The sequence below is a fragment of the Vicia villosa genome, unplaced genomic scaffold (genome assembly GCF_029867415.1).
Source record: "Vicia villosa cultivar HV-30 ecotype Madison, WI unplaced genomic scaffold, Vvil1.0 ctg.002023F_1_1, whole genome shotgun sequence".
Classification (NCBI taxonomy): domain Eukaryota; kingdom Viridiplantae; phylum Streptophyta; class Magnoliopsida; order Fabales; family Fabaceae; genus Vicia; species Vicia villosa.
In genome coordinates, this window is record NW_026705815.1 from 67,817 (window position 1) to 139,905 (window position 72,089).

The 72,089-nt window shown below is 34.0% G+C and overlaps 2 protein-coding genes and 1 long non-coding RNA gene across 8 annotated transcripts; 2 read left to right on the forward strand and 1 right to left on the reverse strand.

Annotated features, from left to right (window-relative positions):
- The first annotated feature begins 31,900 nt into the window (after positions 1–31,900).
- Positions 31,901–32,483, forward strand: LOC131637540 (uncharacterized). Of its 2 annotated transcripts, XR_009294357.1 has the most exons (4): positions 31,901–31,940; positions 32,064–32,173; positions 32,247–32,327; positions 32,442–32,483. It is a non-coding gene; the product is annotated as an uncharacterized LOC131637540 (long non-coding RNA). The 2 variants fall into 2 exon arrangements; XR_009294356.1 differs by lacking the exon at positions 31,901–31,940 and having other exon boundaries at positions 31,977–32,173.
- Positions 32,484–33,600: 1,117 nt separating this feature from the next.
- Positions 33,601–37,833, forward strand: LOC131637542 (B3 domain-containing transcription factor ABI3-like). 5 transcript variants are annotated; one of them, XM_058908137.1, is made up of 7 exons: positions 33,601–34,039; positions 34,254–36,165; positions 36,517–36,609; positions 36,712–36,812; positions 36,919–36,971; positions 37,057–37,133; positions 37,522–37,833. In XM_058908137.1, exons 2-7 carry the CDS (start codon positions 34,390–34,392, stop codon positions 37,681–37,683), a joined length of 2,262 nt encoding a protein of 753 aa, XP_058764120.1. In that variant the 5' UTR covers positions 33,601–34,039; positions 34,254–34,389; the 3' UTR covers positions 37,684–37,833. The 5 variants fall into 5 exon arrangements, with proteins under 5 accessions (XP_058764120.1, XP_058764122.1, XP_058764119.1 ...); XM_058908139.1 differs by lacking the exon at positions 33,601–34,039 and having other exon boundaries at positions 34,050–34,546; positions 34,625–36,165; XM_058908140.1 differs by lacking the exon at positions 33,601–34,039 and having other exon boundaries at positions 34,052–34,546; positions 34,625–36,165; positions 36,925–36,971.
- Positions 37,834–47,260: 9,427 nt separating this feature from the next.
- On the reverse strand, positions 47,261–51,143 carry LOC131637537 (LRR receptor-like serine/threonine-protein kinase RGI2). Its single transcript, XM_058908132.1, has 2 exons — positions 48,160–51,143; positions 47,261–47,993 (listed from the first exon to the last, which is right to left on the reverse strand). The coding sequence occupies exons 1-2, from the start codon at positions 51,053–51,055 to the stop codon at positions 47,530–47,532; spliced, it is 3,360 nt and encodes a 1,119-aa protein (XP_058764115.1). The 5' UTR covers positions 51,056–51,143; the 3' UTR covers positions 47,261–47,529.
- Between the last annotated feature and the right edge of the window lie 20,946 nt (positions 51,144–72,089).

Here is a 72,089-nt window from a genome sequence, read left to right on the forward strand (position 1 = left end):
CGAGGCGAATATGCCCTGTTTTGCAAAAATTGTAATGTTCACATCTTTCAAACCGTAAGTCCGTTTTAGTCGCCGTTTAGAACGTTGGAAAGGTAATTGAGTGTTCTATATAATGAATTGGGTTAATGACCAGTGGCTCAATTTTTTTTTATTTTTTTAATCTCGATTTAATTGTTATGGTGTGTTCGTACATTGTGTGCATATTTTGATAAATTTGACAATGTGGTGATATTGTAATAACATAATTGTGATGTTGATGTTATAATCGGTGTGAATATGTATGGTTTTATTTTTTAATGGTGTTGAACATGAACATACTGAATTCTGTGTTGCTATCGGTGAGTTGTATTGAGATGATTTTGCTCGTCGTAATCGGTGTTGATGGTGAGTATGTTCTATGGTTTGCATGCATTCATAATCATTTTTTGGTGGCTGAATCCCAATGATGTTTGTATCGGTGGAGACATAAATCCCATTGTGTGAAATTAGTGCTGGAAGGGCCGTATTCCGGTGATGGTTGGATCGGTTAGATGGGTTAATCCTATGATGATTGGTACCGCATGTACAGTGTCAGTGCATTTGCATATGTGTTGTTATAACATGATTAAAAGATTTCAAGTGTTATTTCGTGGTGATGTTTTTTATTGTATTTTCGTAACTGGTTGTGAATAATCTGAAAATCTAAGTATGTTGCAGTTAGGTGAATAATATGCTTATGATGTTTTATCGTTATGAACTTATAATAATGCGATTTTGTTCCTCTAAAAGGCATGATAATCGATTTGATATTTTAATTCTTTTGAAGTTGTGACATCTTTGTACATGTTTACTCTGAATTTAAGTTATAATCCGGGGGAGTTTAAAAGGTTGTTACATCCTCCATACATAGGTGCTATTTATACCGAACTTGGTTACCAATACCTAGCGTTATTTATTACTTTAACATTTAATATGTATTACTATTCATATATGTATTAAATCAGATTTAATTCGTTGGATCAATTATTTCAACCTCGTGTCTAACATGTGTTTTTCGAAAAAACATAATTTCAAAAAAAATTGAAATTTTTTATTTTCATCATTGTGTAAATAGTATTTTTTAACATGTCTACTTTAGTCTGTTCCACCGTATTTTTGTTTAAAAAAAATTATATAAATTTTTTTAAACGTTGTTTTTGATTTTTTTATTATAATTTTTAACATTAAATTCTTAAAAAATCACTTTCTTTTCTTCATCTCCTCTTTCTGATACTTCACCCAAAACCTAACCTCTCTCGTATTTTTCTTATTTTTCTTCTTATATTATTATAATTCCACTTAATAATATTATTTCTTTTACTGGACCTACTATTTTACACCTCCACTAATACTAACACCATCACGTAAATTGAGCCCATGTAATTTCTCTTATAACTCAAATATTATTTCTAATAATATTTTATAACTCAAATCAACTCATTAATTAAATAATACCAATGTAGTAATTATATCAATAATTTCCAACGTCAACAGATAAATTCAGAACTAATTTAATTAAATAATTAATTAAAATCAGGGCGTTACTTCACACACCCCTATCACCCAAATTAATTTAATTATCACCACATAACAATTAAATAAAATACATAAAAATTATGACTAAATCGAAATAAATTAAATAAAATACTTTACTAAAATTGAGGTGTTACAAGAGAGGTTTTCATATTTAAGGGAGACCTAAATAAAAAGGCACTAAGATTAGGAAAAGGCATTGAACATCATGAGGTTGTTGTTCATAGAAGACTATAATTGGATTGATGAAACACAACCGAGTAGAACAGAATGGAACATAACGGAACGAAATGGAATGGAGCGGAATGAAATATAAATCCTACTCCATTGTTTGGTTATTTTATTTAAAATATTTTATTCCATCCCATACACCCCAAATTGGATGAAACAAAAAATGGGGAATTGGATGGAATAGGATGGAATGCAAATGCATTCCATCATGTTCCACTCCATTCCATTCTCTTTTTACCAATCCAAACAATGGAACATAATGTTATTCCATTCTATTCCGCTCCGCTCCGTCGTGTTCCATCAATCCAAACATAGCCTAAGCGTGCTAATTCGAAGTAATGAATTTTCTTTCTTGGAAAGAGTGTCCTCCAGACATAGGTGCTATTTATAGGGGTGTAAGCGGATCAAAAAAATCCAATTAAACCGACAATCCAAACCAAACCAATGGAAATAATGACGCTCTAAATATTTTATCCTACATATCATTAAACTCAAATTTTTTATCGGTCTAACCATTATCCACCTTTGTTTACGCTTCCTTCCTTTAAGAAAAACATGTATATAGAACCAAACTCTAAAGCATGTGTCATACCCCAAAATTTGCCCATCACATTTTTATACTCAAGCTCATCCAAGTATCAACAACTCAAGATCTAAGTGGATGCACACTCTCCTAAACAAACAGCCCACAACTAGGGTTTTTGCTTCTCTTCAAGAAAAATCAAATTCTGACAATTCAAGTGGACCTCATAACCTCTCATATTCCTCAAAGGATCCTCATGCCAATTTTCAAGCTCTGATTCAAAAGATTGCTCGCCTAATGGCCCAAACGATCAATAATCGACTGGTTGACCTAAAAGTTAAACCATGATCAAACCACAGTCAAAACTTCTGATTTTTGGTCAACATCCTCATTATGAAGTATCATTCATCATTTGATCAAAGATTGATCATGATGCATCAAGGAAAGCTCCAAAACCAACAAATTCAAAAAGTTTCCAAACTAGGGTTTTTGACCTAAAGTCAATTGAACTTTGACCAGCCATAACTTCCACGTGGAATATCAGAAATTTCCCATCCAAATCTCATTTTGAAGGAAATTGCATTCTCTACAACTTTGCCTCTCACATGCCAAGTCTAAAAATGCTTCATTTAAGAGTTATGGTCCAAAATATTATAGGTCCTCCAAAAAGTCAACAAAAAACACCTTTTGGATGAAAGCTCATAATTTGCAAATGGAAAACTCAATTGAGATGAAACCCAAAGTGTCATTTAAAGGACACCCTAAGCTTTCTAAAATGATTGATAACACCTTCATAGGGTTAAAATTGAGAGAGATACGCATTGCGCAAGTTGGCAAAAATTGGTGAAAATGCACAAAACTTTAATTCGCCAAAGGAGTGTTTTTAAGTAATGGGCTTGCCAAATCATATTTCCCACGTGTTCCTAAGTCTAATCGAGGCCCAAGAGCTAACTAAGATCTATTTTTATGATAATACCCTATTTTATTTGACTTTTTATTTATTTAAAAATCAAATAATGTGAATAAAATTATGAAAATAAGATATATTGGAAAGGCAATCCCCACCATCAATTCCATAACTCCAAATTCAATCTAATGGCAAAGAATAAATGGAAAAGAGCATGAAATATCATAGAGCTCAAAATAGAAAGATTTAATTCTTGAATCAAAATTATATTTTTTTAAAAAAATCAATGACTTGATTCTTTCCCAAGATTCTAACCCTAATTCCATCCTTATATATTCTGAACAAAGTCACAAGCCAAGGGACGAAAAAGAGGAGAGAAAAATTAGGATTCCTAACGTGCTAAAATATCAAAAAAAGATGAAACTGTCGTACTCTTTATTCAAGGAATTTCAGGGTCTTTGAAGCTTCCAACCTCATCCTCGAGGTGATATAGAACATGTTTGCTCCATTACTCAACAACCATGATGCTCATAACGTGTATGTTAACGTATCCATGTTCTTGGTTTTTTTTTAGTTATCGTATTCTATGCTCCGATTAATATAGATGAAATTTAATAGCATATATGTGCCCATATTTTGAAGGTCTTATCGAGCTTTAAAATGGTCTTTCCTCTTTTGCCTATCATTTAGTAAAGTAAATATGACATTATCGCACACATTTTTCTCAATATGCATTGGATCAATATTATGGCGCAGAAGATTATCTTTCCAGTACGGAAGTTCAAAAAATATGCTTTTCTTTTTCCATTGTTGAAAATGACCTTTTTTAGGATCACACTGTGTACCATCACCTTCTATAGGTTGTCCCTCATGTCCCTCACGTGTTCTTTTTACCGATTTTTCTTTTACTGGCTTTTTGCCAAAGATGACTTCAACATCTTTAACCTGTTCAAAAATTTGATGTCCAGATAATGTTCTCGGTGGACTCCGTATTTCTTGTTCACCATTAAAGCGGATCTTATTCAACCTAAACCTGTGTCTCTGATCAAGGAAACGACGATGACCCATAAAACACCACTTACGGCTATATTTAAGACGGAGAGATGTAGTTTGAAAGTTACATGATGGGCAAGCAAGTCCTGTGTATGTGTTCCACCCGGAAAGGGAACCCAAACCTGGAAAGTCACTAATCGTCCACATCAAATTTGCATGCAACTTGAACGTCTCTTTCTTGAAATGTATCCACACCATTTGTCCATAACTCCTTCAACTCTTTGACTAAGGGTTGTAAGTAGACATCAATATTATTTCCTGGTGCTTCTTTACCGGGAATTATCATTGACATTATAAATGATGTCTACTTCATGCAAACCCATGGAGGAGTGTTATATGGAATGAGAACAACTGGCCAAATACTATTGTTTGCACTCATCACACCAAAAGGATTAAAACCATCACTAGCTAATGCAAGACGCACATTTCGCGAATCTGATGAAAACCAAGTATGTGTCGGGTCAAATTTCTTCCAAGCTTCTGAATCTCTAGGATGCCTCAACATTCCATCATTGTTAGTATCTGTTGCATGCCATATCATATCCTCTGCTGTCTTTGACGATAAAAATAATCTCTGTAATCAAGGTTTTAATGGAAAATAACGAAGAACCTTGGCAGGAATTTTCTTCTTTTTCTTGTTAACAGAGACCTCTTCATTTGTTTTCCATTTTGAAGTGTTACAATTTTTGCAAGTCTCCCTATCTTCATCTTCTCCCCAACAAAGCATACAACTGTTTGGACATACGGGTATCTTTACATAATTCAAACCAAGTTTTGTGATTGATTTCTTGGCTTCATAGAACGAACTTGGAATGTTTACATATTCAAATGAATCTTTTATTAACTCTAAAATCATTGTCATTGCCTTCTCACTCAATCCACATAAACATTTTATATGGTGCAACTTAACCAAAAAAGATAGTCTGGAATATTTTCTACACCCTTCATATAAAGGTTGTTCTCCTTCTCTAGCCAATTCATAGTACTCCTTGGCCTCGTTTATTTTCTGAGTTTCACTTGGCATCACATAATCTTCTTGGCCAATCTCCAAATTTGATGTTCATGGTATTTCATTAGCATGATTCCTGTCAACTCCAAAAGCATCGTTGATCATGTTTTGAATAGTATCTTCGACACTGATAGTATCTTCAACCATATTTGGAGTAATACTAGGGGAGATAGTATCAGGTACTACAAAGGACTCTCCATGATAAATCCACGTGGTGTATGCCTTTGGAAAGGATGACCAACTTAAGTGGTCGAACATGACACTCTTACTCACCGATTTTCTGAAACCACAACGTTTATAAGGGCATATTACTACGTCGTTTTCTTTTGCACCTTTAAATGTAAAATTAATAAATTCTTGTATACCCTGTTGATACGCAATCGATGATTGTGACTTCGTAATCCATGACTTATCCATTTCTTCAAAAGAAAAAAAAATAGATATTATATATATTCAAGAGCTCTAGTACTATTTAATAAAAAATAAATTACTACATATTTAAATAACATAGCTCATTATGCACACACTAAGTTAAAGCATATGCATGCAAGAAAATTATAAGTATCCAAAATTCATAAACATTATATGGTATCATCAAAAAGAATAACTATGTCTTGTCTCTCACAATAAGTGATTATCTATCTTGAAACAAATCATAGTCCTTTAGAATTTATTTCAAACAAGATAATTAAAATCGGTCCAGAGATTAAACCGGTGTAAGCATAGGTTTAAGGTTTAAGGTTCGACCGGTTTTACTTAAATATAGCTTTTATGATTTATAAATAATATATAAAGTTCTAGTAAAAAATAAATAATATAAAATAATATATAAGCGTAAAAAAATATAATTTTATTTTAGATTAAAAAAAACCCTTAATATTTTTTTAGGTTAGTTTTTAGGCTTTAAATAATACTTTATACTGTATAATTGGTTTTTATGTTTTATATATTACTATATATTCTATAATAAGAATAACCAGGAACCATTAATCAAACCCAATATTATATTTTAGAACCAAAACTATACTACTATATACTGTATAATAATAATGAGAATAATCGGAAACCATTTATCAAGACTAAATTTGAGACCATATTATATTTAGAACCATATTATATTTTAGAACCAAAACTATACTACTATACTACTATATACTGGTTTTTAAGTATCCAAACCGGGTAACAGTAGATATGAAGTCATGTGGATACAAAGCATATGAAGTCACAAATACATTAACCATGCTGTAAATAATTGAAGTTGTCAAATTACTTTTATAGAAGACTACTGAAGCAAAACTATAAACACCTAAATTCAATGCTTCCTCACTAAAACAGAACCGTAAACAAATTTAAACCGAACCGTGAAATCACTCTGTATGAGTATCAAACAAATTAAAACAAAATTGTAAACAATTATGTGAATGATTTTTTCATAGATAATATTATGCGGGATGAGTTTGGATATTATAACATTTAAAGTTGCATGGCTGTGTTGTCTAGCTTAGTACCTAAAAATGATAGAAGAATAGTGGGAGAAAACCTCCTCTCAAGAACAGAAACTTAACTAAATGAGTTTGTCTTTTAAAGTCTTTAGAAGTCAGTGGAAGATTTATCTACCTGTGAAATGTTTCCGTTATATATACTAGAGGAGATAGAAATCACAAAAGGATGTATAATTCCATTTATGATCATTGTCACAGCACTTGGAGTCTTGTAACAGAATGTCTAATTGAACAAACAAAGCTGGATGACTCATCTCATGGTAATGAAAATTTCCAATCACATTGAAATTGGCTTTTTATGGCAGCAAATTTGAACTCAAACCTGATGACAGTATTTCATCATCTGGATCATCCATTTACCTAGGTTCTAACCTAGTGTCTTGGTGTTTTAAAAAAACAAACAATCGGGTTTAGTACTAAATAAAGATACAAGAGTCTTGCCAGCACAACATTTGAAGTCATGGGGATACAAAGCATGTTAAAACAAAACTGTAAACAGCCAAATTCAAGGCTTCCTCGCTAAACCAGAACCGTAAACAAATTCAAACAGAACTGTGAAATCACTCTATTTGAATATCAAACAAATTAAAATAGAATCGTAAACAACCAAATTCAATGCTTCCTCGCTAAACCACTATTGCATCAAAACCCTGCCAGCTTTGATAATTCAATTCAGATTCAAAAATAATGGTTTCCAATTAAGCATCGGTATCGGCGCTTTGTCTGCTAACCTAATCAACTATGGAACAGAGAAGACTTATAAAGGCTGTTATGGTTGGCGCGTATCTCTAGCCACGACAGCAATTCTAACCTTAATTTCAAGAAAATAGTTCAAGGACACGCTTAGATTATTTATCGGATATTTAATTATGGTATATGATCAAGGACCGAAGATAAATTTATCAGATATTCAATTATGTGTCATATACATGGGTGTGAATGAAAACTTCAAACCTTAATAAAATGGAGGCTGGCTGTTTTCTGGGAATCGTTACTGGTTCCTGATTGAAGTGAGAAAGAAGATTCAACCCTGATTGATTCTCCACCTGCCAAGTGGCATAATTAGTTGAGCCAATGGATACCAATTATACCATTAATTAAGCGGTGCTAAATATATAACATTCTAGGCATTAAATAGAGAAACTACAGACCAAAGAGAAGCTAAAACAAAAATGTGGTTTAGCAAAATATAAAGAGCAATATAATAAATTGCGGAAATTAAAGTCAATTGTTAGATGTTAAAGATAACCATCTTGAAACTTGTCAAGTATGTTATCAAAGTTAGTAAGAAAGATCGATGGTGAGTGAAGGATGTTCTCGGATTTAAATTCAATGGAACTTTATCAGAAGCTTGATAAAATCATAGCGACTACACGATAAATTTCCCTAAGTCTTAAATCAACCGCATACAATTCTTTTCCATATTTGATCTTTTTTATTCGGGACACGAAATATTGCGCTATGTTAAGCAGATCGCCAAGTTATTTATGTAGAAATCACCCTACAACGAGGCCGGTCAAAACTTTATGTGCTAATGCATGCGAGAGAATCGATATATAGATCACTCTCTGAAAGCAATACCGCACGAAAAGAAAAATGGTGAGTGATCTAGTCTTTACCAAGAATCCATAAGAATTCTCAAGGTATTAAGACTTTCATCGATCAAAATAAAGAGGAACAAAAGATGGAACCACATTAAAAGCTCCTTTCATCCATAATTTCAATCACTTAATTTTGCGGATTTGAATTCTCATCCTATTGACGCCCAAAGTCCATTGAAATTAGAGAGAAATTAGGCCTCTAACTTGTGATTCAAAGAAAATATCAAAAGAAAGGAGTAGAAGAAGAGTTAGAACCAAAAACAAGTCAAAAATAGCAAAAACAAGCATTCTGCCTCACTGGAAATCGGTTCCCTCTGTAGGAAATCGATTTCCTGCCTGCAGATTTCAGATCTGGCGCAAAAAAACAGAGTGGAAATCGATTTCCCTCTGTAGGAAATCGATTTCCTGCGCACAGTTTTCAAAAAACTAGCATTATGAACTTTGAAACTTGATTTAGGCAAACATACAAACACCTTATGATCACATATCCATTGGAGCATGAATTTTCCACCAAATCACCATCAAATGGGACCAATATAGCATCAAAGATGCATTGAACACAAGCAACAAAGATCTACATCTTAGAATTTAGGAATTTACCAATTCTTGAAACAAATTGTTGAAGTAGCTTCAAGAACAAGCACAAAGTGTGTAGATCTTTCACAATTGGAGATGAACAACCAAAGAAAAGAGAGAAATGTAGGAGGTTTAGTTCAAAATTAGCAAGATTCAATGTGAATCTCACTAATTCTATGAAAATGAACCTTGGGTGAGGGTTTTGGAAAGGGTGAGAAATGAATTTGCAAGCAATTTTTTGGCTCTCCAAGCTTGAGAAATGAGAGAGTAGAGACCTCTATTTATAGGATGAGAGCAAGAGTAGTGGCAATTTGGTCATTTGCTCTTGGTTAATTAACTTGTGTTTAATTGGTACTTAAAATGGCATTTAAATGGTAAAAATGGTAAAATGAGGTTTAAGTGGGTTTAATGAAGGGATTAATTTTGGTGAGGTGGAAAATTGGTAAAATGATCAAATAAAATAGGTGCCAAAATGATGTCAAGCTTCCTTCCTTATATTTTTTTGAATTTTGCCCACAGGAAATCGATTTCCCATAGGGGTAAATTGACTTCCACCTTCAATTTTCCAAAAAAAAGTTTTCTTGCACTGTTTTGATTTTTGCCCAATCTTTCACCTGTAAAATATAAACAAAAGAGACAAAACACATATTTTTTGGATTTTGGTTAGTATTAAACAAATAAAAATCTAAAAGTGCTTGATGATTCCCCTCAGAGACAATCACAGTATCAAAGACAGAGCCTCACAATGGTGCTCTTGATTAATGATTAATATGCAATTGATGTATGCTTTTAGGGTCAAAAATTGAGGTATGACAGCTGCAGGTTTTAGATGGCACGCATGGAAAGGAAGAACTTGCGTAAAAATCCGCAGGTAATTTTGAAGCAATTTTTGCAGCTATTCCCATAGGTACTGGGGAAGAAGGTGAATAGTGGAGGAGACCTTTTGACTCCACGCGTGGCGTTCTGATTTGCCAGTCAACCACTCATGAATATCTCTCCATCTGTGATTGGTTCGTTCAAGGCGCTTGGGTCCCACGCGTTTGACTTTTGAAAATTGCCAGTTAATAATTGTTTAATATTTATTCATTAATCGTTATATCATTAACAGTTCAAAAGTGCAGCAGGAATGGTGGAAAGGAAGTATCAATGACCATACACACCTGGGTTCGATCCCAGGCTTTGTACAATTTTTATTTTAGTTTCTTATTTCACAGATCTGGTGTTCGCGTTCTACGGACGATCATGGTGGACCCTCTCCTCTCCATCACAGGATCTCCAACGGCTTCAAATTTGAAGGACAAAAAAAGCAATTCCACCATGGTCCATCAAGAACGTACTGCAGAGGAACGCCACCAGGTTTCTTTTTATATTTTCTTATTTATTTATTTTCTCTCTTTTTTCATTTCGTTTCTTAAATTATTTATTTTATTTTACTTTTTTAATTTTCCTTTTAAGCTAATTTAGTAAATTTTCATTCAAAACTTTGTTTTTTTATAAAATTTTAAATTTTTCTTTATTTCATAAAATCATAAAAAATGTTTTTTAACTAATTAGTAAATGTTAATTTAGTAATTAGTTATTAGTAATTAGGATTTAGATTTTTCCTAGGCATAATTTTGGTATAATTTTAAACCTTAATAAAAGATTAATTTAATTTTAGGTTTATTAACTTTTAACCTCGTTTTAATTTTTAGGTTATAATTTGTTTCGCCTTAAACTAATTTTAGGCTAACCTTCAAGATTTAGGATTTATCACCATGAACACCTCGTTTGCCTTCAAACATTGAATTTCTTCATAACCGCGAACTTCTCTTCTCATCCCATACTCTGTGATTGTCGAATGCCTTCTTTATAAATTTTGCCTTTTTAATCGTGCATTTTTATTTCTGCCTTTTATTTAATTATCTCCCTTATTTCAATTATTTAATTTCCTGCCATTTAAATTCTAGAAAATGTGTATAGGTCGTGTCGCACGCTCGCGAAATGATGAACAGAGTCGCCACCAATATATTTATCCCATCGAGGGAAAGGAATATCAGAAAACCTGGAATGAATAAGAACGAGGTCTTTCGATCAGAGATAGGGTACGGGAGTCGGTTACGCGAGGGGAAGGTACTAGCACCCCTCACGCCCATCGTACTCGATGGTATCCACCTATGTTTGTTGCTATCTAAAGGGTGTGTACTATAAATCTAGAGCTTAACACTAAGGGAATGCATGCAAATGAAAGAAGAAGAAACACGGGGAAAATAAGGTTTATAAATAGTTGTGCTCGCTTAGGCCCCGCGACCTAATGCCTACGTATCCTTTTCAGGAATCAGAGCGTCGTAGTTCGGCTCTTTAGTTTTTGTTTGTTTGTGTTTTTTAGAGGACGAAGTTACATTCACAATATAGCATTGGGATAGCAGCTCGTTGAGTGGAATCTTATGCGTTACCTGTCTGCGATCGAAAGGAAGCAACGTATCCGATTAAGGGAAAGAATGCCTCGGAGGCGAGATAGAGAAGAGAGAGATTTGTCGAGCGTCTCAAGTATCTCCCTTAAACAAGTGAGGTTTGATCTACTCTTGTTGGTGTTTTTTATGATTGAGAACTTCCACTCAAGTGATCCCCTTAAACAAGAGGGACGAGAGTTTCCACTCCCTCAACTAACCTTTATTAAGCATTTTTTAAGATGTTTTCTTTGTATCTTTTAAGGGAAATTAAGTCAAGTATTTGTTAAGTGTTTTAAAGTTGAAAAGGAAAAGAAAAGGGAAACTAGCCTAATATGAATTAACTAGCCTAATGTTAAAATGGGAATTTCTATATCCTAATGTTATCATGGTTTCTACCTAAAGTGTTAGGATTAAAGGAAACATGAAATTAAAGTCACAATTAGAAACAAAAATGAAGAATGATACAATGGTACAAAATTACACACAAGCATGAAGTAACAAGTTAAAATATAGTACAAAAAAGGAATTGAAAATACTACTATTTTTATTGATTTTTATGAAAGAGAGAAGAATTTTAAATCAAGAAAAAAGACTAAAACAATTAGCCTAAAACTAATAGTTTTTATGATCATTTTTTATGTCAAAAATCTTAAATTCTAAGAAGAAAAATAACAATCAGGGAGGTGAAAACTGGAAATTAGGTGTGAACTAGCAAAGGGGCGCAGGACCCAGTCTGAGCAGGCCCAACAGCATAGCTTTTGTGGTATTTGCTCACACACCAAAGGAAAATGGGCCCTGAGGGGGTGTAATCAGTGATTCAGGCCCAAGCTAGTGTTTTTGTTCAGATTTGCTTAGCTCAAAAAAATGTTGTGCTGGGCCCTAGGGGGTGTGAAGAGCAACTCATGAAGGCCCAACGGATTTGTTGTTGTGATCCAGATTAATAAGACTGATTCAGATTAATTATTCAATTATTCACAAGTAAAATAAAACAATTAAATAAAAATGAAAAATAAATGAAAAAAAGGGTGAATTAGGGTTAAATGTGTGACGTATCAACTTCAAGACTCAAGACTCAGCCCCTTTCTCGTTTCATCTCTTCCCTCTCTCAAAACACACGGTGGCCGGAAATCACCCTATGGCGGCGACTGCGACGACCGAAGGTCAAAACCTCCAACTGAAACCACTAACCCAGTCGTTACGTTGCCCTGACTACGACAATCTCCTTTGTTTTCCTTGATTCTCTGTCAAATTCCCGTAATCAAACCCAAGGTGAAACCCTAGATCTAGCTAAATGTTCAATTAATCAGCGATAGTGACGAATCAAGGAACAAGATCATGGGGGAAGTACTCAGGAAACTTAATACAACACCATAGCATCAAGAAACAGCAAGAGATGAAGATGAAGGAGTCAATTCGAAGACTTACCTGGATGACGCAGATGACGATTGAAGAAAACCCGAGGAGGCCCCAATCAATTGGCGAAATAAACGCTCTCGAATGCAATAGAAATCTCAGGTGAATTCTTTGACTCTTCACTCAATCTTTTCTTCTTCTTCTTCTTTCCGCCTTGTGTGTGATTCTTCTGTTATTATCGTTGCGTTCTTCGTGAGTATGAGGTAAATGTTGTAGAAAGCTGAGGTATAGCTCTACCTCAATGAATCTTCGATGTGAAGATTCAAAGGGGTTGTCAAGAGAGCTTTTTGTGAGGGCTAGTGAATTGAAAGGGAAGAACTTGCAGTGAATCGTGATAGAGCGGTGAAGATGAATCTGTGAAGTGTTGAATGAGAGAGGTGGAGACGAAAATGGTGGAGAGTGAAGTGAAAGGTGTGATGAAAAAAGGGGGTGGAAAGAATGGTGGAGAGTGAGAAGTTAAGAAGTGAAGGTGAAAAATGGTGCGTGAAGGAAGTGGTGAACCCTGAATGAAGGTGATGAGGTTTGAATATATAGAGATTGAGAGGGAGAAAGAGTTAGTTAGAGAGGATTTTGAGATTCTGAGCCATTGGATTAGAGGGTGGAGATTGGACAGTTGTGGAAGTTAGAATCAGTTGGGAAATTCTGTTATAGGTTGGTAGTTTGTTACAAATCTGTTAGAACAATTACAGTTAGTTGGTTAGTTACTAACTGTTAGAGGTTTGTTAAATGGTAGTTAGAGGTTAAACTCAGTTTGAAGAAAGAAAGGGGTTTGAACTGGTTGTTGTTTTGCTGAATGTACAGGGCTGTTACGGTTTGGCTTTTATTTTGAATGAATAGGGTTTGTGAATGAATGTATGGGACTATTATGGACAAATAAGATAGGATCTGTTATTGACATGGGCTAAATTTGCATTTATCTGAACTGGTTTTTGAATGCGATTTCTCTTTGGATAGGCTGCAGCTCTTTCTATGATGTGGATTTGTTGTGTAGGTTGCTTGCATTGTGTATGGATGCTGGATTGTTGTTGAATCTGTTTTGGTGTGGTTTATGGACTGTGCCTTAATTGATGTGAATATATGTAGAATGACTTTGCTTATTGAATGTGGCTTATGGTTTGAATTTGAAAGGATGCTGAGTTGATTTTTTCTGTATTGTGCAGGATATAACTTATCTTGAATATGGGCTCAAGTTTACAAGTTGAGGATGCAAGATGGCTTGAAGTGATGGAGAGGAATGGGAGGCTGAAATATGAGCAGAAGAATCGGAACAGGGAACAAGCCTTCAAGATTCCTTATTTGTAATTCCTTTAGGCTATGTTTGGGAGTTTGGAGGGGAAGGGAGGGGAAGGCTTTAGAAAATAGAAGGAATTGAGTGAAAATGATAAAAAGATTTTGGGTAGGAGGGTTTTTGAGGGTTTGAATTTATTCATAACACCAAAAACCCCATAAAATGAGGGAACTCAAAAATTGTATTAAAGGAGGGTTTTGAAGGGCTTACATAAATTTTCCAAATATCTTTTAGGTTGTTATACTATTTTGAAAATTAAAAATTTAGTAATGATAATAACTCTTTTATCATTCTAAACAAATTCATTTTTTCAAAAAATGTCAAATATTTTCCTATATTTTTTTAAAATTGTGTTTTTGGAGGCCTTCCCCTCCCTTCCCCTCCCCTCCAAACTCCCAAACACAGCCTTAGTGAATTTTTCCTTTTGACTCAACTTGTAATGCACCACTTGGATTAGATTGAATATTAAAATGTAACTTGCAACTTGTTTTTCGGGTAATTACGTGCTTTGAATACTTTGGATTCACAGTACCATGTAATCATTAATAAATCTCTATCTTCAGTTAATTGAAATCGGTCTTCTATTCTCAAACCTTAAGTGACATGTGCTTTACGCAATCAAACTCTTTTTGAAAGGACAATGATGCCTTAATTATAATGAATCCTCAAGTTCTATACCATGTCTCCGACAAGCATTTCTCAATAAACGACAATTATCACCATCATAATGTCTTAAGAACTCCTTTGGTGATGATAAGGCTCTAATCTCAAGATCTTTAAAATGATAAATGTTACAAGCTCAAGACATAAATCCTAATCCACTTTATTGAGATGTGTCATGAAGATAGGAAACTCTTGAAATGATAAAAACAAGAAATAGCCTTTGTATTTTGATGAAGAAAGAGATCCATGATGCCTAATGATGCAAACCCCAATTCCATAAATCATGATTGATGAAGAGACCCGTTAACTAAACTTTTGAATAAATGTGAGAGCCTTAAAACCATAGGGAACGATAATTACCAATATCCTTGATCCCAATAATAGTTATTGATTAAATGAATGCATGAGTTTGTTTATGACCTAAGATGTAAATGTAGATAAAAATGAGAAACATAAGCCAGTTAGAATTGAAATTAGATGGGCAAATTTTGGGGTGCAACAGGCCGCAATAAGTTTTCTTGTAATAGTTGTAGGTTTTATTTCCTGCCTTTAAATTTCCGCCTTTATTTTCCTACCCACAGGTGTTTATTGTAATAGCATAGGAACTTTTAATTTCTGCCTTTAATTCTGTATAATGTTAATTGATGTGGTTAGTAATCTTAGGGAGTGCAAGCCTAATGAACTTAGCTCACTAAAAAGATAAATTATTTTTTAATACAATTCACGTGATTGGTGCTCACACACACCTTTAGGGTAACCCCTCTCGTTGCCTTATTACTGTTGCCTTACTGTTGCCTTGTCGCCTCTAATTATACTAAAATAGTCAAGTCCCTCGATTCCGAGGATACCTAAAGCAAGTGCTGCCTTAACTCATTGAAATCATCATCAATTTTGTCCCTCGATGCTGCCTCGGAAATACGATGATTGTCCCATTGCTAAGGTATCCTCGCATGATGCCTAAAAATATTAAATGACTATTATATCCTTCCCTTAGACTACTTGCCCTCTTTATGGCAAGGGCAGTCTTATGGCGAACGATAACTTCGATGACCCTTCAACATCCAATTGAAAGACTTCATGCCTTCTCATGGTATGGGTAGACCCTTTCGCCCGAAAGACTAAAAGAACGACTTTTCTAACTTAGGGTAGGTAACTTTTAATTGCTTGCTCAATTCAAATTCAAACTTAAATTCAAATTCAAATCTCTTTTTCCATTCATTTTCAAATACTTTCAAAAAAGGCTACGCTTATTTACAAGCTAAAGTCTTTAACAAAGTTTTACTATTCGCACACTGCTTTTCAAACATTTCAAACAAAAGTGAGCTAAAGCAATTAAGAGCCCATGGATAACCATGGATGCAAAGGGTGCCTTACACCTTTCCTTTGTATAACCTATCCCCCGAACTCAAAATCTTTCAAAGGTTTTTCCAGTTCTTTTAGCCTTTCCAAACTGGATAAAATAAAAGTCGGTGGCGACTCTTGCTATCCGCAACATTTTGATAAAGTCAGTTCACCGTATTATAGCATAGAAAGTAGAAACCATAAGTCACAAAAAATGCTTTAACATAACTATTGCTCTTGCTGCCCACAACTATTGTTTATTTCACTACCGTCATTCTGATATGTTATGGTCGTCTTCTTCGTGTTCAAGTTCTCTTTGTTAGTTTTCATATATTTTTGTACCTTTTTTCTTCTTCTTTTTCTTCATCAAAAATTCATTCAGGTCTTGTTACAAAATAATTTTGATGCGTGTTTGAGGTGTGAAACATGTTAATGAATGTGCGTTTTGTTATATTCTATATGTTAAGCTTTGAAATCCCTTTCCAACTTTCTGATGCTAAGTGTTAACTTTTATATTTGATAGTGAACTTATTTCATGATGCAATGGAAATCATGTCACTATTTCGTATGGAATAAGAACAACTTGTAATTTGTTTATAATAGTATAAAATACATCAAAAACACGATAATGGAATATAATGTTTTAAAAAATAATAGTATAAAATACACCAAAAAATACAATAATGGAGAATATACGGATGAATATAATGTTTAAAAAAACATTGTAAACCGATCAACCAAACCAAACCAAACCGAACCAAACCGGTTAGTTGGGTTTGGTTCCATTTTTGAAAAATGTTGAAACCCGAACCAAACCAAACCGATTGAAATATCATTGGTTCGGACCTTTTTTTAACCCAAAACTGGTCCAAACCGATCCGATTACACCCCTAGCTATTTATACCGAACTTGGTTACCAATACCTAGCGTTATTTATTACTTTAACATTTAATATGTATTACTATTCATATATATATATATATATATATATATATATATATATATATATATATATATATATATATATATATATATATATATATATATATATATATATATATATATATATATATATATATATATATATATATATATATGTGTGTGTGTGTGTGTGTGTGTGTGTGTGAGAAATCAGATTTAATTTGTTGGATCACTTATTTCAACCTTGTGTGTCTAACATGTGTTTTCGAAAAAACATAATTTAAAAAAAATTGGAATTTTTTTATCTTCATTATTGTATAAATAGTATTTTTTGACATGTCTACTTTAGTCTGTTGTACCGTATTTTTGTTTAAAAAAAATTTATGTAAATTTTCTTGAACGTTATTTAGATTTTTTTTATTATAATTTTTAACGTTAAATTTTTAAAACATCACGTAAAACTAGTTTAAATAATTTTTTATAATAATATTTTTTAAAGTATATCATTTTGAAAAAACTGTGATTTTAAGTAAGTTTTAATTTTTTTAAAAGAATTTAAAGATAATACACTGTCAGTGTAAAACAGTGTTACACATACGACCAATTAATTTGTCATGTAATTTCAGTTTTTTAAAATTAAAAATGAGAAATATTCTGATGCATATCTCTCATTGGTTGACAGTGTAAAAATATTTTACACAGTCAGTGCATTTTCTTTTTTTCCTTTTTTAAAATTATTTTATAAAATATTTTCAAAATAAAAAATATTTTTTAAAGATAAAACAAATGGGTCGTCATCGATCTCTTTTGTTTGTTGATGCTTTTTATCAATGGCTACTGGTACCCAATTGAGATGGACGAATTAGAAATGGCCATTTGTCTTCTTCAATTGATATTTTATTTAATGAGTTTTTTTAAAAAAATAAATAAAAAATTTATATAATTGCAGAGATAACCTTGGCCACATCACCCAATATTAAAGTTTACTCTATTCTGATTTCCATCAAATCAATTTTTGCAGAAAATCAAATAGAGATAACCTAAACACCCATCATCGGACTGCTTCCAGCCACCAGCCAGCGTTCCCGACCGGGAGTCTGTGACCTCCATCCATTCCGACGAAGCATTCGACGGTGCTCCGACTCCATTATGCAGCCACCGCAATCACTTCCGATTCCGACGCAGGCAGCCTCAAACGCGGCCATGAGATTCTTCATAACATGTTTCTGTTGGACAAGTCGCAGCGGCTATGAGATTCTTCATAATCTCTTTATGTTTCAGCACCGAATTGGAAGCGCATTTGAGAAGCAGTTTTGGTGATGACCCTGACGTTAAACAAGGCAAACCATCACCGGATTTGTTTCTTGTTGCGGCGAAGAGATTTGAGGTAAACCAATTAATGAATTCTGTAAACAAGATAACAAATTTGTCTATAAGAGTCGTTTTTTTTATAAGCGAATCAGATATAATTAATCCACACAAACATTGTCTCACCATCCTGGAACTTGTCAGGCCATTTTTCAACTTCAAACATCATCAAAAATAAGTTTCAAATTCAGTGGTAGGAGTTTTTTTAGTTTTAGAAAATGGAGAACTGTATTTTTGTATTTAGAAACAGGGGACTAATATTGTGAATCAACAAAAATAAAGGAGCCAAAATAATATTTAATCTTATTATTAATGATTGTATTTCCAACTTTTTGTTTGTAATCATACATGCAATGCTTTTCCGTTAACTATACATTGATGATCAATAGGGTGGACCAGTAGATCCAAGTAACATACTTGTTTTTGAAGATGCACCCTCTGGAGTTCTTGCAGCTAAGAATGCTGGGATGTATGTGACTTGAAGCAGCTTGTTTTATTTTTTACATGTTCACTAGGCTCTATTTGTTCTCTTTCCCTCTCGCGTATAATAATATCTGTACCTACAGTATGAGACATAAAGATTTCTGAAATATGAATATTAGAACATTTTTCTGCTTCTTTTAGAACAATTGTTTTATGGTTGTGGAGCTAAGGGATGCACAAAAGCTTTTTCATGCTGCTGAATTTGTGTACAAACATCTGAAGCTGAAACACCCATCGCTTGCTGTTGAACAAACTTCAAAATTGCGCAACGATCTCTATACTCAAAATTACATGAAGTAAGTAATAACTAAAACATCCTATGCTTTGTGATCAATATTGCAAGTATTTGTGAAAATATCACTTATAGTGGCCTTACTACTGTTGTATTGATCCATATGCTTCTGGTGGAAAGCCTGTTATGCTGCAATCTCAAGTGAACTACTATACCCATTGCTTGCCGTAAGTATGAGAATAATTTGTTGTTAGAAACTCACCCATCTCATATGATAGAGATTAGAGTCGATGTTGGCCAGGGATAACATGAACTAACCAATGTTTACATTTCAGATGCAATTTTGTATTACATTTATCAAACATATGATTTGCAGGATGTGGTAGATGTTATATAAAATATATCCAAGGAAAATCATCGTAAAACGATTAGCATACTTTTTATGTTCGGTTCTGTATCAAACATTGTTGATCTTACTCCGAACAGTCCCAAACACTGCAAGGTTAAATTTTGCATGTTAATATTTCTGTCATATCTTTTAATTTCATTGTGTGTGTACATGCATGTGCGTTATGTTTATTCCAACTTCTTATATACGTGTAGGGCAAATTTGGGATGCATTTTATGTCTATAAAATGTCTCTCTGATGATGATGGTCGTCAATGTCGTGAAAAGGCAACGTGTATCATTACATGCATAGATGAAAAGGAAATTCTATTAGCAAATACTTCTGTCAATTCTGTCATAGTGGTCGGCTATGTTAAAGTAAGCAGATCATAAATTCTTATGTTTTATATGTTAGAACATACATAATTTTAATCAAAATGGCTACACTAATTTGTTCTATTTAACTGAGTAACTTTGAATTAACAATCTTTATCTTTTGGTTAATTAGATTAACTGCAACATTATTCAACACAGACACCAATATAAAAACAGGTGCAAGAATTTCAGCATTTGCTGCTGTTGCGACTCGAAGTGATGATAAAAGTCCCCTAGAAGCCATCCTTCTTAAAGTAAGCAAATCATATTTCTTCTATTATTTTCTTTACTATTGACAGAAATTCACGTGAGACTTATATTCAAAATGGTATAGAATCTCCATAACTTTGAATTAACAATCTTTATCTTTTGGTTCATTAGATGATTAAGGCCAATTTTTATCCAACTGAGAATACTCTACAAAAGGTTATCAAAGAAGAACAAACATTTACATCTGGTTTTTTGCAACAGCTTAATCAGTGGGAGATGGGAACATAATAAAATCCCACATCAGCAACAAGTCTGTAGTTGACAATTGTTTGGACATGAAGTCTCCTTCTGCTGGGGACATTTGAAATTAAGTTTCTAATCTTCTATAAAACTGAAAAGTTCTTGTTTAATTCTGGTATAGAGATTGTGTGTAGACTCGAGAAATGATATTCCATAAACCATTATTGTTTCCTCTTCTTTTCAATTGAGTTTTTTAAGAATGGATGATTAGAAATTTAATTGTCATGCCATGATACTCTTTCCTGTCATTTGTAGATAAATTTATTGTCTTAAAAATCTTTCTCCATCTCCGTTTTTGTACCATTGAAATGTAATTATAAGCATTTTAAGTTATAATGTTTTGCATCTATGGCTTTAAATAGACCAAATAAATAATACAATAACAAAAATAACCCCACTCTTCCATTTTTTTAATGATTTAATTAATTAAACAGTTCTTGCACATATAATTAATTAAATAAAAATATTAAAATCTATAAATTAACAATTAATTAATTAAGAGTTTAAAGATAGTGCAGTGATAGTGTAAACAAACTTTACACATACATCCAATCAAAATCCTTACACTTGCCATGTCATATTAATTTTTTTAAATTAAAATTGTGTTTTAATTGGATGTATGGTTGTGATTGGTTGACAGTGTAAAAATATTTTACACTGTCAGTGCATATCCCTTTTTCTCATTAATTAATTAATCAAATAAAAAATAATAACATAAATTTGATAACTTTCACGATGACATTAAAATTTCTTTTAACCCCGCTAAACTCATTTCTAATTAATTAAGTAAATACTAATTACAATTAAAATTAAAGAAATTCTAATTAAAATTAAAATTAAAATAATTTTAAAAAAGTTTAAACTTCCCATAACCCCACTAAACTTACAAATTTGATAACTCCCAAAGTAATATTAAAATTTCTTTTAACCCCACTAAACACATTTTTAATTAATAAAGTAAATCGTAATTAAAATTACAATTAAAATAATTTTAAAAAGTTAAAACTTCCAATAACCCCACTAAGCCCTAAGCTATACTAATATAATTTGACAATCATATCTATATCCACAAATCACATATAAACAATTACGCCACAATTTTTCATTTGTTATATTTTACTTAGCTCTCAATGATGTTACAAATTGAACTAAAAAGGCTAAAGTTCCAACACTCATAGCAACATCTCTTTTAAAAGTATAAAAATTGTCATTGATTTTTAAATGGAACATATCCTTGCATAGTATAGTTGTAAATTTATTTTTTAAATTATAATAATAATTATTATTTAAATAAAACAAATGAATGTATGTCTACTTTTCACAACTTTTTAATTATAATAATATCATTAATATTTAAATAGAACATATTCGTGCATCACACGAGTGTACGTCTGGTCTTTTATATATATATATATATATATATATATATATATATATATATATATATATATATATATATATATATATATATATAAACAAAAGTTGTTATGAATTGAGCCAAAATTTTAATAGTTTCGTCACATTTTAAATTATTTTGCAAATTTTTTTCATCTTTATTTATTTATTATTTTTTAATTATCATTTAAAAAACTAATGTTTCTTCCACAAACTATAAAAAAATTTAACTTTTTTTTTAAACAAAAAGAAAAGATATCATTAATAAAAAGAGATGTCAAAATATATTGGGGGACCAAACCAAGACCCCTTAATTACAAAGTCTAATCCTAGGGGTACCCTTCTTGTCTAATAAGTAACCTCTATTGATATCTCTATGAACATAGTTGTAGGTAGTTGTAGTTTTGGAAATTAAACCGATGCCGCACAAAAATTGGCCTCTCTAAAGTTGTGAGATATCCTAAAATCAATGGTTAATGTGTAATCCCAGCAAGAGAGCCAACGAGACCGGAATTTCAAAGGCACCATAGCATGATTGTTGCAAGCTTGAACAACAAAACTACAATCCGATTCTATCCATAATTTATCAACAAAAAAAATTCTTTTGCCTGCTCTAAGGCCTGAATAACAGCAATAAGTTCAGCCGATTTCGGATTTCATCATGTAAAAAGGAGCTAAAACTCATAATATCATCTGCAAAAAGAGTATGTGATGGAACCAAACTATGCTTGTTAGCTTTTATAAGGTTCAGTTTATTAGTGTGCACAAGGTTATTGATTCCTCTGCTAAGAACATCTTCAACTATACAAAATAAGAGAGGAGACAAAGGATCTCCTTGCCTTACACCATTGGAGCAAGGAAAATATCCAATTTGATCGCCATTAAAGCTAATGGACATAGTTGCAGATTTGAGAATAGTTAGAATTCAATGGCAGAACTTATCATTAAAGCCAAAACATTTAAGAGTGTGAATAAGAAAATTCCAGCTAAGAGTGTCAAAAGCTTTGGCTATGTCTATTTTTAAGGCCACATTGCCACTGAAACATTTGTTATTCAGAATATTTATGGCTTCAGAAGTTAAACAAATCTCATCCTTAATGTTCATGCCAGAGGCAAAGCCCTTTTGCTTAGGAGAGAGCATATTGGGAAGGATTGTGGCAAGTCTATCAGCCAAGATTTTATAAATAATTTTAAATTTAAAGTTAGCCAAGGCTATAGGCCTGTATTGGCCAAGACAGTTAGCTTCCTTAACTTTAGGAATCAGGACAAGGGTATTAGCATTGAAGTTTGGCATTATCCAACCTTGGGTGAAAAATTGTAAAACAGCATTAGTTACATCAACTTTGATTATGTTCTAGTAATTGTGGTAAAATTCTTCTCCAAAGCCATTAGGTCCAGGGGCAAACTCAGCCTTAAGGTTTTTGACAGTATTTTGAATCTCATCATGGCTAGGTGTTTTAGTAAGCAGCTCATTAATTTGATCAGTGACTAAAGAGGGAATGACCTGACTAGGCAAGAGATTACTCTGCAAGACATCATTATTGAACAAATTTTTGTAATGATTCACAATATGGTTCTCAAGTCTATCTTGATTAGAAACAACCTCATTCTCAGCATTATCAACATTAAGTTTTACATTAAGTTTTTCAATAATTTAGTAATAAAAAATAGCTAAATTTAGCTAACCACATTCTCCATAATATTCTTTCACCCATTTCTTTATTATTTGTTTTACTTAGTTATTTAATAATTTTTTATTACAATTATTCATTAATATAATAAAAAACTACTCAACATTTTTTAGTTGTGTCTACGTGACAATTTAATCTTTTGTATTTAAACAAGTCTGGTAAAGCGAAACTATAACTAAATTTTTTACCATTGAGAGTTTGTTATGTTCTCTCCTCTGTCTTCTTCCATCTTCAATCTTGTGCACCAACAATTATTGATCTTATCACTGATGGTTGCGTTCCATTTGCAGCAGGTGCGACGAAGGAATAGAGAAACACGCAAATATATATGAGGAAGAAAAATCAGTAGGCGTTGTTCTACATCCATCAGTGTGTGAATGCGAATGTATTTGAGAAAATCTCAAATTCAACGACAGCGAAGGCTGTATGGGGCATACTGGCACGATGCTACAACAATAATGCAATTGATCATCCTAAAGATCTCAGGACCATGAGAATTAAAGAGCTGCAAAGTAGATTAGAGGTAAAAGCGTTGCATTTGACTGAGAGAACCACTGAAAGAGAGGTAGAACAATCTCTTAAGGTGTCTTCTGGTAAGAAGAGTCAGAAGAAGTCTTGGTCTGAAGCCAAGAAGAGACATGGTGGTGGTGTTCCGAAGTCAGAAGCCTCCAACTCTGATGAGAAGAAACATCAGAAGGGAAATGAGAAGCTTGACAAGAAAAAGGTTCAGTGTTACAACTAGAATAGGTTTGGTCAATTTGCTAAGGACGACTGGTAAAACAAAGAAAGGAAATTAGAAGAAGTAAACATAGCCAGAGAAGATTCTGATGTTGAACTTGTGCTAGTGATGACTTTTGAATCTGATGGTGAACCAAGCTTACTATTTCAGATCAATGAATATGTCATTGGTCGTTTGTCACCGGCGGTTGCCCGTGCAAGGTTGTTAGTCGCTAACCAACATTCATCTAATCCTTTTTAGAATTGTTCGATTAAACCTCTCAGTTAGACCATTTTGATGAGGAGTATCTACAGTAGTCTTGTGCATTGCAAAATCATACATAACACAATAATTATCGAAAACTTCATTGCAGAATTCAAGGCCATTGTTTTTAAGATCTAAGTAACATTTTTTCTGTCGGTAGTAAAGTAAAACTATTTCGCTTTTATTGAAATATTTGAATCATAAATAAAATTTATTAACTTTAGATTTTTTTTAATTGTTAATGAAATAATTATATTTATAAGCATTATTATATTTTTAAAATGGTTAGAATGCAATAATTATATTATATGTTTGGTTGATCTCGAGCAAAATTGATTATACTTTTTAGAATTGATTATACTTGAAGCTATAATTTGTAGCTTTTAATCAAACATGATTTTTACACTAGAATGTTCAACTCACTTTTGCAAAAATTTCTCCAAATAAAAATCACTTTATCTTTAACTAACTTATATCCAGAATCAATTTTACATAATTAATTCACTCAAAATTAATTTTTTTCACCATAGAACCAAACACGCGCTAAGTTTTGGAACTAAAATTTGGGGTGGCTTTGTCATTTTTTAAAATTATTTCGCAATTTTTTTCTATCTTTATTTATTATTTGTTTTATTTAATTTAATTATTTTATAATTTTCATTTCAATAATTCATGAAAATACAAAGTAATAGCTAAAATTAGCGAACCACGTTCCCCGTAGATGTTTTTCACCTATTTCTTTGTTATTTGTTTAATGGTCAATCTCATCTCTTCTTACACCAAACCCATGATATTCTACATATGTTTCATAAAACTCACAAGCTATTTTCTCTGATTTAAATTTCATATCTCTTATATCATCATCTGAGATTTCACCAATATTTTTATGACCATCCAAGTCTTCTTTTCCTTCTTTATTATCCACATAACTACCATTGTTCATCTCAACATCATTAGCATCTTCACCATTATCCATGCTTGCTACACAATTTATAATCTTTATGGATTGAATGTCTACTTTACCATCGTTACTCCTACCGCATTTATTGTCTGCACCAGATGAAAAAAGTAACAACCTTTAGTGTTGGTACTCCAAAGGAAATCACAAAACCAAAACAAATAAAAAGCAAAGCTCAAAGAACATAACAACTTCCTTAGTCTTGACTAGCACCATCAATCTAAAGAACTATAGTACAAACAAAACTTAATTATTTACCTTGGAAATTAGTGACCTCTAGTGCAACATACCCTCTGTTATACATTTGAATTTGAACTAATTTGTCAATAAAAACTATAGAATGCAAAACTAAGTACAAACAACATAATAAAAATTAATCCAATTATATGATAAAGAAATCAAATCTCAAACGATATTTTCTTAAACTGGGTCAAATTTTAAAATTCACTATTATACTTAAACTTAATCAAATTTCAGGAAAATGAAAAAAATCACAAACTGCATATGATTCCTCAATTTATCACCACGATTACTTTCTTAAGTTTAACCATGGAAGAATCTTTGAATTTTGTATGTAGTTAAATAAATGTCAAGCAGACTTACTAATTTCAAAGTTGATGTTAGAAAATTTTGAATTTATTTCTTTTCTAAAAAAATCATTGTTGAGTTAATAGAAAGAAAATAGAGAAAAAAATTCTACACACATAGTAGCAGGTGTGGAGAACAAAAATAAATGACTCCTTTATTTTTCAAGTTACTTGATAGTTCCTTGCATTCTTACTGTTTTTTAATGCAAGATCACGAAGGGAATGAATATAAACTAACACTAACAAACCTATTACCAAACCAACAACAAGGCAATACATATATGAAACACCATGAATATTTGTGATTTCATTTTTTAAGATTTGATTCAGTTTAAGATTTAATTCCTTTTAAGAAGATATGGTTTGAGATAGATCACATGACAATAATTAAGCATAATTTAGGACCATAAGATTAAAACAAAATCAATAGTTGTGAATTGGAGTAACACTTTTAATTTTTTTAATTTACTCTTGGAGTGTATATATATATATATATATATATATATATATATATATATATATATATATATATATATATATATATATATATATGATTGTGATTCACTAACGATCATTGGGTCGGCACTGTCAATGTAGGACCTATGGTGCTGTTGTAAAATTAGGTTCCTGGGAACCTAAGTTTATTAAAAATGAGGCATTCTAAGAGTGGACGTGGTTACTTTCGTATAATCCTTTGTCATTTAGTAAGACAGTGAGTGATATGACTAACCATATTCCATGAATTTGAATGACAATTGAATGGAAAAAATAGCAGCTAATAACCACTACAAGAAAAATGCCTTTTAGCATCAAATATTTAGCGTCGGCCCCGACTCCGACGCTATTGTGTCGATGTTATGTCAGCGCAAGCAGACACTAATTGGGAAATTTATCAAGTTTTTTCACTTTCACTTTAGTGTCGGCTTAAGCCGACACTAATACACAAAACAAAGAAGAATATATTTTGTTTATTTAATTTTTTAACCGTGAACAGTCATAGCGTCACATATAGCCGACGCTATAACACTCAAATTTCCAAATAGTATTAATTTTTTTTTTAATTAGTAAATAGTTTAGCGTCTGTTCTGGGCCGACGCTAGATTATTTGATAGAATTCATTTTGGAGCCCAAAAAATATTTCATTTCCCTCTTTTTTTTTATAAAAATTGTATCTCCCTCTTATTTTTTTGGTAAAAGGGTAGCGTCGGTTATGGCCGACGCTAAATTAGGTGCGAAAAATTTGGTAAATCCCTCCAATATTTCGTTTACCTCCTTTTTATTTTTTTTTTACTAAATTAATTTATAATTAAAAATACTTGTAATTACACTTCTCTAAATATTATCTTTACATATTTTATATTTTAAAATTTCCTCTATCTTCAACAATAATAAATTTTTAAAATAAAACAAAACCAATTTTTTTATTCAAACAAAAATTATAATTTATTAAAATAAAACTAAGTAAAACTAAAACTTTAAATTAAAAAAAATAAAATTAAATAAATTAAAACAAAAACTAAAATAAAAATACAATTATAAATAAGAAATAAAAAATTTAAAACCAAACTATAAATTAAAACAAAGACTAAATTAAAACTAAACTATTAATTAATAAATTGAAACTAAAATTAAATTATATAATCTAATAATACGAAATTTATAAACTAAAAATAAATAACATTAAAACGAAAAAATAAAATGAGAAAAGAACCCATTCAGTAGTCTGTTTCATCTCTTCAGCGTTCCTTTCTCACCTACTCATCTCTTCAGCAAAGAACCCTAGCTCATCGAAACACAGAAACCTAGCTTTCATTTCATCTCCATCTTCAGCGAAAAGAACCCTAGCATTGCCGGAAACATGTTTTCATCTCTTCAGCGCTCGTTTCATCTTCATCTTCAGCCAAAAGAACCCTAGTGTTGCCAGAAACAGGTTTTTCTTTCCGTTTATCATTATCTGTTGTTTCATTCTTTCCGTTCGTCTTCATCATCAGTTTTATTTCCACTTTCATTTAGATTGTCCGTTGCTATTTGATTCAGATTTCTTCTCACTCTCAACAGAATCGGATTTTTTTCACTCTCAACAAAATCGTACTTCTTCTCACTCTCATCAGAATCAGACTTCTTACTCTCAATATGTTTGTTATTACTCTCATCCGAATCACAAGCAAAATTATTTCTTAACAATTACCTGTTTTCAACTTTAAGTACTGAGTTGCATATTGAGTTTTCCTGCTTATTATCTTATTTTGCATAACAGTTTCCCTCGTATAAAGATTTCTCCCTCATAAATGTGACTCAAATGAGAAAATTTCTAAAATCAAGTCTTAGAAATAAATATAATATAGTTCTTGCTTAACCTTACTTAAACATATGAGAGCAATTGTGTAAAGTGATTTTGATGGAAGAGTTAGGTCTAGTGAACATACTTTGACACAACATACTTTGATGGAAGAGTTACTCAATTTCTAGCTGCAGTGTGCAGAACCTACAATTGATTGCTTCAACTTTGTTTGCTTTAATATTTTAGTGGATTTTTAAGGGAAAAATAGTGTTTTGCGAAGGCGGATCTATGAAATCTGCGTCGTCTATTTTCCTTCAAATTCATTGCTTGCTTGATATATTGGTAGCAACCCAGGAACTTTTGTTGATGGCAGAGGATATGCTCCCCCTCTCCAAATTTTTGGTAGTGAGTTTGTTAGTGGCCAGAAGTTGCCTAGTCAATATGTTGGCCAAAGTTGGCTCTGTGGTAGTGAGGTTAAAATCTTGGGAGCTCATTACTAGCAAGAACTAAGGCTTTGGATCGATACGTGACTGTAATTTTTATGCACCATTCTCTATTGACAAATGAAAATATTCCAGAATCTCTTCTTAATACTATAATCCTTAATATATTGGAGTACTTTGTTTTATAAGAAACTTGTTTGAGATTATTGTGCTATATGTTGAATTGATAATTACAAGTAAAAAGTCATGTAATTAGAAGCTAACACAGTTAAAGATGTATCTAAATTGTTGTCTTAAGTAAACACAACCTATCTAGTAGATTATTCACTTACCAACACTTGCCATTGAATTTTTCTACCTACAATAATCTGTGACATTAATTTTGTGTTTTACAGGAAAATTACTTGAGCAGTCTGACACAAGCCACGCAAACTGGTGAAGATGTGGATGGAGAAACAAGAATACAATTTTGGAAGGAAGCTGCTGGGGGTAAAACACGGGGGCGGTGTTATGGAACTGGACAATTGGCGCGTAACATAAGACATGGAGTGAGCTACTTAACACAGGTGTCAACTACAGATCACAATAGAGAAGCAGATAATCAAGCCATTGAGGATGCCAGAGTTGAAGCTGCTTCTGCACGTGAAGAGGCTGCACAAGCTAATGCGCGTGCAGCTGAGTTGGAAAAGAAATTTGAATTATTTCAAAAACAGGTGTTTGATATGTTACAGTCTCGTCAAGAGGGCCCTTCTAGTGCTCATTCCAATGATCATCCTGATTATAACCTTTCGGTACTTTACTACTCCTTTGACTTTTATTTAACAAAAACGCCACAACTGTCTCATAGATACATAGGCTCATAGCTCAGCAGCACCTTTGAGGGAGGGTAGATAGATAGTAGATCTGCTAAGAGGGAGAAAAATTAAGTAGTATTAGTATTATTTTTTTCATCATTGTTGAAACTTGAAACTGCAATGGCTATAAAGATTAAAGAGAGTGTGGCTTCCCTTGCTTGGGTCCACTAGTGTATTTTAGTTATAGAGGTTTTATAATAAAAGGTTGAAGTGTGTTTGGTACGTTGTTGTTGTTTCCTTTTCTTGTTGGACAAGAATTCAATGTTTCATCGTGCGAGTGAATTGAATATATAGATAATTTGAACCATGTATATCTGTGACACGTGGGAAGAATAGAGTGTGATGAAAATTGCGCGTGTGGGGTTTCTAGAATCGGTTCCATTTGGGCTAGGAGCATGGAATGTTTCTAAATCAAAGTCATGGTGGGGTGGGGTATATAATAATACTAACTTAGAAGGTGAAAAAAGCTCCCTGATTTTTTGTATTTTATTCAAAAGATATTAGATTAGTGGAAGCACGATAATATACATGATGATAGCTAGAGAGAAACACAAACAGTCTATAAATTAACATATTAATATATGAACAGTAGTACCTAGTGTTACAATATGAAATTTACTTATAGTGTACCAATATGAACTGCAATAAATAAAATCTGATTTACGTTCATTGTTAATTTAACGGTGGACAAATTAGATATGGGTCCCTTGCTTGGTTAGATTGGTTAGATTTATCTATGTTAAGATTTATGGTTGAAGTAAATTTTATCAAATTGGACAAGTTATGATAGCTTTTACATTGTTTTTTAAATGTTGCAGGAGGATGACGAATATGATCATATTGATGAGTAGAGTTGCTGTTGAACAAAATCAAAATCATGATGATGATCTTTTATCTCTGTTTTTGCTACAATAGTGTTGCAAGATTCTCACCAATGCACATCTTGAATTAAACAAGTTTAATTTTGTACTAATTTGTAATAGTACCAGTTTACTGCTGTACCAGTTTAAACATTAAACAATGCATATTTGATGAGTAGAGTTGGATTGAATGACATTAGTTTGAATGGTACCAGTTTGTAATAGTTTCATTTTGAATTATACCATTTTACTGTTGTACCTGTTTGGATTAAATATGCATTGTAGACATGTTTTGAATGGTTTATACTTGTTTGGATTATACCTATTTACTGATGTACCAGTTTGGATTAAATATGCATTGTAGACATGTTTTGAATGGTTTATACTTGTTTGGATTATACCACTTTCCTGCTGTACCAATTTATTATTTACATGTTTTTATACATAAAATTAGATTTTGGTACAAACATAAAAAAATAGTTTCCAGAATGACTAAAAGTCGGATTTAAAAAATTACAGCTTTTAGGTACGACCTACAAAAACGTTAGTGTCGGCCAAAGTCGACGCTAAAGTAAACCATATTTTGGAGATATTCAATCATAAGCAAGCACGTGGCATATGGTAGTGTCGTACTTAGCCGACGCTAAAGCAGACGTGGCAAATTATTTTGCTAAATGGCTGCCCAATTACACATAGACATGTGTTACACACTAGCGTCGGTCCTTTAGCCGACGCTAAGTTTTAAAAATAGCGTAGATCAAATATCAGAGGTTAGTGTCGCATTAGCGTTTCCCAGGAGCCGACGCTACAGTTAGTGTCGGTGCACGCTACAGTAACTTCCAGCCATAGAGAGTCGGTCCCGACACCGACATAAAGCCGACACTAAACTGCTGTAGCGAGGGCATTTTGTATGTTAGCGAGGGCTTTTGGCCGACACTAAAACGTTGTTTTCTTGTAGTGAACGTGGTTGGTCTGTTGGTTTGTTTTTTGAGGTCTGTCTTTTCGCATGTTACTTCACGCCTGGAAGAGCTATGTTAATTTATGTTGCATCAGGACAATTTCTACACAGGCAAGCTTCTTTATTTTTAGAATTTCAAATCGAGTCAATATCATATTTGAAATTTTACTCCTGTATGATGATTTCTTGTTCTGTTATTGCTAACTTATCTATTATATTGACAATCTTCTCGCTTAATTTCTGATTTGGCCCTGTCTTCAATGTCAAAATACAGTCACAGTATGTTCATGTGTTTTTTCTCTCTTCAGATTTTGATCAGTTTGCTCAGTTTCTCTCATCAAGATATATAATTGTTCATAATCAAATTTTCTTTTCTTTTGCAGGTCTATGAAAAGGTGTGATATTTCCTTCTTAAATTTTAATCTCTCTCCACGTCCATTAGTTTTCTTGGACATTTTGTTCTTATGATCCTATGCATCAGGGGGCTGAAGTTATTTCTATGCATCAGGGGGCTGAAGTTGTTCGAATGTACAAAACCTTATTGGGAAGTTAAGGGTTCCGAAAGGTAAGAATGCTTGTTTACCCATCCAATGCCTATGATAATATTCTTACTTGCAATGTCATGATTCTATGCTATCAATCTTGTACTTTATTTTAGAATTCAACTCACAGATTCTCTGTATTTCAGGGCATGTATCTATATTTTAAGAGACATGATGGGCAAGCTGTAACATGTGAAGATTTTTATGTTGCCATGCGGGATGCAAATGATGCAGATTTTGCCAATTTCTTATCGTGGTTTGTATTTTGGGTTTTCTTTTCCAGCATTATTATGCTAATTTCATACTCTGACTGATCGGCAAATGTACAGGTACTCTCAGGCTGGGACTCCTATTGTTAAAGTCAATACTTCTTATAATGCAGAAGGACATACATTTTCCTTGAAGATTAGGTATACAAACTTCAACTTTTCATTTTTTCTGATTGAGTTATCGGTAATTAAATTTTGATTTCTATTTTTGGTTATTTATCTCTGATAATATGTTTGATGGGGACACTTCTGCAGTCAAGAGATACCACCAACTCCAGAGCAGTCAGTTAAGGAACCCACATTTTCCCTAATTCAAAAATCTTAAGATACCCCGGCTCGCGAGAAATCGTACATTTGTGGTTGTTGTCCTCACTTTGGCCAGTTATTTTGATGTGGGACTTTCTTACAATGATACATTCATTTCTTACTAACTTATTAACATTAACCAGTGGCTTAGTTGAATTTGGGAGTATATTTAAATCGTACGAGAGAACTAACATATACTGGCTTACTATGCTACAACACTCGTTAGTATTATTACTGAGTCGACTCCTTGTTAACAAGAAATTTATATTGCTTGCAATTCTAGTTCACGTGTTCACACATAACAAAGTTCACACACATAAATCTTTTGCAGTTTTACACACAAAAACACAAACATATGGTATACATTATAAAGATGGTGCTAGAAGGAAAACCTTGGGAACAAGGTGAAAGCCAGTCGACAGTTGTGGAGAACAGAAGAAGAGTCTGCTTGAAAGTACAAATTAAGAAGAAGAAAAAAAAAATCGAAATTGTTTGGTTAATATTATAATTTCATAAATTTAAGAGTATAATATTTATTGATATAATAATTATTTATAATAAAAATAATATTAATAATATTAATTAGGTGTCCAATCAAAACAATACATGTCACATGGGTACGGGTACCCTCTAAAATGTGATGGGTACTGGAGTGTTCAATTTTTTTTTTTTTTGTTTTTTCTTATTTTTATACATCTCTATTTTGAATAATCTTATCAATACATAATTTAATTTAGTTAATAAAAAAATTAATTTCACAAAATATTAAACTATTATTAATCTCATGACAGTAATTCCCAACCCAATTATCATGACATTTTCATTATACAACTAAATAGTAATTGATATAAGATACAGTAGTAAGACATTTTATCTAACAAAACTAATTAAAAATGAAGTAGTAGTATAACTAGTAAGTAATGATAAATCCAAAGGTCACCTAAATAAAATTAAATTTCTCTTTGTGCAGCAGAAGACCTATTACTTTCTCATAAAGACTGTGTCACCGCTTAGTATCACCACTAAGATTTCAACGAATGTCTATAAAACACAGAATCCCAAGTACCTCATTTGACAAAACTAGCGGCACAAGAATCTTGTTTTATTCATTCCTTTCATTCAAAACCAAAACTACCTTTTCTCTCTAAAACCACCAAACCACTTTGAACTTATCTAAGAAAGAGAAAATAAAATTATTATTTTTTTAAAGTGAAGAAAAAAAATAATGTAACTTCCTAGAACAAACCAGCATATACACACATGGGTGGTTTGTTTTTGGTTTCTAGGTTTTATCTGGGTTTGTGAAGAAACAATCATTGCATCCTTGTTCACTCTCTTTGTTTCTGTCTAAAGTTTTGATTTTTTTTTGGGTTTGATAATAGCCAGAGAAATCAAGTTTAGTCCTTTCAATTATCTTCATCCATGTTCTTTCAAAAATCCTATGATGTTTTGTTTTTGTTATTGTTGTTGTATAGGATTGTTTGTTGAGTAAAAAAATCAATTAAAAAAAAGCACTTTTGGAATAGTGAAAGTCGCTTTCATTGAAGGTAAGAGAGGTTTTCATTATTAATAATTTAATATATTGTATGCAATGATAAATCCAACTTGGTTTGTGTTTTTTTTTTTGTTGAGAGGAGTATCAGATGTTTTCTGTTGCATAATCCATTTGTAGGATTTTAAAGAATCTTATCTTGTTTTGATTCCTTAATTAGACACAACAACTTCACAATGGTTCAGATCTTTTCCTTTTGTACTTGATAGGTACATAAAAAAAATTATCCATTTTTATCTACTTTCTCTCTCCTCAAATTGCACCATATTTCATACACTATCTTGGGAAAAAATTGCACCAGAAGAATAATTCAACAAAAGGGTGTCTTAAAGATTGAAACTTGTTATGGAGAGTGGCTTAGATCTGCATGCAAAGATGGTGAATGAGAAAGAAGAAGACGGTTTTGGAGGTTTAGGAGAAGATGAAAAATTAGTAGCGGTTTCTGAGAGAGAGATTTGGCTTGATGATACTACAAATCATCAAGATGGTGATGATCTTTTAGGTATGAATATGAATGATGATGCATCTGTGTTCTATGCTGATTTTCCTTCTTTACCTGATTTTCCATGCATGTCATCAGCATCATGTTCATCATCATCATCATCTTCATGTTCAACACCATTGAAAACCATTGCATGTACTACTACTTCAACTACTACTACAACTGCAACATCTTCTTCCTCTTCTGCTTCTTCTTCCTCTGCAGCTTCTTGGGCTGTTTTGAAATCAGAAGTTGAAGAAGATCATCATGGTGAGAAAATGAAGAGTTGTGATGATAATAATGATAATAATCAAGGTTTTTTGAACATGCATGATCCATTAGATCATCATGGTCAACATGCAATAACTTTGGCATCAACTCCATCTATAGAGATTCCTCAACAACAGCAAGAAGAACAAGATCTTGGTGTTGGTGGTGAATGCATGGAGGATGTTATGATGGATACTTTTGGCTACATGGAGCTTTTAGAAACCAATGAATTTTTCGACCCGGCTTCGATTTTTCAGACCGATGAAGAAAACCCTTTAGTTGACGATTTCACACAAGAACAAGTTCTAGTGCAACAACAACATCATCCACAAGTTCCAATAGTGGTGCATGATGATGGCGAAACAAAACCAGACCTTAATTTTGATGGTGGTGCATGTGATAGTCTTAATGATGAGATGAGTAGTGTTTTCTTGGAATGGCTAAAATCGAACAAAGATAGCGTATCGGCTAATGATTTGAGGAATGTGAAGCTTAGGAAATCAACAATTGAGAGTGCTGCTAGAAGATTAGGTGGTGGAAAAGAAGGGATGAAACAGTTGTTGAAGCTTATTCTTGAATGGGTTCAAACTAGTCATCTACAAAGCAAAAGACTCAAAGAAAACAACAATAACACAACAACCTCAAATCTTGTTCATCAACAGCCACAACCGCAGTTTCAAGATCTATGTCCGAATCAAAACACAACAAGCCCTTGTTTTAACCAAACTTCATGGATAGATCAAACACAAACACAATCACAAACGCCTCTTGTTGTTCCTCCACAACAATTTTCGCAACCGATGGTTGGAGTTGGATATGTTGGTGATGTCCATTACACAAATGGTTCCGTTTCGAATAATATTAACCATAATATTAACCTTTATCAGCATGGTTCTGGTAATGAGTATCATCAATTCAATGTTGTACCGAGCTACAATCAAGCGTCGTTTGTAGATAGCAACATTGTACAACCTCATGGTTTGAGTTTTGGAGGATATGGAAATCAATATGGTTCTTATCAGTTTTTTCATGGAGGTGGTGGTGATAGGTTAATGAGGTTAGGTCCGTCTGCTACAAAAGAAGCTAGAAAGAAGAGAATGGCGAGGCAGAGAAGGTTTGTTCCTCATCATAGGAATCATCAGAATCAAGGTTCTGATTCGGTTGGTAGATTGCGTGGTGGTGGTGGTGGCGATAATTGCACCAATGATGCGGGTGTAAATCAAGGTAGTTGGATGTATTGGCAGAGTATGGCTGGTGGGAAAGCTACCGCAGTTCCGGCTGAGCCTGCGCAGCAGCCGGTGGAACGCGACCGCACCAACAATCAGACACAGAATTCTCATCTGGGTCGAAATGCGTCGGATAAGAAACAGGTTTGTGAATCATAATTTGTTACATTATTTGTATCGGTTATAATGTCATAACTGTGATCATCACAAATGCATGATTACGAAAAGATAAAGATAATTTGTTAATGAACTTGATTTGTATCTATAACCTATGTAGCACCGATGCCTAAGGCGTGTCTGTTTCGAAACACTTACACTGACACTTGTGAATACCTTATATTTATATCCATGTGTTCGTGTCATGTCTGTCCGTATAAATTGTGGTTCGCATGCGGATGCAATATAATGGTGTAAGACCTTTCTGCAAAGGCATCACAAGATAAAAGTTGACAACAGCATTGTAATTGCAACTTATAACCATTGTTTGATTTATAGGGTTGGAAGCCGGAGAAGAACTTGAAGTTCCTTCTACAAAAGGTGTTGAAGCAAAGTGATGTTGGAAGTTTGGGGAGAATTGTTTTGCCAAAAGTAATTTTTTATCTTTTCTTCTCTTATTAATTAAATATTTACTACATTTGTATAGATTAACTTTGTATTGATTCATACATTTGGTTGTAAAAACTCGATCAGAAAGAGGCAGAAACTCATTTGCCCGAACTCGAGGCAAGAGATGGCATTACCATTACAATGGAAGATATTGGAACTTCTCGAGTTTGGAATATGCGCTATAGGTAATTAATTAATCGAAATTTCATGGACAAATTTGTTTTTATTTTTATTACATTCTATGCATTGAGACTAAAATTTTCATTTTTGGATTATTATTTCTTCTTGGAGCATCAGATATTGGCCAAATAACAAAAGCAGAATGTATTTACTTGAAAACACTGGTGAGTTCAATTCTTCTTATTCATTGGAGTTTTTGTTTCTTGTTTTTTACAATTTTGTTTCATAAACTAATTTCATTTTATATAGGTGATTTTGTAAAAGCTAATGGACTTCAAGAGGGAGATTTCATAGTGTTATATTCTGATGTGAAGTGTGGCAAATTTGTAAGACCCTTCTCTTCTTTATATTGTTGTCAAGGTTTTATAATAGAGATAATTACTGTCAAAACAGTTGCGACAAAATGTTAATGTTATCGAAAGATGTTATATACATAGTTAATTCACTCTGTGACAATCTCAATTAGTATCAAAACATTTGTACCGATCGAAATAATCTCAATTAGTATCAAAACATTTGTACCGACCGAAATTGTAGTATTCATTATGCGGCCTTGACCATTATTTAAAATAATTATTTTTATTATTATTATTATTATTATTATTATTATTATTATTATTATTAATTTCTTGAGATCTACAAAATTAGAGTGATTTTTTTTTCTTTTTTAAAAAATGTGTGAAATAATTGGTGGGAATATAATGTGTGATGCAGATGATAAGAGGAGTTAAAGTGAGGCAACAAGGAGCAAAACCGGAGGCGAAGAAAACAGGAAAAGCACAGAAAAACCAGCAGCATGAGAATAATAGTAATACAGCTGGAAATGAAGCGGTGGATAATAATGACACACCATCCTCACCAAAGAGGAGGAAATGAATGGATAAAGTATAATATTATGTAATATAATAAGTATGTAATGTAATATAATATAATATAAATAGTATAGTATAATAAATAAATAAATAAAACTCTGAATTGAGCATGTGATATTCAAGAGGATAATTGTGTGAAAATTGTATGTGTGAATGTATGTATCTCCATTTGTAACTTTGATTTTGAAGTTCATAAAAAACCATGGTGCAAATGAACATAATAAACTACTTATACATATAATCAAATGGCTGCGGCCAGAACCGTATTGGCATCGCGCGCTTGTGACCAAATGATATGATATTGATGGTGTTGATATTGATACGCGCGCTTGTGACCAAATGATATTGATGGTGTTGATATATCATTGGTGTTGATATTGATACGCGCGCTTGTGACCAAATGATATTAACGGTGTTGATATTGATACTTCTTTTATTGAAGAACAAAATTGTATTAGTTGTGTTAATTAATAGTGTTATATTTTTTTTATTGAAGAACAAATTGTATTAGTTGTGTTAATTAATCGCGTGTGACGATATTGATATGGTTATATTGAAACAAATTGTATTGTGTTTTTTTTTTTTTACAAAAGCAACTCATATCATTAAATAAACAATGTTCAATACAAGGAGGACTCAAATAAAGAATTATGCGTCGAGACTAGGAATTGACCGCTCGTGTTAAACTATGAGCAACACAATTAGTTTGATGCTTAACAAACTTGACCTCAATTGTATCGTGTTAATTCTTAGTAATTAATTAATAGTGTCACTTGACATTTATACCCTAAACTTTTTTTTTATTTAATTTTGCATATTCCCATTTTGCATATAATATTTATGGAAATTGTTTTTTAGTACTTTCTATATAATATTTGTGGAAGAATTTAATTAGAATACACTGACGGTGTAAAGAAGTTTTACAACGTCAGTGAATCACAACCGTTAATCTATTGGAAGTGTTTGAATTTTATTTTAATTTTTTAAAAAGTAATATAATTGAGTGGTTGTGATGCATTGATAGTGTAAAAAGTTTTACACTGACAGTGCATAGCAATTAAACTCAATTTAATTGGTCAAGTGATTAACAATCATGTTTTGTAGGAAGAAAATTTTGATTTTGAAACATTTTTTAATTTATATTTCTAGATAGATAGTTTGCGTAAGCGTTCCCATTCGCAAAAGTAATGTTTGATAGTGATAGCTCACTTCTTACTAAGAATCTCTTGAAAATTGACTAAAGTAATGCTATGGAATTTCATAGGCGGTTTAGAAACCAAGTCTATTCGAATCTGATGTTAGTGATTCCTAAAAAGTTGTTGAACCCAAGGATTTAATTATCACCATTATTTCGGATTTGTCCAACTGCATCGGCTCGACCATCAACCCTAAGACCACTACTATTCATATTCATCACTAAAATTACAACATCAGTTTTTTGTTTGAGGACATATGTTTTGGTGGTTTTGTTGATACAAAATTAAGCCCTAAAATGTAAATGAGATTTTAGGATAAACAAATAGCAGAAGTATTATCACAGAAGATATGAATGTTGGTCTCATATATTTGGAAATCTTCCAGTTGACTTTTCATCTAGAGCATATGTGTGCTGCATCCAGATGAAGATATATACTCAGCTTCTGCTGTTAAGAGTGCTATTGTAGATCTTACTGGATCATGAGATTAAATTATCCTCCAGAAACTGGCAGCTTCAAAAAGTACTTTTTCTTTCTATTCTATCTCCAGCATAATCAGTATAAAAAAATCATATTAAATTGTATTCACTTGATTTATTATAACAAACCAAGATTAATATTAACTTTCATATACTTAAAAATTCTCTTAACATCAGTTAAGTGAAATTCTCTAGGATCTGATTGGAAGCGAACACACAAGCATACACTGAATAAAATTTCAGGTCTAGAAGCAGTCAAATATAACAGAACATGTCATACCTCTGTATAGTTTCTAATCAACCTTACTACTTACCTCATCTTTATCAACAATACAGGTCGGGTGCATGGGAGTTTTTGCTATCTTACAATCTGATAGATCGGATTTCTTCAGAAGTTTTTTAGTATACTCGCTTTGATGAATGAATTTTTCTTCTGAGCCTTGATTGATTCGTATTCCCATAAAGAACTTGTGTTCTCCCACTAGACTCATTTCAAATTCTGTCTGCATAGACTTAGAAAAGTTCTTGCACAAAGTAGCATTAGCAGAATCAAATATAATATCATCAACATAGATCTGTACTACTAGAATGTCATTTTGACTGACTTACAGAACAAGGTAGTATCAACCTTTTCTCTGGTGAAGCTATTTTCTAAAAGAAAATTGCTTAATATTTTATACCAAACTCTGAGAGCTTGTTTCAAAATGTACAACGATTTCTTGAGTTTAAAACGGTAATATGGATTTTTATGATCTTCGAAACCATGGGGCTGGTGAACATTTACTTCCTCTATTATGTAACCATTCAGAAATGTACTATGAACATCCATCTGATATAAGATGATGTTATGATTTGTGACAAATGAAATTAAAAGACGAATAGACTCTAACCTGGAAACTAGTGAAAAAGTTTTTATATAGTCGATTCCTTCTTGTTGACTATAGCCTTGCGCAACCAGTCGAGCTTTGTTTCTTACCACTTCTCCTTTTTCGTTTAGCTTTTATAGACCCAATTAGTTCCAATCACAGTTCATTTGGGTCTAGGCACCAGATCCCACATATCATTGACTAAGAATTGACTTAGTTCTTCTTGCATAGTCAAAATCTAGTCTGTTCCCAGAAATGCTCCAACTACTGATGTTGGTTCTGTAAGGGACACCAAATCCAGAAGAGTGTCTTCACATGGTTTGAAAGACGATTTGGTTTTGACAGGCTCAGTCTTATCAACCATAATCAATTCTTCAGAATGTGATGATCTAGATCTGAGCTTCCTTAGAGGATTTTGGACTACAACAGCTCCTGGTTGAACATCTCTAGAGTCCTTTACTTCTTGTTCTTCTATAGAAGATTTATTACCTTCAGAACCTAAATAAGTAATCTCCAAATCTGAAAATTTTTCAACTAGCTTTGACTTTTCACGGTCAAGGTTATCATCAAATCTAACATGAATTGATTCTTCAACAATTCATGTCTCAGTGTTATATACTCTATAACCTTTTGAGCGATCATAGTATCTGAACATGATAAATTTCTGTGCTTTAGAATCAAACATGTTAAGATTCTCCTTAGTATTCATAATAAGGCAATTACATCCGAATGGATGAAAATAAGAAATATTGGGTTTCTTATTCTTTCACAATTCATAAGGAGTCTTACTCATAATAGGTATGATAGAGATTCTATTTTGAATGTAACAAGTTGTGTTAGCAACTTTTGCCTAAAAGTAATTTGCCATGTTAGTTTTGTTAATCATGGTTCTGGCCATCTCTTGCAAGGTCCTATTCTTCCTCTCTACATTACTGTGAAGTTCTAGAGTAGGAGAAATCATGGGAAATTCCATTCTCATAAAACAACTTCTCAAACTGTTTGTTTTAGAATTCGCCACCATGATCACTTCTGAATTTGACAATTTTAGAGTCTTTCTCATTTTGTACTTGAGTACAAAAGGTGGTGAACACAAAATGTGACTCATCCTTGTGTCTAAGAAATTTAACCCAATTCCATCGACTTAAGTCATCAACAATGACTAACCCATACTTCTTATCATTGACAGAAGCAATTTTCAGTGGTCCAAACAAGTTAATATGCAGAAGCTCTCAAGGCCTAGAAGTAGAAACAATATTTTTAGCCTTGAACGAGGTTTTTGAAAACTTACCCTTCTGGCATGCTTCACAAAGAGCATTTGAAGAGAAATTCAAATTAGGCAGGCCTCTAAGTATATTAAGTTTGTTCAGCTAAGATATCCTTTTCATGCTGACATGGCCCAATCGTCTATGCCAAGTCCATTGCTCTTTGTTAACAAACATAAGACATTTTACGTTATTCTCTTTAAGATCAAAAAGTCTAATCTAATAGATGTTATTTTTCCTCTTGCCATTAAAGAGGATAGAGTCATCCTTTTGACTAACAGCCTTACAGGAGTTTTGATTAAAGTTAATCTCATAATTATTGTCACTTAATTGACTTATGGATAATAATTTATGCATCAATCCTTCAACAAGAAAAACATTAGTAATGGAAGGGAGAGAATCGTTACCAATTGTTCTGGAGCCAATGATATTTCCTTTTTGATCACCCCTAAAACCTACGATGCCTCCACTATTAAGTTCCAGGCTTTGGAACATATGCCTTATTCCCGTCATGTGTCGTGAGCAGCTAGAGTCCAGGTACCATGGCTGGTGTCTCAACTTTACTTCTAAGGATATCTCTTCTATGTCTGAGTCTTATTCAGATTCTGGATGGATCACTTCAGCAAGTCCTCTAATGCTAGCCATCATCGTAACATTAGCTCGTTTGTCTTCGGAGTCATCTTCTGAAGAATCAGAATCATCCCATGTTGCCATAAGCCCTTTCTTCTTGCCTTTGAAAAACTTCTTCTTTGGAATCTCCTTCTGGAGCTTAAGGAACTCGTTCTTATAATGGCATGTCTCATTGCACTCGTAGAAGATAACTTCTTTGTTGTTACCAGACTTCCTTATCCCAGAAGTAGATTCGAAGCGAATTCCTGTCCTTCTAGCTCCTCTAAACTTATAGCCTTGCTCCATTTTCCAGAGGTTGTTAAATCTTTTGGAAAGAAGCGGTAGTTCATCTTCATTTTTATCTTCATCAAAGTTTTCTGATAAATCTTCTTCCTCTTCAGCTTGAAGAGCTTTAGTTTTTTCAGACTTTCTGGCACACCTTAACAGATTTTCCTCTTTTCTGAGGTTCATCTTGTTCGAGCTCTATCTCATGACTTCTTAAAGAACTAACAAGTTCTTCAAGAGATGAGTTGTTCAGATCTTTGGCAGGTTTGAGTTCAGTTACCACTGGCCTCCATTTTGATGGCAGACTTTTGATAATTTTCTTCACATGATCTGAAGCAAAATACCCTTTGTCCAGGACTTTAAAGCTTCATATTTTTGAATCAACGCAATAGCCCTAGTCTCCTTTACTTAAGAATTGCCTTCGTGTGTCATTCTCAAAGAATCAAATATAGACTTAGCAGAGTCTCTATTTGTTATCTTTTCATATTCCTTATAAGAAATCATTTAGTAGAATAGTTTTAGCCATGTGATGTTTCTTATAATCTTTCTTCTCTTAGTCGTTCATACTTCTTATTTCAACCTTGTTTCCACTTGCATCAACACGATGTTCGTAACCATTAACTACCATATCCCATAGATCAACATCATAACCAAGAAAGAAACTTTCTATTTTGTCCTTCAAGTAATCAAATATTTCTCCATCAAAGATTGGAGGTTTAGCATTGTAGTATCCTCTTTCATTCATAACTGGTGGCAGTAGGTGGTGGAATGGCCATAGTGTTTCACAGAAAAATTATGAATCTTTATCTGACACGGTTAAGTATTTATTACTAGAACCGAAGCTCTAATGCCAATTTACGGTGCGTGAAACACAAGAAAGGGGGATTTGAATTGGGTTTCAAGGTTTAAAATAATTTCTTCCCAAATTAAAAATACAAGATTACAAGAACAAAAATAAATAAAACAATTATTTTTATCAAGGTGATTTTCCCTTATCAAAACTTAAGGTCATATGCAGAACCAGTCTTGTTCTTACAAAGCTCACTTGCTGCAAGTTAAAGAACAAAAGTTCTCTTTCTTACAAAACTATACAAAGAAATGATCAGATTTATTTAGCAGCGTTTCAGCATGAGTTTTGTAATAGTCAGAGTTATTGTAACAATATTCCAACGTCTCTTTGATTCTTCTTCTAAGTCTTATTTTTATAGCACAAGAAGAGAAGTTCGTTGAAGGGTAGAATTGGAATATGAAATTCCAACTGTATGGTTCCAAAGGTCAGTGAGGAGAGGTAGACAATACTCTACAACAATACAGACCTAGCACCACCCTAGGAAGAGTAGATACCACTTATTATTTCCTCACGAGAATCTAAATTTGATCTTACGTCTTCCATTCTTCAGAGGCTTTAGATAATAGTTGTTGAAGCATGTTTAGAAGGATCAAACCAATGAGTTACTAGAATCTAAGTCTTTAGAGTCTTCAAAACTTATTCACTCTGAACCTTATCTTTAGAGTCTTTAGCACTTGGTGTTTTGAAACTTCAGAACCTAAGTCTTTAGAGTCTTCAGAACTTGTTCATTTAGAACCTTGTCTTCAGAGTCTTCAACACTTGGTCTTTAAATCTTCATAGACTAAGTCTTTAGAATCTTCAGAACTTGTTCTTCTAGAACCTACGTATTCAGAATCTTCAAAACTTGGATAACAGGATCTCATAAATAGAGGAGGCACCAAAAGTTCTTTCATGAGAGTATCGATCAGAAGCTCTATTACTAACGTTTATCAGAAAGAAGCATTCACGAACTTAACTTAATATGTAAACACATTGATCTTCTTCAGAGTCGAAGTGTGCTTTGTTCAGAACCTGATGACGTTACACGCTTTTTCTTCAGAGTTAGAACTTGTTAGCAAAAACTACATACTAGACATAATATGTTACAGTGCTGAATTATTCTCTAAGATATCATGTAACATTATCATCATAACCTAAGGTCATATGCAGAACCAAATCTTTTTCTTACACTGTCGATACATGACTTATATGTGTCAACACATGCTGTAGTTTTTTTTTAAAAATTGCATTCTTTTTCAAACTTTTAGGTTTCTCTTTTGCCTCCAACTTGTGCACTTATAAATACTTCATACATGTATGATTTTCAACTTGATGAAACTATAAACATTATACAAATATTGATCAGCATCCTCAACCTTCCATCTATGCATACACATAAACAAATTACATATAATCATTTTTTGTTTGGGTGTCATCTAGACTAGGTTGATAACGTACAATTTAGGTTGGTGTACCGGTGTATTGGGTTGAGAATCTTAAGGAGGTTCATCAGAAAAATTGTGAGAGTTTATCCTCTAAGATCAAGGTGTTGATTTGGGGGTTTGACAAAATCTTCGCAATTCGGATTCGATCGAGTAAAAACTTTGAAGAATGGGAAATTCTTGCAAAGAAGTAGCGTGAGGCAGTGAATTTGGATTCGACCAAATGAAATATTTGGTGGCACACGTAGCTGTAGCGAGGAAGATCGGTGAACTGCCTAAACAACTCCTCATGTCCTCTTTCTATATCTCTCTCTCATTTAATTTTCATAAGCAAATTGTTAAATATATTAATTGAGTAATCAATTTGTACAAATTTTCCTTTAATTGTTCAAAGTTAAATTTCTTTGCTGATTACCTTTCAATCAAATTGATTGTAAATGGTTTTTTTTATCAACATACTCAAAAGGAAAATCTAAAAAATCGATTGCATGCCAAGTGTTTGATAATTTGCTATTTTACGCTTTACCACTAATTTCATTGGAAATAGGTTATCTTAGTGAAACTGTTAAAACAATTGAATGAGAACTTGGTTTATTAATTTCTTATCATTGTTCTACATTCCATAAGGTATTACGCATGTCTGAGTTTTCAATAATCAGTTCGGTTTAGACGACTTGTTTGATATAGGCTTAATCTTCCGCTTTCCATATTTTTGTGAGTTTTAAAAACAATTTTAAAAAGGAAAATTTACCTCGGGGATCTATTCACCCCCTTACTTGCATAGAGAAAAATGAGAAGAAGCTTAAAAAAGAGAAAGGTAAGGATACAGAGGTAGAAAAGAAGTCTATTTCTCTAAAGGCTTCTAGTTCGAGGTCCTTAACAAATGAGCAAATTAATGGTGATACTAGTGTAGTGACGATGAAGAAATGAGATTATTATTTGCAAAAAGGTACAATATGTACATTAGAAAGAATGGAGTAAAGCACTCTGACAAAAAACTCATTAAGTTTAGAAGACAATCTACATCCTCAAAGGAAGATGACAACGAGAGACCAAAACTAAGAGGTCAATGTTACAATTGTGGGAAATCGGGTCATTATAGGCCGGAGTGCCCACCTCTTGACGATAAAGAAAAGGGCCAACACAACAAAGCCAAGAAGAGTCTATGTTGCTTGAGAGATATTGTGATTCCTCAAGTAATAAAAGCTTAAGTGATAGTGAAGTGGAGGAGAATGTTTGTCTCGCCCATCAACGTCATAAGAAGAAAAAGAATGTAAGTCATTATAAATATGAAAATGTTGATAAGTTGTCCTATTTCGAATTAGAAAGTGCATTTGAAAATCTACATAAAGAAGCGGTAGAGGCTTTCGAGAAACTTGCTTCAAATAATTTTTTTCTTCATAATTAGAAGCTAAGGTTTTAGAAACTGAAAAGAAAATGGAAGGTTTAAAGCAATCTATTGTAGATAGTCAAGTTGTTAAGAAATAGGATGAAGAACCGTCTCGGTTCAATTGTAAAACTTGTAACATTTGGCAAAAGGAGTCTAAAATTCTTAAAGTCAAATTGGACAAGGGGTATTACAACTAAAGATTACTTTTGCTATTGATCCTTCAAAGTTTGAAAATCCTTTGAATAAATCATAAAAAAAAAAATATAGTTTTGTTAAAAAGGATTCAAACAACAAAAGTAAATCTCATCATAATTTAACTTGCCACTATTGTTGCAAGAAAGGTCATACTATTGAAAAATGCAAATTTAAGAGCATTTTTGTTCTTAAAGGTATTTTTAACAATTGCCGAAATGCAACCATATTTTCACTCACTCACAAGGATCCAATGAGAGTTGGGTACCTATCACCTTTGTTTGATCTTGCAGGTTAAATGTCCTGGCTCCATGGAGAGAAGATGAATTCTTGATAGTGGGTACTCAAGGCATATGACGGGAGACATTTTCCTATTCTCCAACTTTGTGGCGAAGAAGAAAGGTTTTGTATCATATGAAGACAACAACAAAGGTGCAATACTTAAAAAAGGTAGTTTAGATAATCCTTCATCTACTACTATCTCCGATGTTATGTTAGCTAAATGCCTTAAACATAATCTTCTTAGTATTAATCTAACGAAAATTGACGTGACACGCCACATCACTTAAAGTCAATATCATAGTTGAATGAAAAAAACAAGTTAAATTGCGGGGGTTACGAACCTCCTTAAATTTGAGGGTTATTTTCTTAAAAATTGTTTACATGAAATAAGACACATTATGATGTGTTGATGAATTCTTTTATCTATGGGGTTTATAACACAAACACCAGGTTGCTAAAAAAGAAAGAATTTGTGTAAATGATGTGTTGTTGAATTAAAAGTTACCGAAAAAGAAAGCATTTGTGTAAATGATGTGTTGTTGAATTAAAAGTTACCGAAAAAGAAAGCATTTGTGTAAATGATGTGTTGAAACGGACAATAATGAAATTGCTCAGAAGCTATTTGATGAAATGCCTGAGAGAAAAATTCAGTACCAGTTCAGTACTTTGGGGAGATTTAACAAACAAGTAGCCAAATAACACAATATAGTGTGCAGACTACATAAAAACTCTAATTAGACAGCCAAATAACTTTCTTATTTTCAACAAGAAACAAAACTTTATCTCTAATAATTTTCATGTAGTTTTCATGAAAATGAAGCAAAATCAGTAAAACAAAGAACAAAAATTACTTCAACTCTCCCAATTATTAAGACTACTAAATATCCTTATACACACAATCAAACCATAATTAATAAGCTGAAGTAGTAACTAAAATCAAATAAAACCAAACCACACTCTTGCTAAGAAAAAACTAGTTTCCTAGTCACATAACTACTATTTAACATTTCAAACTTTCTTAATCTAGTGTTGTAGAAATATGAGGAGAGTAATGTAAATGCACATTCATGTTGCTGCTACTTGTTGCAGGACATGAATGTTTCATCCCTTCCACTGCCTCATTAGAATGATTACTCTCATGTTGATCAAAAACTTTCACACATTCATCTCTCTCTTGTTTAATCTCTTTCATCATTGCAACCACGTCTTTCATCGTTGGTCTGTCGTCTGGACTCGGGGTTACGCATAACAAAGCAACACCTAGAGTCTGCAACATCTCTTCTATTTCGGATTCTGGCCTTGTTGTTAAGGTTTCGTCGAGCACTTCAACTCGCCCTCTTTTCTGTCTAACCCAATCGACAATGTGAAGTCCGTCCGGTATTGTTGGATCAATCGGTTGTTTGCCTGTTAGTACTTCTAATACAACTATGCCGTAGCTGTATACATCACTTTTCTCGGTTATCTTCATCATGTATCCGTACTCTGAATCAAAACATGCAGAAAAAGCAGTAGCGAAAGCAAAGATGTTAGTAACAGCGAGTTAAAAGCACACTTAAACGACCGTGATTGTAGTTGAATGAGCGACATTTTGATATATTGATGAAAATTAATATTAAAAATTTTATGGTTTTAGAAGAGAAATACTAACCAGGAGCGATGTAACCGTAAGAACCGGCAAGTGTACTAGAAGATCTTGCAAAGTCACCATCATCGACGAGTTTTGCAAGTCCAAAATCAGCTATGTAAGGTTCAAATTCAAGTCCTATAAGGATGTTGTTGGCCTTAATATCTCTGTGAACAATAGGAGGAGCACAGTCATGGTGTAAATAAGCCAAACCTTGAGCTGCTCCTAGTATAATCTTGAATCTAATATGCCACTCCAAGCAATTACCACTTCTTTCATGAAGTAATCCTCCAAGACTCCCATTTGGCATGTAATCATACATAAGCAATCTTGTGTTTCTATTCCAACAGCAACCTAAGAACCTTACGATGTTCTTGTGGCGAATCGAACCAAGAGTTTTAACCTCGGCGGAAAATGAATCGCGAATTCCTCCGTTAACAGCTAACTTGTCACTTTGACTATGATTGTATCTTGCAGAAGAAGTGGCTGCTGTTGTTGTTGGCCATAGCCTTTTGACGGCGATGACATCGCCGTTTTCCATTTCCGCGCGATAAACGATCCCGGAACACCCTTTTCCAATTACATTGGATTCCACTAAACATTTTAGAATTTGCTCCACACAAAAGTTTACCTTTTGGAATGGTGTGAACTGCCAAGGCCATGAATCACCTCCTCCTCCCATCTCAGAATCATTGTCATCTCGGACCATTTTCCTTGTTCGAAAGACGGTAACAACTCCGAATATTGCCATTGCAACGGCCAAGGAACTGAGCAATCCAATCGCAACTTTAATCATCTCCGACCTCTTAGAATTCGAGCCATTTAACATCTTTGTCATTGCAGAACTTCCATTGAAACATGAATCATGTCCATTAGGACACAAACCATGATTTCCATCCAAATCTGTTGCTGCTAGTTGATGAAACAACTTGCTGTCTGGTAAATAACCGGTGAATTTGTTATACGAAATGTTCAAAGAAACAAGATTTTCAAGGCCTGAAAACACCATCAAGTCACCTTCAAGATTGTTATGTGAAATGTCTAAAACAGACAACTTGTTAAGAGCCGAAATCTCAACCGGTATCACTCCTGATAATGCATTGTGACTCAAATTTAAAGCAATATCAAGTGCTTCAATTTGAAACAACTCGCGCGGTATGCTACCCGAGAACATGTTTTTGCTAAGGTCGAGAAGTTGAATACCTGAACATTTCCCAAGAGTCGAAGGAATTGATCCAGAGAAAGAGTTTTTGCTTAAAGTAACTCTAAGAAGTGAAGTTAATTGACCAATACTCATTGGAACCTCGCCAGAAAAATTATTCATCGAAACATCCAAAACCTCTAGCATTGTAAGAGAAGACAAATAACTATGCAAATCACCAGAAAGCGAGTTATTACTTAGATTCAACATTTGAAGTTCTCTGCATTTTCCAATCTCCAATGGTACCGAACCACTAAGACGATTTCCAGACAAATCAAGGAAGCTAAGGTTATTAAGAAAACCTATCTCTCTCGGTATCTCACCATTGATTTTGTTATCTACGAGACGGAGTCGAATGAGAGAACTACAATTACCAATCTCAGGAGGAATAGAGCCAGAGATATCATTAGAAATCAACAAAAGCTTGGTTAAATTCCGAAGCGTAAAAAGATTTGAAGGTAAACTATCACTGAGATCATTATAAGACAAATCCAAAGCCTCGAGGCTCAAACAATCTCCTAACTCCGACGGAATTCTCCCTTCAAGCCTATTCTGCCAAGCGAAAAAAACCGTTAGCTTTGTCAACTTACCAATCTCAGCCGGAATCAAACCCGATATCTCATTTGTATCCAACTGCAACTGAATCAAATTCGTAAGATTTGAAATCGAACCCGGTATCGAACCCGAAATGTTATTATTACTCAACATAAGCTCTTCAAGATTCGACAACTTCCCTACACTCTTCGGTATTCCACCGGAGAGAAAATTCAAAGACAAATCAAGAATCTTCAAACTACTACAGTTTCCAATCTCATCAGGTATTCCACCAACAAAACTATTCTGCCATAACAAAATCTTTTCAAGCTTCACAAGCTTACCTATTTCAAAAGGAATCTCACCAGAAAGATCATTCTCGTACAAAAACAAGTTCACAAGCTCGGAACAGTTACCGATTTCACGAGGAATTTCACCCGAAATCAAAGTACTATAAATAGATATAGTTTGAAGCAATGTTAACTTACCTAATGAACTAGGTATTGAACCAGAAATTCTAGTGTCTGCAAGCCCTAGAATAGTCAAGTTCTTGCATTCACCTAACTCTTCTGGAATCTTCCCTACAATGTCTTTGTTTCCACCAGCTCTTATAACTTGAAGATTTGAAAGATTCCCTAATTCATGTGGAAGGTTTCCGGTAAGGTTGTTATCGAAAATATCTAGGGTTTTGAGACTAACACAATCACCAACCCTAATTGGAATAGAACCAGATAATTGGTTAGAGTTAAGAATCAAGTTTTCAAGATTTTTTAGGTTTCCAATAGATGAAGGAATTTCACCAACAAGACTATTTGAGCTAAGATCAATGGTGATTAGGTTAAGACAGTTACCTATTTCAGATGGAATAGTTCCAGTGAGGTTGGTACCTGAAATAACTAACTTTTGAAGGCTGGAAAATGAAGAGATGTTTGGAGGAAAAGGAAGGGCTAATTGGACATTTTGGATGATGATTTCTGTTACAAGGTTTTGTGAAGAGCATGTTATGAATGACCATTTGCATGGATTTGTGTCTAGGGGGTTTATGTTGGAAAAAGGGGGTGTAGGGTGGTTTCTGGAGGGTTGTGTCCATGAAAGTAGGGTAGTGAGTTCATTGGTTGAAGAGGAAAGTGGGAGAAGAAGTGTGAGGAGGAGAAGATGATGGAAGAAGTAAGATAGTGAGTTCATGGTTGGGTGTGCATTGACATTAGCAATTTTGCATGAAAAACTCAACCATGTTTATAGGGATATATCAAACTCTTGGTTTTTCATTGTGTGTCTCTATGTTGAGCTACTTTGTTGAACTAGTGTGACTATTATATTGCTTCTATCTCTCTTGCTAGTTGAAATATTCAAATTCATAGTTGAAATATTTTTCTTTATAGAGTATCCTTTCATTGTTTCAATAAAGGACTCCCTTATTGTAAAAAAATTGTCAAATTTGAATAAAAGAATTATTCTTACAAAAATATTAGATGTATTAATTTTACTGCTAAAATTGATTTCATTAAATAAAAATATTTTTTATTAATTTTATTTATGAAGTAATTGAATAAAGTAAAAGTTAATAATGAAAAATATAATAATAAAAAAACAATAAATTATTCTTTTAAAAAAGAATTAATTTAATAAAAAAAGTCTAAATGACACATTTTTATGGGATAAAGGGTGTAACTTATAAAAATTTAATAGCATGAGAAACTTGACAAGATGAGACTCTATAATACCTATACCATTCATAAATAAATATTATTATTTTTTAATCAAGAAATATATTAACGGGAGAACTAAAGGTTCTCCAACCCGATTACAAGAGGAAACGGGAAATTCCGACAAAAAGAAAGATTACTATCCAATTACACCTACGAGAGAAAAAACAACGGTTCGTAAAAAGAATAATTCATAAATAAATATAAGATAGTTAACATAAATGTAATTAATATTATCTCAATATCAAATTAAGGACCTTAGATTAAGAGGGAAGAGACTCCGTCATCTCATCCAAATATAATATTTGGATAATTTAAATTGAATTCTAAAATTTAAAATTGAATTCTAAATAATAATAGTCTCACATTATATAGCTCCAATATTCTAAATATAACTAACTAATCCTGTGTTACTGTAAATATATAATTAAAATTTTCTCAACATTAATAATCTCACAATATATAAAGCCAAAAAGAAACCTTATAAATAATCTACTATTTGTAACATAAATTTTGTTAGATAAATTTACATGCAATACAAATTTAAAGAACAAGACACATGACATGACATGACATGAGATCATGAAGTACTTGCTTTGTTACGAAGCAAGAAAAAATGACAATACATATTTCTTTCTTTTAATATGATTTTGGAGATAGAACCAACACACTCCACCACCTCTGCCTCGGGGTTCTGTTTTTTTACCATAAACTTATATATATTTTTCTGCACCATTGAATATACCTTGTTTGACACTAAAACTAGCTCATTCACACACCATGTGTTTTTGCATTGTTTTCCTCAACATAGTCACTAATATGGTCTGCACTGTTTTGATAATCGAGCATTTTGCTCTTTGTTTTTAGAGCTCTCATTCAAAGCAGATTCCCCTAGATATAGCTGCTTCTGGATTATTATTAGAATTGCTTTGTAAGCATCTGCGTCAACATAAAATATTGTTACATTAAATAATGTAGTACTATATTTTCGTCATAGGTTAGTTTGTTTTTGTTGTCTAAGTTTCATCACAAGTTACCTACGCTAAGTGAATGCATATGTGGATTTTGGACCTCCCTAGGCTAAGATGTTCCACAGATTGGGCTATACAAAGATATTTTTTAGTATAAATTTAGTGTTCTAAGTGTATGCTCTTTTGAGGTTAGAATGTGTAGAATAATAATCAACAATAGAGAGTGTGAGAGAAAGAGAGAGTTTGAGAGGATGTAGAGTAAAAAGGGGTTGTTATCCTCATTGATCAATCGAATGGAATATATTTACAATATTAGGTGATACTACATGAAACAATAGCTAACCAACTTGATAAACTTAACAAAAAAAACTAAAATTTCGAGGTTGTAATCAATTACTGTGAATTGGTAATTGGTTACGAAACTCTAATGACTTGGGTGGTAAGAGGTTGCATAAAAGTGATAACCGGTTACGAGATGTTTTTGTTTGATGTTGTAACTGGTTGCGGGCCTCACATAATCGGTTATGGCCACTTGAATTACACTTTTCACAATACACCACCTTAATTCAAGTCTTCCATATTCATGTGTTTCTTCAACCTCTTGAACACTTCAATTGACACTCCCTTGGTTAGCAAATCTGCCACTTGATCTTCACTTTTAGAATAATCCAAATTCAATTTTCTTTCACTCACTAGCTCTCTAAAGTAGTGAAATCTCATCTTTATATATTTGCTTCTCCAATGTACAATGAGATTTTTGGCAAGGTTTATAGTAGAAACGTTGACTATCATTAATGTCACATCTTCATACTCTTTGCTACACAACTCCTTCATCAAATCACCAACCAAATAGCTTGACACGCACACAAAGACGTTGCAATGTACTGAAACTCGCAAGAGGAAAACGCCACAACTAGTTCTTTCTTAGGACACTACAAGATTGAAGTTTCAATCTACTCTTATAAGAATTCTAAATTGATGAATTTTTGAAAGATGTGTTCTCTCTATGCGTTCAAAAAGATATAATCTCAGCATCTTGACGGTGGTGCACCCTTGCCTTCTCGGTCTGATTTGGGACCTTTCTTACTTTCATCCCTTTTTTCGCTTTCTTTATTGTTTTCTTCGATTGCCATTATACTTGTTTGTGCATTCTCTTCATTTTTTTTTATATATTTCTTGGTATTTGCAAGCACGATACTGAGATTGTTTGGGGCTCTTATTCCTATGCTATTAGGAAACTTAGACTCTTTTTGGAGTTTGAGATTTAATATGTTTTTTTCCATCTTTTCATTGGAACTATTGACCAATATTACTTCTCCATCGAACCTTTTAAGGCCAGACCATTGTGATTCATCTTTTCCCAGTCTAATGGATCCAATGTTTTCTATGTTAGACAATAGGGATGGTCTAGAGGGGGGGTGAATAGACCACCTTTTTCCGACTTAAGAAAATTCTAGCTTTTGAAACGTGATTCCCCGGGATCAACTTTATCGTCTTTGAACGATCGAGTTATCGGGGACCGAATATGTGCACTAACCAAATTGGATGAAAAACGGCGAAATATGAATTACGTTTTAACGAATTTATCAATTAACTCGAATACACACTTAATAGAATATTACTCGCAATGAACCGTTTTACCGAAATTTGACCAAAAATTGAATGAGTAATTTTATCGAACACTCGGTGATCGATCTTCACCAAACTTCAATTTTTGCTCAACAATGGATATTTAACAAAAACGAATATTGAAAAGGTAAAAGTAAGAACGATAAAAAACACGAGATTTGTTAAGGCAGTTCCTCTATCGTCCTCGCAGGAGTACGTCTGCCCCTAATTTCAAATGAAATTAGGAAAGTTTTATTTGATTGCAAAATCTTTAACAAGGAAAGAATTTACCAATCACCAACTACACACATGCAGTAAAATTGAATACAATTCTTTCCTCCCCTTGATTCAAGTATAAACAAGTCAATGTCAATGATCTTCACCGATCAAGACCCCGATCCTTCCTTTTCAATCCTCCGGTTGTAGCAAATTTGATGAGCAAATCTACAATCCCTCAATTCCTTATGCTCGGCTGAATTGATTCCTAAAGCGAAGCGATCGTCAAAAACCTTCAAATCAAACCCTTTTTGTAGAAGGAAAAAACCCTAAGGTTTTATACAAGAAACACCCTCAACAATCTTCACTCGAACAAGAGAAATGTCTACCGTTGAACCTTATCAACGCACGTTCCTTACTCCGATCGAAAAAGATGATTATGTGTGATTTTCGATCAATAAGCAAAAGGTTGAAGATGAGAATAAGCTTGAGTATATCTTTCACGTTTCTTGTTAATTTGCTTGAGAATGATCAATTTGATATATATACCACACTATTTGCATTAGCCAATTAAACACAGCAAAAAACCAGTAAAAGTAGCAATAGGTCGACCTGTCCCTCTCTGTAGGTCCACCTATATTGAAGTTCTGCATTTGTTTTTTAAGCAAGCATGACACATGCGTCAACCTGAAGGGTCGGCGTGCGCATACCCGAGATTTCCCCAAAAGTCCATGCGTCGACCTGTAGGGTCGGCGTGCGCATACCCGAGGTTTCCTCAAATTTCTATGCATCGACCTGAGGAGGAAATGCATCGACGCATTCTGCCTTGACATGGAGTTTTTCTCAAGTTTTAGCAATAGGTCGACCTGTGGTGCTGGTGTGTCGACCTGTTGATAACATGTAGCCAAAATTGCCTTTCTTTAATGCATCCACTTGATTTCGTTGCTTCCACATACATTGGTTGAGTTCACAATGTTTTGACATCATAAAAACACGCATTTGCCCTCACATACTCCCCCTTTTTGATGACGGCAAAACTTGGGAATTTTGTCGAGTACACAAGTTGTCACAATGCCTTTTTATTGCTTGCTCCCCCTATCTGCTTGCTCCCCCTATCTTGGTGCATATATTGGCTGCATTGTCTAGGCTAATGATCCAATACCCTCTCCCCCTTTGACAACATCAAAAAGAGACAAGGAATATTATACATGTATGGTGAGGATGATATCATTCAATATTGATCATAAACAAACCCTTTTGCAATCATTGTCAAAAAGCAATCATTCACATAAAACGATACTTAAAGACAATATAACGAAGGCAACAAAAACATAAATAACCAAACACGCAATGAGAACATAGCTCAATGTAATATTATTACACAAACACATAGCATGGGTGAAAATTGTTCAGAAAATACATTAAAATAAAGAACACAAAACACTTAAATTATTCATAGATTATGCAAATGATTCATGCATGAAACAAGACACTAGGCATCATCATCATCATTTCTCTCTTGATCCGGAGGTGGAGGTTAAGTAACATGAACTTGAGGAAATGGATAGTGTTGCATGAAGGCATTTGTGAAGGAGGAGAGCTGGTTGCTTTGCGCGTCAATCATACCATAGAGTGTGTTGTACGTTTGCTCTTTAATGGTGGAGTAGGACTTAAAATGTTCACCTAGCTCAGTAACACGGGAGGTCAAAGTAGTAAGGCGCTCATTCATCAAATTTGCAATATTTGAGCCTCCATTTCCAGCACCCACATTTTCATCTTCATCTTCACCTTCATTCTCTTCACCTTCTTCAATATCCATATCATCTTCTTCATCACTATTTCCTCTGTTGAGATCCGTATTGTTTCCTCTTAGAACAGCTCGGTAGGTTCCTGAGGCATGATTATAGAAGAATCCCATCATGTTTAGGGTTTTCTTGGTGAACTCTTGGTCAATTGGAATGGATAACATGGGAAGATGTTGAATCCTAATATTTGCCTTGTTCAGTACCCATTGGATGAAAGAGGCATAGCAAAGTGCGGTGCCTCTACCAGATTCTTTCAACTCAAACATCCTCTTGGCAATGAAGTGAGGCTAATTCACTCGAATTCTGCTCTTGATCATCCAAACCAGATATACCTCTTGTTGATCAACACGAGAGTATCCACCTTGCTTATGGCGGATGATTCGTGCCACAATCCACTGCAAAATTCTATCCACTATGTTCAGCAACCCGGTAGTAGCAGTCCTTGGAAATAAATTGCTCCGAACGACATGATCAGCATGGGGGCGCCTCAACATATTGTTCAAGGCAACATTGTAGTCGATTTGAGCCATCACATTTGTGTTAGTTACAGTTACTGCATCATCACTTAGCGGAAACAGACCGACATGCTTCCAAGTTTTGTCGGTAATAGCATACGTAGTAGTGCCCATCTGAAAATTAAAAGAGCTGCCATGGAAAGTTCCTTCCATCCCATTATATAATATCCGAACCAAATCCTCATTATAATCATGACTTAGTTCTAGAAAAGCACCCAATTTTTGTACTTCTAGCAAATCAATTACATGTTGTAGATGAAGTCTACGCAGGGTTCCAGTGAATAGCATGAATTGCTTAATAACTTTCCTCTTGCTAAAGTTTGACGAGTAGGATTCAACAAGTTCATCAGGAATTAGAGAGAGAGCATTTACCAGTTCTGGTTGTTGTTGAGAAGAGGAGTCTCCCTTGTGAGCTCTCTTCCTTGAGGACTTGTGTGAAGCCATTGATGAGTGATTGAAAGGATTTTGAGTGAGTGGGAGTTGGATATTTTAGGGTTAGCAGGTGGAGAGGTCGACGGCGCAGAGAGAGATAAGAGGAAATGATTTTGCCTTTAAGCCCTTTTTAAATTTAACCTATTTTGTGAAATTCTGCGACCGATGCGTCAACCTATGCAGGTCATGCGTCGACGCATTAGCTTCAAATTTGTAAAAAATTTCTTGTGATTAGTCGACACATAGAAAGGGTAGGTCGACCTATTCTTGGCATTTTTCAAAAATTGGTTAAACTCAATATATGTATGCATGAGACTACCAAAATATGCATAAAACATACACACTTATGAACAAGTAGCAAGTTTACCATGTTGATGCATTATCATGAGAAGAGACTAATGTTGGAACAATATTATCTTTACACATGGGAGAAAGAGAAATATGCCCTCACATACCTTGAATAAACACTTCAACACATTTGTGAGAGTATAGATAATAATAATGATAATAAATAGAGCATATGCAACTACTCATAGTTGCAACCTATCCGATATATCAAGGACACCAAGTTCCCTACTAATGTGAAAGAAAGGCTCGGTAGCTAGTGGTTTTGTAAAGATATCGACAAGTTGATTTTTGCTATCAACATGATCAAACACTACATCACCTTTCTCCACATGGTCTCTAAGAAAATGGTGTCGAATTTCTATGTGTTTAGTGCGAGAGTGCAAGACCGGATTTTTGGTTATATTTATAGCACTTGTGTTGTCACAAAAGATAGGAATATGATCAAGATTGACATTAAAGTCAAGTAATTGTTGCTTGAGCCATAAGATTTGAGAACAACAATTACCGACCGCCACATATTCCGCCTCGGCGGTTGACAAAGCAACGGAAACCTGTTTCTTGCTATGCCAACTCACTAAGGAGTTTGAGAAGAAATGACATGTACCACTAGTGCTTTTCCTATCCAATTTGCAACCGGCAAAGTCGGAATCGGAGAACCCAACCAAAGAATAATAACTACCTTTGGAGAACCATAAGCCATACTTAGTTGTACCAACAAGATACCTAAGTATGCGCTTAACGACCTTTAAGTGAGACTCCTTAGGACATGATTGGTATCTTGCACACATGCAAACACTAAACATAATATCGGGACGAGAAGCGGTAAGGTAAAGTAGGGAATCGATCATACCTCTATACCTTTTTACATCAACCGGCTTACCTTGTTCATCCCGATCAAGATTTACTGCGGTAGGCATTGGAGTGTCAATAGCCTTTGACTTTGCCATGTCAAAGCGTTTGATAAGCTCTTGACAATACTTAGTTTGACTCACAAATGTGCCTTCCTTTAATTTCTTTATTTGGAGTCCAAGAAAGTAGTTTAGTTCACCCATCATGCTCATCTCAAATTCTCCCTGCATAAGCTTTGAAAACTCCTTGACAAGAGTCATGTTAGTAGACCCAAAAATAATATCATCAACATACACTTGAACCAATATAGATTGCTTTTCATGTCTTTTAATGAATAGAGTGGTATCTACCTTCCCTCTTGAGAAACCTTGATTTATCAAAAAGTTACTAAGCCGCTCGTACCAAGCTCTTGGAGCTTGTTTAAGACCGTACAAGGCACGCTTAAGTTTATAAACATAATCGGGATAATTAACGTTTTCAAAGCCGGGAGGTTGAGATACATAGACCTCTTCATTAATAAACCCATTTAGAAAAGCACTCTTAACATCCATTTGATATAGCTTAAAGTTTTGTGAACATGCAAATGCAATTAACAAGCGTATTGCCTCGAGTCGGGCGACCGGAGCATAAGTTTCCTCATAATCGATCCCTTCCTCTTGGCTATACCCTTGAGCAACAAGATGAGCCTTTTTGCGAGTAATAATTCCATTTTTGTCTAGTTTGTTCCTAAACACCCATTTAGTGCCAATTACTCGATGGTCTCGCGGAGGAGGGACAAGGCCCCAAACCTCGTTTCTCTTAAATTGGTTTAGCTCTTCTTGCATAGCTAAATACCAATGCTCATCGACTAATGCATCTTTGGAGTTTTTAGGCTCAATTTGAGAGACGAAAGAATAATAAAAACAAAAGTTACTTATCCTTGACCGTGTTGTTACTCCTTTTGATATGTCTCCTAGAATGTTCTTCATAGGATGGTCCTTAGAAGATTTCCATTCAAGAGGAAGATCACTTTTGTCACTTGGTTTGTCTTCCACTTTCTCTTTAGGTGCTTGATCCACTTCCTCTTTAATATTCTCGGGTGAGAGGGAATCTTTATCTATCTCAAGCTTAGCATCTGAATCCTTAAGTATACTCTCAGTTGAGATACCTGCACCATTTAGAACACTACCTTTTCCGACAACTTTCGGACAAGACTCATCAAAGGAAACATGTACGGACTCTTCAACAATATGTAACCTTTTGTTGTATACTCTATAAACTTTACTAGATTGAGCGTATCCTAGAAAGATACCCTCATCCGCCTTTCCATCAAATTTACCAAGGTTTTCCTTTCCATTATTTAAAACAAAGCATTTACATCCAAATACGTGAAAGTGGGATATGTTTGGTTTTCTTCCTTTTAAGAGTTCATACGGTGTTTTGTTTAGAATATGTCGTATCAAGATCCTATTTAAAACATAGCAAGCCGTATTTATGGCATCGGCCCATAAATATTTTGGAAGCCCATGTTCATTAATCATAGTTCTCCCAAGTTCTTCCAAAACACGGTTTTAACGTTCCACCACTCCATTTTGTTGCGGAGTTCGTGGTGCGGAGAAGTTATGATTAATGCCATGATTCCCACAGAACTCTTCAAAAAGATGATTTTCAAACTCACCCCCATGATCACTTCGGATGGATACAATGCTAGTGTTTAACTTATTTTGAAACAATTTGGCAAATTTCTCAAATGCGGAGAAGGTGTCACTTTTACTTGCCAAGAAGATTGTCCAACAATACCTAGAAAAATCATCAACTATGACAAACCCATAATAGTTCCCACCTAGACTTTTTATTCTAGATGGTCCAAAAAGGTCCATATGAAGAAGTTCAGGAGGTCTCGTTGTAGATACAATGTTTTTAGATTTAAAAGAGATCCTCGTTTGCTTCCCCATTTGGCACGCATCACATAAGCGATCTTTGGAGAACTTAATTTTGGGTAGGCCAACTACTAGGTCTTTTGAGACGATTTTATTAAGCAAGTCAAAGTTGACGTGAGTCAAACGTCTATGCCAAAGCCATGAGTCTTCACTCATAGTTGCTAGATATTTGGCCTCGGTCAAAGATACCTCATTTAGGTCAAGCATGTATACATTGTTTACCCTCAGGCCTTTGAACACATCATCTTTCTTATCATCATTTCTAATTGTGCAACTTTCTTTTGAAAATGATACCGAGTATCCTTTGTCGCACAATTGACTGATGCTAATAAGATTGTGTTTAAGGCCCTCAACTAGAAGAACGTTAGAGATGGTAGTAGAAGAGGGATTACCTACACTACCTTTACCGAGTATTGCACCCTTGTTGTTATCACCATATGTCACAAATACTTTCTTCTTAGCCACAAAGTCATAGAATAAAGATAAGTCACCTATCATATGTCTTGAGCATCCGCTATCTAGAAACCATTTTTTCTCGGATGGCTCAAGACATTCCACCTACAAGTTTAAACAAGGGAAATAGGTACCCAATTTTCATTGGGTCCTTGTGTGTGAGTGAAACAAAGGTTGCTCTTGGGAATCCATTTTAAAATGCCTTTGGGAACCAAAAATCTCCTAAAGCGACATTTTTTAATGGTATGACCCCTTTTGCAACAATATAGACATCTTAAGTTTGAATGGTCATTACATTTTCTAGATTGATCTTTTATGACATAAGTGTATCGTTGATATGGATTTATCATACTATTTTTGAAATGTGATCGATCAATGGCATATGTAATCTTAGGTTGTGAGGCCTTGTCTAATTTGGCTTTGATAGTTTTAACTTCTTTTTGCCAAATGTGACAAGTTTCACATCCTCCCCATTTAAACCAAGAACTCTTGTCATCTTTGCTTTTGTCTTTGATACTTTCAATCATAGATTCCTTGAGAGTTTCTACTTCCTTTTCGGAATCGGAAACTTTCTTCTCAAGGTATTTGAAAATATTTTTATTTGAAGCTAAGCTTTGAAAATCTTCCTTAGCTTCATGATGTAAAGTATCAAAGGCATGTTTTAATTCAAAATAAGACATAGAATCAACATTATTATATTTCTCATGACTTACAATCTTTTTCTTCTTTTGATGTGCCATGAGACATAGGTTGACCGTTTCCTCTTCACCACTCGAGCTTTCTTTGCTATATGAGTCACTATCACTCTCCCAAGCGATATAGGCTCTTATTCCTTTTGTTTGCTTCTTTTTAGGTTTGCTCTTTGCCTTATCTTTCTTAAGCGAAGGGCAATCTGGCTTGTAGTGACCCGACTTACCACAATTGTAAAAAGATCCTCTAGGTTTAGTCTTCTTATTCTCATCTTGCTTATTAGGCTTTGATTGACGTCTATAACCGACTAGATTGTTGTCCGAGTGTTTGATTTCATTCTTTCGAAGATACTTATTATACCTTCTCACGAATAAACCCATATCTTCATCCGGACTATCATCCTCGTCACTAGGTTCACTATCACACGCATCTTTGGTGGATGACTTTGAACTTGAAGCCTTTAGAGCAATAGACTTCTTTTCGAAGTCCTTTGACTTTTCTTTCTTTTCTTTCTTTTCGTGCTTGTTTAGGTTCATGAGATCTTGCTCATGTTCTTCAAGCTTTCCAAATAGAGCCGTGAGATCCAATGTAGAGAGATCGTTGGCTTCTTTGATTGCCGTGACCTTAGGTTGCCATTCCCTACTAAGACATCTCAAAACTTTATTAGTAGCTACAACATTGGGAGTAATGTGTCCCGAAGTGTGTAAACGATTGATAATATGAGAAAATCTCTTTTGCATTTCCGCAATGGTTTCACCTTGCTTCATGTGAAATAGATCAAACTCTTGCGTCAAAGTATTGATTCTAGCTAGCTTAACATCATTAGTTCCTTCATGGGCGACTTGTAATGCATCCCACATTGCCTTAGCCGTTTGGCAATGCGATACACGAAAGTACTCATCAACCCCTAAGGAAGCTATAATCATGTTTCTAGCTTTCCAATCATACGCATGATTCTTTTCATCTTTTTCATCCTATTGTGCTTGAGGTTTAGGTCTAGTAACGCCTGCATCGTTGGTTATGGTGATAGCCATAGGACCATTGACGATGACATCCGAGATTTTTCTATCAACGGAGTTGATATGAATGCACATACAGTCTTTCCAATATATAGTTTTCTCTGGTGAAAACAAGCGCTTTATTATACGCCCTTTTTTAACCGTTCTCCATTTTCTAAAAAGTTATATACCAAACACTAGATGAACCGGCACTCGTGATACCACTTGTTAGACGATAGGGATGGTCTAGAGGGGGTGAATAGACCACCTTTTTCCGACTTAAGAAAATTCTAGCTTTTGAAACGTGATTCCCCGGGATCAACTTTATCGTCTTTGTACGATCGAGTTATCGGGGACCGGATATGTGCACTAACCAAATTAGATGAAAAATGGAGAAATATGAATTACGTTTTAACGAATTTATCAATTAACTCGAATACACACTGTCGCGCGCTCGGTTGCTTTACTACCTCTCGTGTGAGAGATACGAACTGACTCTTCTTTTGCTTTTTTGGGTTTTGAAAATCAAAGAGTCGCCACCGACTTTTATTTTATCCAATTAAGGAAAGGTTTATAAAAGAAACAGAAAAAGACCTTTAAGAGATTTTGGGTAAGGGGGTAGGTTATACAAAGGGAAGGTGTTAGCACCCTTTGTATCCATGGTTATCCATGAGCTCTTAATTGCTTAGCTCACTTGTTTGAATCGTTTGTCTTGCCTTGAAATGCTTGTATGTGGTTTTAAAATTTATTTTTGTAATTGACTTTATAATGATCCTTGTGCGGATGTATACAAAGTGTTTTACCTTTCGAAGGATGTTTTAAAAAAAGAACGTTAACTTCGTAATGATCCTTGTTTGGATATATACCAAGTATTGTCTTTTTTGGAAAGTTTTATTTTGAAAAACAATGATATATGAGACATCTGTTTGTTTTGATTTGAGCAGCAATTAGGAGGTCTACCCTAAGTTTATAAGGTCTTTTCCCATTTCCTTTAGAAAATTCTCCTTTTACCGGATGTAAACAAAAGTTCGATTTTGTATTTGAAACAGTAGAATTTGGATTTTGAAAAGAGTAACAGAGGGATTACCCTAAGAGGTGCAAGTGTGATTGTGTTTTTTGATTCAGATATTTTATCTTTGAAGTTAGTGATCTAACGCTTCAGTTTTTATCTTTGACATACACGCAGTTTTATATGTACTGGAATTAAAATGCGGAAATGTAAAATGCGGAAAGTAAATCTACGCTATTACATCGATTGTGCGAGAAATGTAAACTACGCTATTTACATGAATTTGACAACCTATACACTTTATCTAGGAATTTAAATTGCAATAAGATAAAAGGAATATTTTTGGTTTTTTGGATGGTTGATTTTAATTATAATTAATGCATAATTAATTTAATTAAAATGAGAAAAAGGTAGAAATAAAATTTAAACCTAAAAAATTAAGTTTAAAATATGTTCATATTGCTTGTTAATTAATTTTAAAATAAAAACTAATTTTTTTTTTTATTTTTTGAAGTTGTTTTGGAAACTAATAAGTTAAATTAACATATAATTATATAAACAATTATACAAATAATTAAAACTTAAAGAGAAAAATATTCTAAATATGTACAAAATTAGTCTATAATATATAAACTAAATTTAATATAAAGAACAAATTTTTTATGATTTTTTGATTGGTTGAAATAATTAAAAAGCAAATATATAAATATATACTAATTAATTAGACAAAATATTTTAAATATTAAGAAAAATAAAATATTATTATGTCAAAAAATAATAGATTATTTTATAAACCTAAAAGTGAAATTAAAATTATTTTTGGATTTTTGAAGGTATTTTTAATTAATTATGCAAGAAAAAACATATTAATTAAGAAAATATTAATTTATATGATTCAGTGTTGCAAACCCCTAGGGTCTATGGTGAACCTGCAAGACAAGGAGCGTTAGATGAGAGAATCAGAATGATCTGATGGTCATAAATGCGTGGCACATGGAAATAGCCTAGTCAGCGAAGCATCAGATCCAAGGATAAAACAAAACGCGCGTTTTTCAAACTGGCCAATCAGATGGTGCCACGCCTTCGTCTTCAACCTCTAGCCTTCACTTTTAACAGCGTTTTTGTAGAAAAACGCTGTAATAGATGAACTTCATCCCTGCAAAATAACGAATAGGGGTAAACATGCACAAAATTTTTTCGCGACCTGTCCATTCTATTCGTCATGATCCACTGAATTCAATCATGGCATTATTTTGGTCTAATTTTGCCTCTAGCTAAAAACCCCAAAATAGAGTTGAAGAACCCTAAAATGGTATCTTCATGGATACGTGACCAAACTTCAATTAACTATCCAGAAACGATCAGAACAATAAACTAAGCTCAAATATATGTCTACATCTTGTTAAACATGCATGAATGATCAGATATGAGGTGATTTATGTTTGAACAAACCGTGGCTTGTGTGGCTCGATTTGTGAGGCTTTGATGCTTAAAACTTATTTGGATAGGTTCAATGAAGTTCAGAGATGATGTTTGAACACTTAGTTTGGATTGAAACTAAGTGAAACTTAAAATTCGAATTTTAAATTTCTTGCAAAATTTCAAGTGTGTTACAAGTGTGTTACAAGCAAGAGTATGGTTCTGAATTCGTGTCTCCTGATTAATGAAGTGTTCTACTTCATTTATAGACCATAGAAGTACTTAAAAACTAAGCTACCAAGCATTGATGTTTCTTTGAATCTTTGAATTTTATAATATATAAAGCTTTGAATTCAAGCAACCATGGCTTGATTTTTCTTCACCCTCTTGCCCTAGGCCTGCTGTACCCTTTCATGCTGCAGAGCTTTGAATGATTCTTGGTGACTCATGCTTAAGAACAAAGCTACATAACATTATCCTTCACCATTTCTTTTTCAATTTAATTTTAAATGAAATAAAATTAAACCAAAAAAAGAAATAAAATGTTATGGGCCTTAGGTTGGTCGTGGGAGGCCCTTAGCATTGTTAGGAACATGTTTAGATCATGTAAACTTGGCCCCTTTTGGAAAAAAAACACTTTTGATCAATGTTGGTTTCATGCATTTTCCCAAAAAATAGCCAACTTCAACAAGGCATAAATCCCTCAATTTTTTTCATATGAAGGAGTTCTTGTACTTTTTAGAAACCTCAAGATGTCCTCTACAAGCCACTTTGGAAAATGTTTTTCATTTGGATAAGTTATCTTGATGTTATGGCCTTTGACAAAAAACCACTTTTTGTTGACTTTGAAAATGACCTGTAATGTCTGAGCTCATATTTTTCAAATGGTGAATCCAATGACCATGGGACCAATTGCATTTGAAAGATAATTGAATTTCCTTCAAAACAAGCTTTGGTTGGAATTTTTTTAATGAATGAGGAGAGAGTTATGGTCAGTCAAAGTTCAGTTGACTTTTTAGGGGAAAACCCTAATTTTGAAACTTAGGGTTTTGTTGATTTTTGATCTTTCCTTGATGAATTATGATCAACCAATGATCAAATGATGAATCTTTTTACAACATATGGATGTTGACAAAAAATTTCATTTTTGACTGTCTTTTGACTTTTCGGTCAAATTGGTCGTCTGTTGACTGTTTGAGCTGCTGACTGTGCGTCTGAGCGAATTGAAGTTTGAAAATTTGTATGGTGGTACTTTGAGACATATGGAGGTCCATGAAATCCATTTGAGATCTCAAAAAACTTGTTCTCCTGAAAAAAAACAAAAACCCTAGTTAAGGACTGTTTGTGTAGGAGACAGTTGAGCGTACCTGATTTTTTTGCAGTGCTGAGTTTCTGTTGATCATGTGATGTTCAGAAGACTTCTAGAACAAAAATCTTGGAATTTTGCAAGGCAAAAGATTGATTTGATTGATGGTACAAAACACGGAGAATTGCACTGTCAGCGGGTTTGATTGTCAACTGACTGTTCATGCATTAACGTAGCAGTTAAAGTGAAAATTCAATAGTTAAAGTTAATTTTTTTCTTTTTGTTTTTTTGTTGTGTTAATGGTGAAAATTTATTTACATGAGTTGTTAGAAAAACACAAACATAATAAATAAATAAAATATACCGTACGCGAACGAAATTACCGATAATAACCCTAAAAAACATTTAATGCACAGAAAAATAAATATTTAACTGGCAGAAAACACACAAAATATTATCTTAATAATTAAACAACAGTACGACAGATAGTACGACATTTAATACTGACAGTACAAATATTACATAATATAATGAACAGTACGACGAGTAAACGGTACGTTATTTGAAAACAAAAGATACGATAAACTTTAAGAATGACGATTAATAACCCATGCTATAAATAATAACATATAGATGATTGGGAGTGTAAACAACCCAGGTCCGCATTTTTCAGGACTATGCAGACAGAAGAAAGACATGATTACCACCACAACGGTGATGACCATAAGAAAACACGTATCCATCCGCTTCGCCATTTTTGCCGGGGAAGAAGAGAGAATGAATATGAGGTAGAAATTTGAGAGATGAGTTAAAATTTGATGTGAGATTTTATGGAAAAAATGAGATGTATTTATAGAGTAAAAAGAAGGATAGAGACGTTGGGGAATGAAGTGATTCCGTACAAAAAAGGAAAACTTGAGTGGTAGTAGGATTTGAAAGAAAGTGTGTGGTAGGGTTTGAAAAAGAGAGATGTGTAGAATAAAGTTAGGATTTGATTTTGAAAGAAAGAGATTTGAAAAGAAAGGAAAAGATTTTGAAAATAATAGAATATAATACAAAAGTTAGTGGGAAACAAAAACTAATAATAATTTACTTGTTACCAGTACAGTCTGAATCCCCGGACTCTGCGCCTGCAAAAAAGATTTAATTCTGTACCAATTGCATCAGTGCTATTTATCTGTAAATAAATCTCAAATAAACAGCGTGTGTGAAATGATAAACAGTATTTGACATTTTGTGTAAGAATAAATTCAACAGCGAACCAAAATACCGTATAAGAAAAATTCTAAAAACCGAGTATTCATAAAAATCAGGATATTTGTGAAATAAAATCCAAGATTATATGAAACTCCCAATCTTTTAGACAAAAGTCTGTTGCCTTTTTCCTGAAAAAGATCCGGGCAAATTTTGGGGTATAACAGTTGCCCCTATTCAATCTTCTTAAACCTGAAGAGACTGTTTGGAATCTGAAGGTAGAAGATGATTGAATATTTTAGATGCCCTGAAAATTTGCACTTACCTCCATCGAAGCGATGTTGGAAATTGCATTTGAGTGTTGTCTGAGAGATGTTGTTGGCAGATCATAACATTACCTGAGATGGGCTTTCAGATACCATCTATTGAATGTATTGATGGTTTGTTCATCAGAATGAATCCTTTGATTATATCTTGATGAAGGATTTGAAAACCTCTGCGTTGACCGTTTCGGAACCGTCCAAGGTTACCGCTTTAAGTCTGGGAGGCTGATCGTTACGGAACTGTCCAAAGTTTCCGTTTTAGATTTTGAAAGTTGATCTATGAGGAACCGTCTGAGGTATCAGCTTTAGATCTTTGAAGGTTGATCGTAGTGGAACCGTCTTAGGTTTCCGCTTTAGATCTGATGGTAGATCGTTGTGGAACCGTCTGAGGTTTCCGCTTTAGATCCGAAGGTAGATCATTAAGGAACCGTCCAAGGTATCGACTTTAGATCTTTGATGGTAGATCTTTAAGGAACCGTCCAAGGTATCGACTTAGATCTATGTTGCTTGTTTTTTTGAGTTGATAGGTGTTTGAAAAGAGAGATCTCTTCAGAATGAATCTTTGGCTTGATTATATCTGAGAGGAATGTTCGTCTGAATAAAAACCAGAGGAACACTGTATGTGATTGAGAACAAATCTGCTAAGGATATTCGTCCACCTGAAAAAATCAAGTTAGTGACATTCAATGTCATGATGCATGTAATGTATATGTCGAGATTCTCAAACTAAGTGAGAAATGTGCATGTTATGTATGCGTTTGTCATGAAACATTATATGCTGTGTATGAATATGCGTATAATGTATGATGTATGATTTATGCAATTTAGAGCGTATCAAACTTCTGGTTGGGAAAATAAATCCCCGCTTGCTATTTTGGAAACGAAAGCATTGTGATCGTTGATGATTTTTGCTATCTTGTTCGAGTATACTCGGCTGGGGAAATTCCTCACGGACCAGAGTACTCTGTTGAGGGATCTTTGATTACCGCTTGGGGATGAAGGTAATTTGAAATTTCTGATTTTGATGCCCCTTGAATGGGAATGAGAAAGATGCATAATCCTCCGATGCACTATTTGACCAAGCCTTGGTGTGGAGACCACACCTTCTGAGGATAGTGATCTTGAACATCCCTGCTGGGGAATAAGATTTCTCGAATCATTTTGTTGGAGAAAAAATCTCATAGAGGGATTTCCTGAGAAATATGTCTCTGTTGGGGAATTTTCCTCTAAAACTGGTTTCGGGATGATGTCCAGATGATTGGGACACTACCTGAATGCTATTCCTGTTTTTCTTATAAACATTAGTCATATTCAAATGCATATGTTCATTCAAAATTATCATTGGGACGTTTAAGTATTCAAAACAGAAAAAGTGAAAACGTTGATTTTGAGCATGAGCTGCATTGATTTTTGAAAAAGAGCCATAATAGGCGGATTAGTACAAGGAGACAAAAATCCTAGTAGAAGGGAATTGTCATAAAACTTTGAAAAGTACTTATAAAGAGAAATAGCTATGTGAAAACAATCCAGTCAAGTTTCAACTCTGCTATTGCCAATCTGTCTTTGAGTATCCGATCCCTCATTTGTTGGAAGAAAGTGATTGGACTGATCGGTGCCTTTGATGTGTTGAACCTCGAAGGTGAGTAGGTAGCTAAATGGGACATAGTCGTACGCTTTATTCCCTAACTTTTGCCTAGGCTGCTTTTTCAGGTTTTCAGCCTACCGGGATAATTCTTTTTTTAGTCTCTAATTTTTGCCTGGATTGCCCTTTCAGGTTTTCAATCCACCGAGACGCTCATTTTTTTTTTAAGTTGCCCTTTCAGGTTTTCAACTTAGCGAGCTTTTCTTTAAGCGAAGTACTTTTTGACTATGTCTGCATTTATAGGGTGTGGGAAATCCTCGCCGTCCATAGTGGTAAGCAACATGGCTCCGCCGGAGAATACTTTCTTGATTACAAACGGTCCCTCATAAGTGGGAGTCCACTTGCCTCTGGGGTCACCTTGTGGTAAGATGATGCGTTTGACAACCAAATCACCGGTTTGATATGCCTGACTTTTGACTTTCTTGTTGAAGGCTTTGATCATACGTTTCTGGTACAACTGACCATGACAAATAGCTGCGAGCCTCTTTTCATCAATCAAGTTTATCTGGTCCAACCGAGTCTGAATCCAATCGTCTTCGTCTAGATCAGCTTCTTTCATAATCCTTAGGGAAGGAATCTGAATTTCAATTGGAAGAACTGCCTCCATACCATAGACTAAGGAAAATGGAGTTGCCCCTGTTGAAGTACGCGCTGATGTGCGATAACCATGAAGAGAAAAAGGTAACATCTCATGCCAGTCTTTGTAGGTTACTGTCATCTTTTGTATGATCTTCTTGATGTTCTTGTTGGCAGCTTCCACCGCGCCATTCATCTTTGGTCGATATGGAGATGAATTATGATGTTTGATCTTGAACTGTGTGCAGCGTTCAGTAATCATTCTATTGTTTAAATTTGTGCCATTGTCTGTGATGATCCTTTCAGGGATGCCATACCAACAAATGAGATTGTGCTTGATAAATTGGGCCACTACGTTCTTGGTGACAGAAGCAAATGAAGTTGCTTCTACCCATTTGGTGAAGTAATCGATAGCGACCAGGATAAAACGATGTCCGTTGGAGGCAGTAGGCTTGATTTCTCCAATCATATCAATACCCCACATTGCAAAAGGCCAAGGAGCCGTCAGGACGTTTAACGGGACTGGAGGTACATGTACTTTGTCGGCATATATCTGGCATTTGTGACAAGTTCTAGAGTGACGATGGCAGTCTGTCTCCATGGTAGACCAATAATAACCTGCTCTCAGAATCTTTTTAGCCATTGTATGTCCACTTGAATGAGTACCGAAAGCACCATCATGTATGTCTTCCATAATCTGTTCTACTTCCTTCTTGTTTACACAACGAAGCAAAGTCGAGTCATGGTTGCGTTTGTACAGGATTCCATTACTTAGAAAGAATTTAGCAGCAAATCTTCTTAGAAACTTTCTATCGTTAATGGATGCCCCTTCAGGGTATTCCTGAGCTTCGAGATATCTTTTTACTTCATGGAACCATGATTTTTCTTCCACTACTTCAGTATCAATCTCATTCCAATAGGCTGGTTCATCTTGTCTGTAAATGGTGATCATTGGCGCCTCATTGCCCCACCTGACTTTGAACATAGATGACATGGTAGCTAGGGCATCAGCTAGTTGATTTTCTTCGTGCGGGATATGTTCAAAAGTGATTTCTTCAAAGTAAGGAATCAAGCTCAACACATATTCTTTGTAAGGAATTAGATTCGGGTGCTTCGTGTCCCATTCCTCTTTGACTTGATAAATTACAAGCGCCGAGTCTCCGTAGACCTCCAGGAACTTGATTCTTAAATCAATTGCAGCTTTGAGACCCAGAATACATGCTTCATACTCGGCTATATTGTTAGTGCAGTTGAAGCATAATCTGGTAGTGAATGGTGTATAACCTCCTGCAGGGGAAATGATTACAGCTCCGATGCCATTGCCAAGTGCATTAGAGGCTCCATCAAAAACCATAGTCCATCGGGATCCTGGCTCGGGTCCTTCCTCTGGTCCTAGTTGTTTGTAGTCAGTAACTAGCATAATGTCTTCATCTGGGAAGTCAAAATTCAACGCTTGATAATCATCCACTGCTTGATGAGCCAGATGATCAGCTACCACACTTCCTTTGATCGCTTTTTGTGAAGTGTACTGGATGTCATACTCTGTTAAGATCATTTGCCATCTTGCTATTCTTCCAGAGAGAGCAGGTTTTTCGAACACATACTTGATAGGATCCATTTTAGAGATCAAGAAAGTGGTATGGTTTAGCATATACTGCCTTAGTCGGTGAGCCGCCCATGCTAAGGCACATCAAGTTTTCTCGAGTAGTGAGTATATTGTTTCACAATCGGTAAACTTTTTGCTAAGATAGTAGATTGCATGCTCCTTTCGGCCAGACTCGTCATGTTGCCCCAGTACACACCCCATTGAATCTTCTAACACTGTTAGGTACATTATCAGAGGTCTTCCTTCCACTGGTGGTAACAAGGTTGGCGGTTTTTGGAGATATTCTTTGATTTTATCAAAGGCTAACTGGCATTTGTCGTTCCATCTTTCCACTTGATCTTTCTTCAACAGTTTGAAGATCGGCACACAAGTAGTAGTCATATGGGCAATAAATCTGGCTATGTAGTTCAGACGTCCCAAGAATCCTCTGACTTGTTTCTCGGTACGGGGTATGGGCATTTCTTTAATGGCTTTGACCTTGGCAGGATCAACTTCAATACCTTTGCTACTGGCGATGAAACCTAAGAGTTTACCGGATCTTACTCCAAAGGTACACTTGTTCGGATTTAGTCGCAACCTGTACTTCTTGAGTCTGTCAAACAGCTTGTGCAGATGACCCAGATGTTCTTCTTCG

Coding starts and splice junctions, on each gene's coding strand:
- LOC131637542 (XM_058908137.1), top strand. CDS start 34,390: ATGGAGAGTGGCTTAGATCTGCATGCAAAGATGGTGAATGAGAAAGAA. Junction 36,813..36,918: donor GTTTGGAATATGCGCTATAG/GTAATTAATTAA, acceptor TTCTTCTTGGAG/CATCAGATATTGGCCAAATA. Junction 36,972..37,056: donor GTATTTACTTGAAAACACTG/GTGAGTTCAATT, acceptor CATTTTATATAG/GTGATTTTGTAAAAGCTAAT.
- LOC131637537 (XM_058908132.1), bottom strand. CDS start 51,055: ATGAACTCACTATCTTACTTCTTCCATCATCTTCTCCTCCTCACACTT. Junction 47,994..48,159: donor TTACGGTTACATCGCTCCTG/GTTAGTATTTCT, acceptor GTTTTGATTCAG/AGTACGGATACATGATGAAG.